This window comes from Oryctolagus cuniculus, chromosome 16 (assembly GCF_964237555.1).
Source record: "Oryctolagus cuniculus chromosome 16, mOryCun1.1, whole genome shotgun sequence".
Lineage (NCBI taxonomy): Eukaryota > Metazoa > Chordata > Mammalia > Lagomorpha > Leporidae > Oryctolagus > Oryctolagus cuniculus.
Window position 1 is genome coordinate 68,643,847 of NC_091447.1, and position 72,089 is coordinate 68,715,935.

Here is a 72,089-nt window from a genome sequence, read left to right on the forward strand (position 1 = left end):
CACCTGTGCTGAAGCCGGGCTTGGCCCCTCACCATCACCTTCCTGATATGAAGCTAACCCCTCTCTTTATGTTAAGTCTTCAACACCAGATGAACATGAAATAATGCAAGACACATGACACCTTAGCAGGCATGTGTGCCTACTCCTTTCTGAAATGCATAACTCTGCCTGAAACTTCCCTAAACTTAATGAATATGTATAATTTCCTTCAAAGTAAGCCCCAGGACCTGTAACTTCCAGCTCCTCTGGGAGCCTAGTATGTAGTTACTGGCCTCACGCCTGAAATGTGCAGATTTAAATATAATCGTTTCTATTCCGAGAGCAAATCATTGCAGGTGAGTTTGATTGGCCAAGGCAGATGACAATAACCCATGGATTTTCTGTCTTGTTATAACACCACAAAGAAATAAGATGATGGATACTTTAATTAGCCCCATTTAATTATTCCACCATGTATATATGCATTGAAACATTACACTCTTCCCCACAAGCATATAAATATAATTGTCAATTAAAATAAAATTAATTTAAAAAGGTTCCATGAAGATTATATAAAGCCAAGTTTTAGATTATTATCCCCTTTTAGCTCTAGGACATGTGGGAAACAGATGTATAAGGAGCAAAACCTTTTTCTCTCTGTCCTTGTTATCTTTTTTCTTTTCCTCAGTGATGAACTATAACAACCTCAGGAGTTCTAGATCCCTTGAGAGCACTAGTTGCTTAAACTTTACTTGTTAGTGGAGCTGCTTCCTTGTGGTATTTGAGGAGAAAAAATAGTGTACTTTTAAGTGTTTAATTGGGGTAGGGAGATCTTCCATTTTTAAAATTTAAATTATTGTTCACGTGAGAAGGAGGGAATGAGAGAGAGATAGAGAAAGTTGCCATCAACTCTGTTTACTCCCCAGATGGCTGCACCAGCCCAGCTGGAGGAGGAGCCAGCAGTCAGGATTCAATCCAGGTCTCCCATGTAGGTGGCAGAAACCTGATCAATTGAGCCATCACTGCCACCTCCCAGGGTCTGCATTTGCAGGACACTAGAGTCAGGAGCCAGAGTCAAGTGCTTGACGCAGGTACTCTGCTGTGGGAAGCCGGCTTCTGAGCTTGCGTCTCAGACTAGGCTAAATTCCCACCCCGGTCCTGTTTATTTAATTTTCAGTCTCTTCTTCTTCCTTAAATCTTAGGTATTCACAGTAAATATCTATTGAGAAACTACAATGGTTCCAGTTCTGGGAGCCATGGTTTCTCACAAAAAGGTGACCCAGTAACATTTCAAGTGTAGAAAGTGCTAAGGCAAAAAAATTGGAGTAGTATAAGGTAGGGACTGGAAGAAACAGTTGTGCACTCATGTTCATAGGAGCATTATCCACAACGACCAAAAGTGGAGCAATATGGCATCCTTGGGCATATGAAATAATAGAGCCTATAGCTACAATGGAATATTATTCACCTTGGAAAAGGATGGAATTTCTCACACAGCTACAGTGTGAGTGAACCATGAATATACATTATACTAAATGAAAGAAGTCAGTCCCCAAAGAACAAATATTGTATGATTGCATTTGTATCTGGAACTTACAGTAGTCAAATTCATAGACAAAGTAGAATGGTGGGTGCCAGAAGTTGGCAGGGGAGGTGGAAGAACTGGGAGTTAGTGTTTGGTGGGTACAGAGCTTCAGTTTGGGAAGATGAAAGATGTTTTGGAGATAGACATTGGTGGTGGTTATGCAATAATGTAAATAGACTCAATACTAAACTTATAACTGTTGTGTACTTATAAATTGCTGAGTATATTTAAAAAGTATTTATTTATTCTGAAAGGCAGGGAGACAAACAGAGAAAGACTGACAGAGGTCATCCATCCATTGATTCACACTCCAAATATCTACAACAGCCAAGGCTGAGCCAGGCTGAAGCCATGAACCAGGAATTTAATCTAGCAGGGACCCAAGTAATTGAGCCATTGCTGGCTGCCTCTAGGGTACACATTATCAAGAATCTGGAATTAGAAGCAGGGTTGGGACTCAAACCCAGTTACTCTGATATGGGTTGCAGATGTCCCAACTGGTGTGTTAACCTCTGTGCCAAATGTTTGCCCTGGTGAGTAGATCTTCCATGTTCTCACCACACACACACACACACACACACACACACACAAATGGTAATCATGTGAGGTGATGGAAGTGTCCACTTGATTGTAGTAATAATTTCACAACTTATAGTTATATTACAACATCAAAATCTATGATTTTTATTTGTTAATTATATCTCAGTAAAGCTTTAAAAATTACTAACTTGATAGATTTGATGTGAATTTTATCACCATGAAACAAGAAATTTAGAAACATACCATAGTTGAACCTTGAAAACATTATGGAACTAAAATAAAGCAGACACAAAATGTCAGACATTGTCTGATTCCACTTCAGTGAGGAACCCAGATAGAGAATTCATAGACACTACTGAAGAATAGAGGCTGTGAAGAGCCAAAGTGACTCCATTTTAAAACAATAAAAAAGCAGCCTCCGTTTCCCATAGCAGACCCAAGTCCTTGTAGAAGCAGGCATTCAGGCATTCCAGAGATATCAAAGCTTACCAGGGACAGCTAGCTCAGTAGACCAAGGCCAAAGTAACTGCCTGCACCCAAAGCTCCCATGCTGTAAGCCCCCGCTGATGCAACTCTTTTTTTCCTGCTGATGTAGCCCTTTTTTTCTTTAAAAACTCTCCCTAACAAGACCGAGGCCTCACTCCTTCCTCCGCTGTGCCAGCTGGTTGGATGGGGTCCCTGTTGTGGCTTATACTCCTGAATAAACCCTGCTTTTGCAGTTCAGTGTGATTGGGTTGCTGATAGCTTCTTGGGGATCTACTTATCTGGACACAACATCTGCCCTGGGGCTGGAGTTAGAAAATGGGCAGTTGTTTTTTGTCAGGCATACAGATTTCTGCTTTGGGTGATGAAAATCTAAACGAACTGGATAGAGGACAGTGTACTGTGGTGGAATGAGAAGGCCATGCCAAGATGGCCACTGGCAAGTGAGTGTCAGTTACACAGGAATGGCTTCAGAAAGCACTTGGCAATGGAGGTTGCCTGGCAACGGGCTGTGAATTGTTAGGGCATAAACCACTCCTTGATCAGACTGGCTGCCTCTGCTATTTAAGCTGTTGTGCCAACTGAAATAAATGAGTCTGCGGGCTGCTCACCTCTGGCCTGCTTTCACCCGACTCCCAGGGACTATGTGGTGACTCCATGCCTCTTGCTCCCACCACACTCCTCCTCTCAGAATGAATCCACAACATCTGGTGTCGAACGTGACTGACTGAGAGACAGTGTGTCAGACTTGGCAATGTCCCTCCCCTCAGTGTTTTGTGTGCTGTTTGGTTCTGTGAGGGTGAGCACAGAACCCCCTCGTATGCCCCTTTCCTTGTCCTTGTCCTTGGTCGAAGTGACCCCAGGTTAGGCACACACTGCCCAGAAGTGTAACACTGCTTTTTGGCTCCTTTTACTTTCAGTTCACCTGGTGAATTCACATAAGGGACTGATCATCCCAGAATTTGGAACCAAGTCATCTTCCCTCACTCAAGAGAGGTGACACCCTGGTGACACCGTGTGGGCATATGGCCTTGACCTAACGAATCAAGGAAGTCCCCACTAAGCACAGGTCATACTTACGATCTGATACACCACTGTCTGTTCATCTAACGTAGGGAACCCCCTGCATAATGCCATCAGCCACTGAGGTGCTAGGAATTTGTTTTATTATGGTAGCAGTGCTGTGGGTGTCTTTCCTTTGGCTAGAATTGACATGGTGCGCTGCTCTTGAGCCCTCAAACATGGGAAAGTTACCCCCCACTCAGAAACCCACACAGATTACCAAACATAATGAATATGTGAGTGATCAGAGCCTGCCACTCCAGGCTGCTGCCTCACAAGCAACAGTTGATGACTTAGGGAGAGAGAGCTCTGACAGTGAAAATGACAGCAGACAACACAGCAATGCCTAGTCAGCCACCCCCCAAATATCTGTGAGATGAACTTAGACAACCTTGAGGTGATAAGACATGTGAGGTCATCCCATCCACACACAGTGAGGATCCCCTCTTTGTGGCAGTCCCCAGGACCCCAGGCTCTCAGGGCAGACACTAGACCCCATCCCACCCACATGTTTGCCATTAATCTTGAAGTGGATTCACAATTCAGGCCCTGGATTCCAACACCCATAAAAAGGCTTCTGCTAACCAAGGGCCAAGGATATGCTTGTGTCTTTCCAGAGAATGTGGGACAGCCCATTTGGCTACCAGCCAGAAACATCAAGCCTGCAACTGACAGTCAACCAGAACCAGCTGAACAAGACTGAGAGTCCACCTTGGTAGCAGACACACGTGCTCCCAATTGTCAAGCTGCTGCCCTATCATCCTGCCCTGAGGAACTGCTCACAGTCACATCTGCTACTGTCTTTTACCCCACTAGCTCTGGTTAGCCATTTGAACAGCCAACAGCCTGCGTGTAGTCATGCCATTCCTGATTACATTGTCCCTCATTCCTACCCCCATCTGAGTGAGCACTCCTGTGGTCTCCCATTTCGAGGGCTGGTTAGTCAATGATGGGTAAGATCCCTAGAGGAGAACCTAAGACAGGCACAGCTGCATATGGAGACCACATAGAAATGGGGTCAACAATGGTATGGCCAAGGATCATGCCTCCCGGTGCTCAAAAATAAATGAAAAGGGGGAAATGTGGTGGAATGAGAAGGTCGTGCCAAGGTGGGCACTGCCAAGTGAGTGTCAGTTACTCGGGAATGGCTTTGGAAACCACATGGCAATGGAGTCTCCCTGGCAACAGACTGTGATTAGATGGCTTTGGAACCCAACTGGCAAAGGAGTTTGGCAACAGGCTGTGATTGGCTAGGGCATTAACTGTCCCTTGAGTGGATTGGCTGCCTTGGCTCTATAAGCTGCTGCACCAACTGAAATCAGTGAGTCTGCAATCTGCTCGCCTCTTGCCTACTTTCACCCAACTCCCGGTGTCTGTGTCATGGCTCCACACCTCTTGTCCCCACCGTGCTTCTCCTCTCAGAATGAATCCACAGCAACAGTATACAACATTGGAGTGTATCTTGTGCCAGCAAACTATACACTGAGAAATGGTTACAATAGGGGCTGGCATTGTGCAAAGCTGTTCTACATTTTCTTGGGTGCCTGCATCATGGAGTGCCTATTCAAGCCCCAGCTATTCCATTTCTCATCCAGCTCCCTGCTCTTACAACCTGGGAGGCAGCAGATGATAGTCCAAGTGCTTGGGCCCTTGCCATACACACAGGAAACCAGGATGGAACTCTGGGCTCCTGGGTTCAGCCTGGACCAGCCCTGGCTGTTGTAGGCATTTTGGGGAGTCAATCAGTGGATGGAAGATTTCTCTCTTTCTATCATACTTCCATTAAAGTAGATCAAAATAACTCAAAGAACTTTTTAAAAACATTCATTTTTTTAATATGAAAGACAGAGTTAGAGTGAGGAAGAGACAGAGAGAGAGGTCCGCTATCTGCTGGTTCACTCCCAAGATGGCTACAGCAGCCAGAGCTGAGCCGATTCGAAGTCAAGAGCCAGGAGCTTCCTCCAGGTCTCCCACATGGGTGCAGGGCCCCAAGGACCTGGGACATCCTCCACCGCTTTCCCAGGCCATAGCAGAGAGATGGATTGGAAGAGGAACAGCCAGGACTAGAACTAGCGCCCATATGGGATGCTGAAGCTTCAGACCAGGGCTTTAACCCACTGTACTGCAGCTCCAGCACCCAAGGAACATTTTTGAAAATGGTTAAAATGCTGTATTATGTTATATATCTGTGTGTACACACTCACAGACACATACACACAAATATATATATAAACATAGTAAAGTGTTAACAAATAGTTCAAGAAATAAAACGTCTACTTTTTTATTTGTCGTTAACATTTGGTGTATATGTGTGAAATGATCACTTTTCCATTTAATTATTTATAATCATTGTCTATATTCCCACTAAACTAGTGTCTTTTTGCTTTTTACTTGTTAAACTTCTTATTTGATGAAGTATTAAGCCTTTTTACTGTAATGTAAATTTAAATATGTTATTTCAAATTATAACAATTATATAATATATAATTATATATAATTTATATAATATATATTAATAATATATAATAATATATTACAATATGATATATATTAACTCTTTCAATTTAATAAATAAATCTTTAAAAAAATCAAATATTGAGGCAGTCCTGGTTTAGGCTAGAGTTTGACATCACTGCTCCAGTGAATCCTGGGATTCTTTCTACTCAACCATCATCTTATTAGGAATCTACATGTCAAAAACGCTGCCGTATTTGTCACCAAGAAATGATCCAAGGAAAATTAATCTTTCCCAGAGGTGAAGAACATAGGAGAGAGAAATTACAGATGTCCCCACTGTTAGTCTCCCAGGGATAATGAATTGGCAGGTTAGAGATTCCCTGTTCTTGAGGAACCAAAATAATCAGAGAATGAACACATCACTGATCAATTTGTCTAATTAGCTTCAGAGGGGATACAGCCTCCAGGTCACAACTTGGAACTCACTAATTTATAGTCATCAAGGTCCCAATGCAAGACACTCACATCATCTCCAGAAGAAGTGATCCAGGCCCTGTGCCACATACCTAGCTCTGTCTCCCACTCTTCTGGGGTCAGACCTTCTGTCTTTATCACCCACTCTCTACGAAAGAAAGAGATTCTAGACATTTGGCTTTGTGTGGGTTCATGCTGCCGAGCCTGCATAGTCTGATAAGTGTTGAGGAAACTAGGGGAGGGGAAAGGGCATTGCCTATTGTTAAGTATAAGGTAGGGTAAACTCTGTAATGTTCGTGGAGAAAGACTTGCTGAAGATAATATCTTGGAAGGAAGAATGATTAGACTACTCAGTGATAGCTGCCACTGCGTAGTGAGTTTTCTCTTTGATTGTGTTTTGTTTGTGGGCATGGCTGAGAAGATTATGAGAGGTGCTAGTCTTTGTTGGCCATTTCACTGCCCTGGACCACATGGTCTAGTGTTATGATTTCCAGTCCAAGTTGCACAGATGGATGCCCCAAGATCCTGATAGAACTGTAGATTTTTTTAATCAATTAGGTCTTATTTATTTATCTTACATTTATCATGCCATGAATTCATAAGGAATGGGTTCCAGCAACTCCATTGGTTCTGACAAAGTGGGCTTCTCTGGGTGGAGCAGGCTGACGCTTTAGTTGAACCCAGGTACCCTTCTCTTTGACTTCCTTCTTCTGATCATTTTCCTTCACATGTTTCAAGAAGCTATCTTGGCTCTTAGAGTGCTTAATGTGTTCAATACGCACATTTATTCTCTTGGCAAGAATCTTGCCCTTCACTTGTTTGTTTACAACAATGTCAACAGCATGCTGGGTAACATTGTAGACTCTTCCAGTTTTTCCATGGTGACATTTATGGGGCATTCCTTTTTGAACAGTACCCATTCCCTTGATGTCCACAATGTCACCTTTCTTGTAAATGCGCATGTATGTGGCCAAAGGAACAACTCCATGTTTTCTGGAAGGCCTGGAGAACATGTACCGGGTACCTCGCCTCTTTCCCTTTGTGTTCGTCATCTTGGCGAATTACGGGCTCCCACCACGACTGAGGCCTAGACACACACCTAGGCCTCACGGATGTGCAAAGCAATGCTTTAACTCCGCTCTGGCTATAGTCCAGGCCACACCCGACTGACTGACAACCTATCTGAGAGGGGTCAGGATATCCAAGCCGAAACTCCATCAGGAGAATTAAGTCCTTGTCAGATGAGCCCGAACCGCCTCACCCACAATGTCTCGGGCCCGTCTTTCCCGAGACACTTCCCCAGTACAGGGCCAATGCACGGCCATTCGGTCCTCAGTCCCCGGCTCGCTGCCGGCCTGGCGCATGCCACACCACGTAGGGCAGGCCACGACTAGACCCACGCTCGCCAGTAGGCCCCTGACAGGATAGATGGGTTCTCTAGAGCCCCGAAGCATGGCCTAGCCAGCCACGGGGCTTCCATTCCCGCTTACAGAACTCTCGAGGGCCGGGAGCCACGCGAACAGAACTGTAGATTTTTAACAGCAAAGTCCTAGACCCTTCTAGATCTATTCTCTTATTACCTGACCCAAGAACTCCAAATCCTCCATTCTCCACCACCCCCAGACCAAGCCTTGTTGAATTCTGTGACCCACACTTGCTTAGGAACATTTCCTGCTTTCCAGAAAGACCTGTCCTTGTCCTTCCCTCTTAACCCTTATCCAGGGCTCTTATTAGATTCCTTCAAGAAAGCAGCAGCTGGATTCCTTAGCACCTTGGACTGTGGTACAGAAATACTTGGTTTGGGCTGTGAGAGGAAAAGGGAAGGACACAGGCAAGCCCAACACCACGTTCCCTCTTGACATCCCCTGCCTTAATTCTTGGGGGATGGCAGGGGTGCACTGGAACCCACAATATCCCTTTCCCATGATTTCCCTTGATTTCCTTGTGCACCTCTCTTGATGCTTGTCTTTCTTAGGCAACATAATTCTTCAGTGGGTCCCTTCAACTCAAATGATGTGAGGACTCCCCATATGTTATGTCTGCCCCAAACTCATCTTTCCCTCCAGGTACCAGCAATAATTGTAATTCATATCACATTAGTCCTTTGATTGTATTCATTCATTCATTCTCTCTCCAGCCCTCCCTGTATTGTATTCCCTTCACAGCCCCATTCTCTGTGCAATTTCCCTTTCCAGGTTCTGAGATGTCATCTGTGCCCATCTCTCCAACATCATTCTTGATCGTTCTCATCTACCACTTCCTACTTAAGCAAGAGCAAAGTGCCTGAACACTTTGCTTCTTTCTTCTTGCATTAAGACATCTGCCATCCCTCTTCTCAATTTAGAGCTCCTCTCTGTATTCCACACAGTAATCCACCTTAGCACTTAATTCTCTGTGTTACAATTATTGTTTTCTGCAGCTATCTCTGCACCTTGGATGCTGGACCATGAATACAAAGGCCACACTCTTTTTTCTTATTTTTTATTTTTCTTTTATTTATTTATTTATTATTTTATTTCATTTTTTTGACAGGCAGAGTGGACAGTGAGAGAGAGAGACAGAGAGAAAGGTCCTCCTTTTGCCGTTGGTTCACCCTTCAATGGCCGGTGCGGCTGGCGCACTGCGGCCGGCCCACCACGCTGATCCGATGGCAGGAACCAGGTGCTTCTCCTGGTCCTCCATGGGGTGCAGGGCCCAAGCACCTGGGCCATCCTCCACTGCACTCCCTGGCCACAGCAGAGAGCTGGCCTGGAAGAGGGGCAACCGGGACAGAATCTGGTGCCCCGACCGGGACTAGAACCCAGTGTGCTGGTGCCACAAGTCGGAGGATTAGCCTAGTGAGCCGCGGCACCAGCAGGCCACACTATTAATCTTCATATCACAACAGCTAACATATAGCCTGGCCCAGACTCCTTTCTTGCAGAATAGTTTCCAGGACTTGTTCAGTGACTGACAAGCTGCCTCATTCATTCTTTTTTTTTTTAAAGATTTATTTATTTATTTGAAAGTCATAGTTACACAGAGAGAGAGAGAGAGAGCGAGCGAGCTCCAAGAGCCAGGAGCTTCCTGTGGGTCTCCCATGTGAATGCAGGGGTCCAAGGGCTTGGGGTCATCTTCTACTATCACAGGCCAAAGCAGAGATCTGGATGGGAGTGGAGCATCTGGCATACAAACCGGCACCCATATGGGATGCCGGCACTTCAGGCCAGGGCATTAACCCGCTGCCCCACAGCGCTAGCCCTCATTTATTATTTTGTTATTCCTAACATAGTTTAGCACAACTGCCCTCCGACTCTAGGCAGTAAAAGTAGAATAGGGCATACTCATTGGGTGCATGGACAAAGGGACTAGGATGAATGTGGTGACTATCCTCCCAGCTTCTGATGACTAACCCTTGGACCAAAGGTAGGCAGAAAGTTTCTAATACATGGGCAGCTTAAGATATTCCTAACCATCATGTCATGACTCATTTGAATCATCATTTGGCTGGTGCTATTTTTAAATATATACCAAGATTCATTGATTTGAAAGGCAGAGTGACAGAGGGAGAGGGGCATGTGCACATGCATGTGCACACACACACACACACAGAGAGAGAGAGAGAGAGAGAGAGAGATCTTCCATCAATTTGTTCACTTCCCAAATGGCTGCAATAGTCAAGGCTGGGCCACACCGAAGCTGAGAGCCAGGGATTCCATAGGGGTCTTCCATGTGGGTGGCAGAGCTTTCCCAGGTGTATTAGCTGGGAGCTGAATTGGAAGCAGGGCAGCCAGAATGGATGATGGCAATGCAAGTGTTGTGCTACAATGCTGCACTCCACAATTATAATTTCCACTATACATTTTTCATTGTCTCAACTTTTTAATGTAGACTGAAAGAAGAAGATTTGATTATCCCAGAAATAGAACCTTTCTCTGGCCAAATAATTACTTTCATGAAAATAGTTCTAAAACCTGAATGTTCACATGGACTATATGATGAAACTTCATAACTTCATGGAAAATGGAAATAAAGGATAAATTTATTTTTGTGTGGATCTACAAGTGCTTAAGGAAATAGAATAAATAAGAGAGGGCTCCCTGACTCTTAGAAATCTCACATGCAATTTCTGTCATCTGTAAGCCAGCCACCTTGTTAGTGATTTTTCCTACAGCCTCATGAACAGAATCAGAAAGACAGTGCCAGAAAGACATCTCAAGATTTTAGGAGGAGAGTGATACAACTGGGTGTTCACTTTAGAAAGATGTGTTATCAGGCTGGACACTTGGAAGGAAGTCCCTGCAATAGACCTAGTAGGGGATGGAATTGTTTTATTTTGCAATGCTGTTGATGATATTAAAATGCATAGTACATTCCAGGGAACATCAGAATCTTGGCCATGGCCCATCTGCTCACTAAAATAAGTAAGGCAGGTGGACATTTGATGCAGTGGTTAGTTAATATGTTTTTTTGGGGGGATGCCTGCATCCTACATCACAGAGCCTGGGCTGAGTTCTGGCTCTGCTCCTAATGCTAGCTTCCTGCTAATATGCACACCTCTCTCCTCCCTCCTCCCCTTTCTTCCTTCCTTTACTTTGGAAAGTAAGTCATCATCCTACTTACCCTGCAATATTTTATCTAGATATTGTCCCTGCTCTCACATTTTCTTACTACTCAGATGTGGTTTTCTGGTTTCAGATGTGCCCCCAGACAAGCAAGATGGCCTATACCTTTCCTTTAGATCACTGGGCCTCTTACATGTTAGCGAAGATGTGGGCCATTTTATCCCTAAGATCTAAAGTTGCTTTTTGTTGTCCTTGACTCTAAGTCAGAGATAAAGGGAAAAGGTGAGGGCACACTGCTGTGGCATAGTGACTAAAGCCACCACCTGCAATGCCAGATTGCATATGGGTACCGGTTCCAGTCGTGACTACAACCGTCCCAAAGATGCTGCAGGACATCAAGACTCAGAACTATTCCATCACCTTCACAGGCTGCATCACTCAAATGTACTTCTTCATGGTTTTTGGGGGCATGGACACACTTCTCCTCACCTGGATGGCCTATGATCGCTTTGTGGCCCTCTGCCACCCCTTGCACTACCCAGTCATCATGAATCCCCATCTCTGTGGCTTGCTGGTTCTTGTGTCCTGGTGCATCAGTCTGTCGTGTGCCCTGATCCAGAGCCTGTTGATGCTGAGGCTGTCCTGCACCAGGTGGGTAGTTGCACACTTTTACTGTGAGCTTGCTCAAGTTTTTGTGCTTGCCTGCTCTGACACGTTCATCAATTACACCCTGCTCTACATGGTGACTGCTCTTCTTGGCTTTGTTCCCCTCTCAGGGATCCTTTTCTCCTATATGCGAATTGTCTCCTCCATTCTGAAAATTCCATCGACTGGTGGAAGATACAAGGCATTCTCCACATGTGGGTCTCATCTAACTGTGGTTTCTCTGTTCTACAGGACAGGCCTTGGGGTGTATCTCAGTTCTGACGCCTTGTCCTCTTCCTGGAAGGGCATGGTGGCCTCGGTGATGTACACTGTGGTCACTCCCATGTTGAACCCCTTCATCTACAGCCTGAGGAACAGGGACATTAAGAGAGCTTTACAAAGTCTTCTCGGGTTCACACTCCACATTCAGTGATGGGAACGTCGTTCCTGGATTTGGCAGCTGCTGGAAGTCACAGCAGTGGGACAAAAATATTCCACCTCTGAACTGTACAGAGTTTTGATGCTTACCCACTCTGTTTCTCCATCTTTGGTCAAAAATACCCTGTGAGTACTTGATGTGAAATGTATGGTGATTCCTGTTACCCTCAGTCTACTCCCTTCTACCCTTCCCTTTACGTTTTTACATTACTACACCTCGGCTTGGAGTTTGCACTCCTGCAGGTCAATACAATCATTCAAGTGAGATTCAGAAACTACTGCTTTTAAGTGAATTCACTTTACCATTAACCAGAGCTGCTGCTTACCAAATTCATTCACTCGACAATATTTACTGGAATCTATAGTGTACCAGATCTTCTAGGTACCTGGGATACAGCTGTGAAAAATATTTGGGCGATTGGATACTGGGTACCAAAATATAGTGAGACAGAAATAAGAAATTCTAGTGCTCTACATTACAGCGGGGTGACTATCATTCACAACAGTATTTTATGAAGGAGTAGAACACAGGAGCTTATAGGTTCCAAATACAAAGAAAGCATAAGGCAATGGAAACCTAGCTACCTTATGTGAGCATGTTGTCTATATGAATTAAACATTATACTTGGGGCTGGTGCAGTGGCGTAGTGAGTAAAGCTGCGGCCTGTGGTGCTGGCATCCCACGTGGGTGCAGGTTTGAATCCTGACTCTGATCCAGCTCCCTGCTAATGTGGATGTTGTATACACTGCCAGATATCACTCAGCTGTAAAAAAGAATGAAATTCTGTCTTTCACAACAAAATGGATGCAACTGGAAATCATCATACTTAGTGAAATAAGCCTGTCACCACAAGACCAATACATATGTGTTCCATGATCTGTGATAACTATTGTAGTACACAAAATGTATTGTATGATTATTTGCATTGCAATATGCATAAATTTATTCATGTACATAAACTGTTGGGAGGAAATGGCTTAAAGTCTAAATGAACTTAATTATCTTATAACCACACAGGAAATATTTAGGTGTTACTTTGTCATTGGTTCTGTTTTACTGAAAAAATTATGAATGACTAAATGACAAAAAACCACGAATATGGGTGAAATGCTCATTTTTCCACTCAAGTGTTGTTTAAAGCTATTATCTATATTCCTACTAAACTAGATTCTTTTTGCTTTTTACTTAAGCTTCATATTCAGTGAAGTAGTAAGCCAGTGTACTGTAATGTAAATTTAAAATATGTCATCTCAAAAACTAAAAACAAAGAAAGGTAAAAGGAAGGACGGTGGGAAGGAGGGAGAAAGGGAGGGAGAGAGGAGGGGAATTTCATTATGTTCTTAGACTTACATCCACAAATCATATTGAATCTGTTAAAATTAATTAAAATTAAAATGAACATAATAAAAGACCTTTGAAGTCTTCCCATGACCCACTTCCCCTCCCTCCACTTTCTCACCTTCCAATATACCCATGAGCATAGGCTCATAAGATGACATATTCCATTTAGATGACACCTCATGGTTCTGTTTATTCAACAAGAAATTCTCATCTGCTTTAGAATAGAGGCCCTTGGGTGATCTGACCACAGGAGAGCTTTAGGCTAAGCAGAAAATGCTTAGGTTTCTGAAGGACCTTCCCGAGAATTAGGAAACTTCAGGGTTACAGATTCTGGCCTCAATGAAGAGAAATTTCCACAGTGCCTCCAGGCAGCAATGGAGAACTCTGGTGATAGCCAGAGATTTCTCTCTTCTTCTTGATTAGAACTCTCTGCAAGGTCACCAAGTTATAACCTTGGAGCTCCTAGCCTTGGCCAAGCCAGTGATGTCTTTGAGGGCCTCCCAGTCACTTTGGAGTCCTCGTCTGGACCCAGATTCAGTTCCCAAGCTTTCTGTCTAGCATCCACAAACATCATTCAACACAATGATGCTGGGGCCAGTATTGTAGCACAGCAGGTTAAATCACCACCTCAATGCTAGCATCTCATGTGACTGCAGGTTCCTGTCCTTGCTGCCCACTTCTGGTCCAGCTCTGTGCTAATGTACCTGAGAAGGCAGTGGGTGATGACCCAAATGCTTGGACTCCTGCCATCCATGTGGAGACCTGGATGGAATTCCAGGCTCCTGGCTTTGGCCTGGCCGAGCTCTAGCAGTTGTGGCCTTTTGGGGAGTGAACCAGAGGATGGATGATCCCTGTCTGTGTCTCTGCCTCTCTGTAACTCTGCCTTTCAAATAAATAAAATAAAATTTTTCAGAAAAAATGAAAAATAGAAAATACCGCCTAAATGCTAGTTATTCTTTAATGATTCAGATAGCACCATGCACTAATGCCATCATGGAATCAGTGATTATGATTTTGTGTATTTGGTCCAAGTATACTTATTAAAATTTAAAGTACGCCAGGCCATGGTCAGGATCAACATTGGACAATAATTTTAAAAGGTAGCCCATGTTTTTGAGTATACATCTAATTTCATAAAGGCACAAAATCAGAAAAAAGGTGAAAATTTATGAAGATGAATGGAGCATAAAAAACTTTCTCATTGTGAACATTGAATTTAATATATTTTTTATAATAACATTTTTGCAGTTAGTTTATTAAGCTTCTGAACTTGGCAGAAGCACCAAAAATGGTTTGCTTTTCTCCAGTTAGTGCCATCATATATGTATGCCGTTGACTTTCCTTGTGTTAGTTTTCTTTTTTTTTAACTTTTATTTAATGAATATAAATTTCCAAAGTACGATTTATGGATTACAATGGCTTCCCCCCCATACCGTCCCTCCCACCCACAACCCTCCCCTTTCCCACTCCCTCTCCCCTTCCATTCACATCAAGATTCATTTTCGATTATCTTAATATACAGAAGATCAGCTTAGTATACATTAAGTAAGGATTTCAACAGTTTGCTCCCACACAGAAACATAAAGTGAAAAATAATAGATGATTTTTTTTAAATGACGATGAAATCAGATCAGACCTATTGTCATGTTTAATCCCAGTGAGAGTCAAGTTGGGAGTTGATAATTTCTTTTTTTTTTTTACAGAGGATCAGTTTAGTATGCATTAAGTAAAGATTTCAACAGTTTGCACCCCCATAGAAACACAAAGTGAAATATATTGTTTGAGTACTTGTTATAGCATTAAATCTCAATACACAGCACATTAAGGACAGAGATCCTACATGAGGAGTAAGTGCACAGTGACTCCTGTTGTTTACTTTACCAATTGACACTCCTGTCTATGGCATCAGTAGTCTCCCTATGCTCCAGTCATGAGTTTCCAAGGCTATGGAAGCCCTCTGAGTTCTCCGATTCTTATCTTGTTTAGACAAGGTCATAGTCAAAGTGAAGGTTCTCTCCTCCCTTCAGAGAAAGGTACCTCCTTCTTTGAAGACCTGTTCTTTCCACTGAGATCTCACTCGCAGAGATCTTTTGCCAGAGTGTCTTGGCTTTCCATGCCTGAAATACTCTCATGGGCTTTTCAGCCAGATCCGAATGCCTTTAGGGCTGATTCTGAGGCCAGAGTGCTATTTAGGACATCTGCCATTCTATGAGTCTGCTGAGTATCTCACTTCCCATGTTGGATCACTCTCCGCTTTATTTATTCCATCGGTTAGTGTTAGCAGGTACTAGACTTGTTTATGTGCTCCCTTTGACTCTTAGTCCTTTCATTATGATCAATTGTGAACTGAAATTGATCACTTGGAATAGTGAGATGGCATTGGTACATGCCACCCTGATGGGATTGAATTGGAATCCCCTAGTATGTTTTTAACTCTACCATTTGGGGCAAGTCAGCTTGAGCATGCCCCAAATTATACATCTCTTCCCTCTCTTATTCCCACTCTCATGTTTAACAGGGATCACATTTCAGTTAAATTTCAACACTTAAGAATAACTGTGTATTAATTACAGAATTAAACCAGTCATATTAAGTAGAACAGACAAAAAAAAAAAAACTACTAAGAGGGATAATGTGTTAAGTTGTTCATTAACAGTCAGGGCTATGCTGATCAAGTCACTGTTTCCCATAGTGTCCATTTCACTTCAGGAGGTTTCCTTTTTGGTGTTCAGTCAGTTGTCACCGATCAGGGAGAACATATCTATTTGTCCCTTTGGGACTGGCTTATTTCACTCAGCATGATGTGTTCCAGATTCCTCCATTTTGTTGCAAATGACTGGATTTTGTTGTTTCTTACTGCAGTATAGTATTCTAAAGAGTACATATCCCATAATTTCTTTATCCAGTCTACCGTTGATGGGCATTTAGGTTGGTTCCAGGTCTTAGCTATTGTGAATTGAGCTGCAATAAACATTAGGCTGCAGACCGGTTTTTTGTTTGCCAATTTAAATTCCTTTGGGTAAATCCCAAGGAGTGGGATGGCTGGGTCGAAAGGTAGGGTTATATTCAGGTTTCTGAGGAATCTCCAGACTGACTTCCATAGTGGCTTGACCAGTTTGCATTCCCACCAACAGTGGGTTAGTGTCCCTTTTTCCCCACATCCTCGCCAGCATCTGTTGTTGGTAGATTTCTGCATGTGAGCCATTCTAACCGGGGTGAGGTGAAACCTCATTGTGGTTTTGATTTGCATTTCCCTGATTGCTAGTGACCTTGAACATTTTTTCATGTGCCTGTTGGCCATTTGGATTTCCTCTTTTGAAAAATGTCTATTGAGGTCCTTGGCCCATCTCTTAAGTGGGTTGTTGGTTTTGTTTTTGTGGAGTTTCTTGATCTCTTTGTAGATTCTGGTTATTAACCCTTTATCGGTTGCATAGTTTGCAAATATTTTTTCCCATTCTGTCGGTTGTCTCTTCACTCTCCGGACTGTTTCTTTTGCAGTACAGAAACTTCTCAATTTGATTCAATCCCAATAGTTAATTTTGGCTTTGACTGCCTGTGCCTCCCGGGTCTTTTCCAGAAACTCTTTGCCTGTGCCAATATCTTGAAGGGTTTCTCCAATGTTCTCTAGTAACTTGATGGTGTCAGGTCGTAGATTTAGGTCTTTAATCCATGTTGAGTGGATTTTTGTGTAAGGTGTAAGGTAGGTGTCTTGCTTCATGATTCTGCACGTGGAAATCCAATTTTCCCAACACCATTTATTGAATAAACTGTCCTTGCTCCAGGAAGTAGTTTTAAATCCTTGATCAAATATAAGTTGGCTGTAGATGTTTGGGTTGATTTCTGGTGTTTCAATTCTGTTCCATTGGTCTATCCATCTGTTTCTGTACCAGTACCATGCTGTTTTGATTACAACTGCCCTGTAGTATGTCCTGAAATCTGGTATTGTGATGCCTCCGGCTTTGTTTTTGTTGTACAAGATTGCTTTAGCTATTCGAGGTCTCTTGTGCCTCCATATAAATTTCAGCACCAATTTTTCCAGATCTGAGAAGAAGGTCTTCGGTATCTTGATTGGTATTGCATTGAATGTATAAATTGCTTTGGGAGAATGGACATTTTGATGATGTTGATTCTTCCAATCCATGAGCATGGAAGATTTTTCCATTTCTTGGTATCCTCTTCTATTTCTTTCTTTAAGATTTTGTAATTTTCATCGTAGAGATCTTTAACATCCTTGGTTAAGTTTATTCCAAGGTATTTGATTGTTTTTGTAGCTATTGTGAATGGGATTGACCTTAGAAGTTCTTCCTCAGCCATGGCATTGTCTGTGTATACAAAGGCTGTTGATTTTTGTGCATTGATTTTATATCCTGCTACTTTGCCAAAATCTTCTATGAGTTCCAATAGTCTCTTAGTAGAGTTCTTTGGGTCCCCTAAATAAAGAATCATGTCATCTGCAAAGAGGGATAGTTTGAGTTCTTCCTTCCCAATTTGTATCCCTTTAATTTCTTTTTCTTGCCTAATAGCTCTGGCTAGAACCTCCAGAACTATATTGAATAGCAGTGGTGAGAGTGGACATCCCTGTCTGGTACCAGATCTCAGTGGAAATGCTTCCAACTTTTCCCCATTCAATAGGATGTTGTCTGTGGATTTTTCATAGATTGCTTTGATTGTATTGAGGAATGTTCCTTCCAAACCCAGTTTGCTTAGACTTTTCATCATGAACGGGTGTTGTATTTTATCAAATGCTGTCTCGGCATCTATTGAGATAATCATATGGTTTTTCTTCTGCAGTCTGTTAATGTGGTGTATCACATTGATTGTCTTGCACACATTAAACCATCCCTGCATCCCAGGGATAAATCCCACTTGGTCTGGGTGGATGATCTTTCTGATGTGTTGTTGCATTCTATTGGCGAGAATTTTATTGAGGATTTTTGCATCTATGTTCATCAGGGATATTGGTCTGTAATTCTCTTTCAGTGCTGCATCTTTTCCCGGCTTAGGAATTAAGGTGATGCTGGCTTCATAGAAAGAATTTGGGAGGATTCCCTCTTCTTCGATTGTTCTGAATAGTTTGAGAAGAATTGGAGTTAGTTCTTCTTTAAATGTCTGGTAGAATTCAGCAGTGAATCCATCTGGTCCTGGGCTTTTCTTTGTTGGGAGGGCCTTTATTACTGTTTCAATTTCTGTCTCAGTTATGGGTCTGTTTAGGTTTTCGATGTCTTCCTGGTTCAATTTAGGTAGGTTGCATGTGTCCAGGAATGTATCCATTTCTGATAGGTTTCCCTGTTTGCTGGCATACAAGTCCTTGTAGTAATTTCTGATGATTCTTTTTATTTCTGTGGTGTCTGTTGTTACATTTCCTTTTTCATCTCTGATTTTATTGATTTGGATCTTTTCTCTTCTTTTTTTAGTTAGTTGGGCCAATGGGGTGTCAATTTTGTTTATTTTTTCAAAAAACCAGCTCATCGTTTGGCTGATTTTTTGGAATGTTTTTCTTGATTCAATCCTGTTGATTTCTTCTCTGATTTTAATTATTTCTCTTCTCCTACTAGATTTGGGTCTGGTTTGCTGTAGGTTTTCTAGATCCTTGAGGTGAATTGAAAGCTCATCTATTTGGTGCCTTTCCAATTTCTTGATGTAGGCACCTATTGATATAAACTTTCCTCTTAACACTGCTTTTGCTGTGTCCCATAAGTTTTGGTACGTTGTGCTGTTATCCTCATTTACTTCCAGAAAGTTTTTGATTTCTCTTTTGATTTCTTCTATGACCCATTGTTCATTCAGGAGCATGTTGTTCAGTCTCCATGTGTTTGTGTATGCTCTAGGGATTCCTGAGTTGCTAATTTCCAACTTCATTCCTTTATGGTCTGAGAAGCTGCATGGTATGATTCTAATTCTTTTGAATTTGCTGAGACTTGCTTTATGGCCTAGTATGTGGTCAGTCCTAGAGAAGGTTCCATGTACTGCTGAGAAGAATGTAAAATCTTTAGCTCTAGGATTGAAAGTTCTGTATATATCTGTTAGATCCATTTGGGCTATAGTGTCGTTTAAATCTACTGTATCCTTGTTGATCTTCTGTCCTATTGATCTGTCTATTTCTGAGAGTGGAGTATTGAAGTCCCCCAGTACTATTGTATTGCGGTCTAAGTCTCCCTTTAAGTCCGTTAACAAATCTTTTGGATAAACTGGTGCCCTGTAGTTAGGTGCATATACATTGATAATTGTTATATCTTCCTGTTGAATTGATCCCTTAATCCTTATGTAGTGTCCCTCTTTGTCTCTCTTAAGAGTTTTTGTGGTAAAGTTTATGTTGTCCGATATTAAGATGGCTACGCCCGCTCTTTTTTCATTTCTGTTGGCATGGTATATCTTTTTCCAGCCTTTCACTCTCAGTCTGTATGGATCTTTGTTGGAAAGATGTGTTTCTTGTAAGCAGCAAATAGATGGGTTTTGTTCCTTAACCCAATCAGCCAGTGGGTGTCTTTTAACTGGACAGTTCAGGCCATTCATGTTCAATGTGACTAACGATAAGTGGTAACTTTATCCTGCCATTTGCCAAAGATAAGTTCTAATATATGCTTTGAATTCCCTGTGATCTTTTGCTGTGAGCTTTCCTTCCTTGGTTTCCTTCCTTTACCTTCTTTCATATTGATGACTGTGTGTCTGTGTTTCTGTGTGTAACACATCTTTAAGCATCTTTTGCAGGGCTGGACGAGTGCCAACAAATTCTTTCAATTTCTGTTTGCTATGAAAAGTCTTTATTTCACCTTCATTCACAAATGAGAGCTTTGCAGGATATAATATTCTGGGCTGGCAGTTGTTCTCTCTTAGTACCTGGCTATATCTCGCCATTCCCTCCTAGCTTGTAGAGTTTCTGATGAGAAGTCAGCTGTGAGTCTGATTGGAGATCCTCTGAGAGTAATCTGACGTTTCTCTCTTGCACATTTTAGGATCTTTTCTTTATGTTTCACTGTGGAGAGTTTAATTACAATGTGTCATGGTGAGGATCTCTTTTGGTCGTGTTTCTTAGGGGTTCTGTGAGCTTCCTGTACTAGTATTTCTCTGTCCTTCTCCAAACCTGGGAAATTTTCTGCTAATATCTCACTAAAAAGGCCTTCTAATCCTTTCTCCCTCTCCATGCCTTCAGGAACTCCTAGAACCCGAATGTTGGGTTTTTTAATAGTATCCTGAAGATTCCTGACAATATATTTTAGATTTCTAATTTCCTCTTCTTTTCTTTGGTTTGACTGTATCCTTTCCTGTTCTCTGTCTTCTAAGTCCGATATTCTCTCTTCTGCTTCACCCATTCTGTTTGTAAGGCTCTCTATTGTGTTTTTCATTTGATCTATTGAATTCTTCACTTCAGTCACTATCCCAGTTTCCTGTTGTACTAGTTGTTTCGTTTCATTTTGATTCCTCCTTAATATTTCATTTTCACGAGAGAGATTTTCTATCTTGTCCATTAAGGATTTCTGTAGTTCAAGAATTTATTTTTGAGAACTTCTTAATGTTCTTATCAATTTTTTGAGATCTGCTTCTTGCATTTCTTCTATGTCATCATCTTCATAATCTTGAATTGGGGTGTCTTTTTCATTTGAGGGCGTCATGGTGACTTCCTTGTTTTTATTACCTTGGTTTTTGCGTTTGTTATTTGGCATATTGGAGATATTTGGTTTCTTCACTGTGGTGCTTTTTCTTGTTATACTATGGCTCTAGATTAAGTGGATTATCTGTTTCTGATGGAGCCTTAGGGCTTGAGATGGGTGTGGCCTGAGAGCTCTGTTTGGTGTGCCAAAGGTGACACTCCCAAGTTAGGCGTGGTAAACCTCTCTCTCTCTCTCTCTTTTTTTTTGGATTCAAAAGGGAAGTTATTCTGCACAGCTGAACGAAGTTGGAGGTAGTTAGCAGGCAAATGATATACCCACAGGAGCCAGAGATCGGAAGCTCTTTCCCAAGGACCACACAGGGAATCTGTTCGGCCCTCAGAGTGGGCTCAAATTCTCCTTCAGTCTCCCACTGGGTTGCCAAAGTTACGGAATTGTAGCGTCTCTGGAGAGTGCTCACGTGAATTCCGTGAGTTCTCTCCCCCACCGTCTCTTTTTTCACAGTCTCAGTTCAGTAGCACCACAAATTTACTAGGTCCTAATCTCCTGTTAATTCGCCCTGCCCAGAGTCAGGTTTTTCTGCTAGGCTCAGGGCCGGTGCAAACCTGAGGTCGCTCTGCTTATGACGTATGTCCAAGATGGCGCCTGCTCTTTGTCTTGCTCGCCCTTGTGAGGTGAGCGGAGAGAGAGAAACCCGTGTCCGTACCAGTCACCTTTTTTTTTTTCTCTCTTCCAGTTAGCCTGGTGAAGTTCCCCCCCCCCCCCGCCCGGGGATCGTTCCCTCTAGTCTCCTCTCTCCGCATGCCTGCCGGTGTCTCAGGCTATTGAGGTTCGGCTCACCTCGCGTTCCAGCGCTGGTGTGTTGAGTCTGCCGCTGGTGTCCCGAACTGTGGGCTCCCACACTCTCCACGCAGGTCCACTCCCCTTCCAGTGCTGATGTGTGGACTCGGAGCCCTGGACGTCCCAAGTCTCCCCACTGTTGTCTGTGTGGCACGCACTCCCCTTCGAGCACTGGCGCGCAGACCCTGCAGCTTGCGCAGCTCGGTCCCGCGGCTCAGCTTCCGCGGCTCGGTCCCGCGGCTCGGTCCCGTGGCTCGTCTTCCGCGCAGTGGGCGACCTTGTTCTCCCAGTAGTTCCTCCGATTCACGGCCACTGGATCCAGAAGAGTTTCCTCTGCAATATTTTCCTGGTTCTTTTTTCTGAGGCTACCGTAACTCCCCTTTTATTAAACTAAATTTTCCCGGACTATCGGTGCGTGCCCTCACTATTCCCGAATTTAATATATTTTTAAAGATTTATTTATTTGGAAGGTAGAATTATAGAGAGGCAGAAGCAGAGAGAGAGAGAGAGAGAGAGAGAGTTAGGTCTTCCATCTGCAGGTTAACTCCCCAGATGGCTGCAATGGCTGGAGCTACACTGATCTGCAGCCAGGAGCCAGGTGCTTCTTCCAGGTCTCCTGCACGGGTGCAGGGGCCAAAGGACCTGGGGCATCTTCGACTATTTCCAAAGACACAGCAGAGAGCTGGATTAAGAGTGGAGCAGCGAAGACTGGAACCAGCGCCCATATGGATGCCGGCACTGCAGGCGTGGGCTTTACCCGCTATGCCACAGCACTGGCCCCTGAATATTTTTTTGGAGTAAATTTTTTTTAACTTTTATTTAATGAATATAAATTTCCAAAATACAGCTTATGGATTACAATGGCTTCCCCGCTATAACGTCCCTCCCACCTGCAACCCTCCCCTTTCCCACTTCCTCTCCCCTTCCATTCACATCAAGATTCATTTTTGATTCTCTTTATATACAGAAGATCAGTTTAGCATACATTAAGTAAAGATTTCAACAGTTTGCTCCCACACAGAAACATAAAGTGAAAAATACTGTTTGAGTACTTGTTATAGCATTGAATCTCAATGTACAGCACACTAAGGACAAAGATCCTACATGAGGAGTAAGTGCACAGTGACTCCTGTTGTTGACTTAACAAATTGACACTCTTGTTTATGGCCTCAGCAATCACCCTAGGCTCTTGTCATGAGCTGCCAAGGCTATGGAAGCCCCCTGAGTTCACCGACTCTGATCATATTTAGAAAAGGCCATGGTCAAAGTGGCCCCTGAATTGTATAAAGTCCAGATAATGCACCCCCAGCAATCAATAGAAATGATCAATATTTTATATTTGGGAATTTTGTGCATAGTATTTGAATAAAACAGGGCTGAAAGTTGTTTTCCTCTGATTAGGATGAAAGGTGGAATGATGCTGTTTATATTTTGTCTTAAACATTTTACTGCAATCATGAACTTATCACACATATTCTTATTCTAACACTCTTTAGCTGAGTGTCTCTAAAGTTAACCATATACAGGAAAGAAAATGAATGATGAAACAATGCTAAGAAGGTTGGGTTTGTTGCCACTGAAAAATATTGCTGAGATGTATGGATCTCAAAAATAGAAACCTCACTTGTAAATTGCTCTAATCCAAAATATAGACACAGGGCTGGGCACTGGATGCTTATTTCCTTTTCTTTTTATTGTGGAACATGCATTATGAATATATTGCTCTGCTGACAGTCTCCTATGAGTCCCTCTTGTGCTCTCTACTTCTCTTCATTCTTTTCCTTTGGTTCCTTTGATTTTGTAATTCCAGGGGCTCAGTCCTTATGCTGACTGATGTTTCCTCTCTCATAGAGTGCTCCTGAGCACTATACTGAACTCTCCACATACCCACCGTGTTATTTATCACTAATTCTCCATTTGATTTTTTTAAAAAAAGATTTATTTATTTGGAAGGCAGAATTACAGAGATAGGAGAGCAAGAGAGAGAGAGCGAGAGAAGGAGGAGAGTGAGAGTGAGAGTGAGAGTGAGTGAGAGAGAGAGAAATCTTCCATCTGCTGGTTCATTCCCCAAATGGCCACAATGGCCATTATTGGGCCAGGCCTAAGCCAGGAGCTAGGATCCTCATCCAGGTCTCCCATGTGGGTGCAGGTTTGGACTCCTGCAGGGCCACTTTCTGTTGCTTTCCCAGGCACATTAGCAGGGAGCTGAATGGGAAATGGAGTATCCAGGACTTGAACTGGCCCCTGTATGGATTCCAGTGTTGTAGGTGGTGGCCTAACTTGTTATGCCACAATGCCAGCCCCTCTGTTTGCTTTTTATATCTCTTTATTGTTTTTCACATTCTGCTCATGTGTTGCTTTCCTGAATCCTTTCAGTCATCTATCTGTGTCCTCTTTTAGCTTACTGACCATCTTTAAGATACTCAAATTTGTCATCAGACCATCAACATCTCCACTTTTAAGGCAGACTGAGTAGTTTTTTATGGGCATTTAATTTCTTCCTTTGAATGGGCCATTTTTCTTTGTTTCTATGCATTCCCTATGTTCTCTGTTGAGATTTGAATATTGAAAAAAAAAGGCTTCTCCCAGTCTTTATGGATTGGTGTCATACAGGGAAAGACATTCACCAATACACTGGCTAGAGATTGTGGTGGGCAGCCTAAGGTTTTCTGGGGAGCATCTTCTCTGGGCTTGTGTGTGTGTGATTTTGTAGATGGAGGAGTTTGACTTTGATCTCAAGGACTCATCATCTCTTGCTCCCCTTGGTGATCTTCTGTGGTCCTGCAGTTTCTGTAACAAGATGTACTGCCATCAGTGGCCCCTGATATGACATTGCTTTGCCATCACTTTAGCTTCTTAATTCAGGAGAGCCATGAACCAGCTCCTCAGGAAGCTCCTGAGAAGACAGAACTGTGGATGATGATGGCACCTTCTCCTTATCTCAACGAGAAAACCAGGGACTTGGGAATTAATTCTTCTTATGCCACGTGGTTCCTGGTATAGAGGACCATGGTAGGTAAATGCAACACATGCTCTTATCTGTTGATGCAGCTCTCCTAGGCTTTGTTCTCCTTGGGGAGGTGCAATCTCTTAATTGGTTTGTGGAGTTCTCACAAAGGCAATTTGGTCCATAGATGTTGTGAAGGCATGGGTTTGTGAGGGAAATGAAGATCTGGGTCTTCTTCTTCCACCCTCCTCACAGATATCACTATGGCCCGAAGTATATTTCATTAAAGACTTACTGAGCTGATAACACTCACTAGACATCAAATGAAAATACAGTCAGGAGTGAAATGATGAGCAAAACTGAAGCCACTGGCAACATTTGTTGAGCTTCTACACAGAATGGCTGCAGCTGATAGTGAATCATTGGAGAGATTCTGCTGGTAGAAAGGCAATGAGTCACTCTTTGGACTACATGACCATGGATACACCATGGAGCACTATGGTGGAATCTAAATATACACACAATACAGAGATGGATCTGCACATCTGACAGTTGTCTGAGTGGGAAATTTGGGGGACAGTGTGATGGTTTTATAATATTCTGGGAAGAGGAGGGATATATTCTTGTGCTGCTTACAGACCAACATCAAGAGTACTGTTTATGCCTAAAGAGCTCAACCAATAATAAGAAATATCAGCCCATGCCTTCAGACTTCCTGATGCTGGTTAGGGACAGACATTCTGCACAGCAGTAAAGATGTCACTGGGGATGCATGTGCTCCATATTTGAGTGCCTGGATTTGAGTCGTGTTAATGTGCACCCTGAGAGATGGCAGATGATGGCTCAGTAATTTCTCCCTACCACCTAAAAGGGAGATCCTGGTTGAATTCCAGCTCCTGACTTCCTCCTGATTCAGCATTTGCTCTGTGGGCATATGAGGAGTGATTCAATGATGCACTATCTCTCTGTCTCTTTCTCCATCTTTGTATGTTTCTGTCATTCAAAAAAATAAATAAAAAAATTATAAAAAATAGCATGCTGGCACTAGTAAATTGTCCCTATATCTCCTCCTCTAGAGTCATCGAGATGGAGAACCCTATGACTGGTTGTCGAAGACAACCTCCACTCTTACTGCTCACTAGGCATCGAAGGGTAATGGATGCTCACTCTCCTGTAATGCCCCACAGCAAGGAAGTTCAGCCCAGCAGGTTCTGTGGGACACAGTAGATACAAGAGGGACTGTTGGATTAATTATTTCCTCACATGCAGGACCAACACGGTAGTTGGATAAGTAGATTTACCAGGCCCAAAGTGAGAAGTGTCAGCCCAAAGGCAAGAATTTTATTATCTTGGTTCATGGGGGAATTCAGAACCACCAGAAGAAATTCTGCTTTTCTTCCACCCTGGTACTCTCCAGAGTCAGCACATTTCCACAGCTATGTGCCCCACTACAGGGACAACTGAAGACAAGTTTGCATACAAGGGGGGTCTTTTAAATTTCATGGAAAATGTATATTGTGAAGTATTATTTTATTTCTACTTTTGTATAACTTTTTGAAGTACCATCTTTGCTGCTCCTACTAAGTTTAAGTATAATGTACGTAACTTCAAAATAAATACTCATTCAAATTAGTAAAAAGCCAAGGTACCAAGTTATGACACAGCAATCTAAGTGAGTGCTTAGCAAGTGAAATGGGAAGCAGACTTAGGAGACTAGTGCTGAGAAACAGGAAATCATATTCTTTGCATAGAAAATCTAATTTCCCTAGATTTTATGATTAATCCAGAGGATTGGTAGATATAAAACTCACACACTATTTTGTGAAATTGATAGACAGAATTCTGAAATTTATGTAAATATCTTGCAACTTGGAAGCAAAGGAAAACAGGTGAGCTTCTTTGTATCAAGTCTCCCGGTACACTTACTTTTCCCTAATCAACTTCCATTAATATCAGCAAGTCCTCAGAGACTGGGATAACATGGACCCACTGGCTAATGAGGAGCTCTGTGCGTTGAACCCCTAGGGTCTTCCGTTTCTTCCAGCATCTTTCCCCAAGGTCTTCCAGCACCTTTAGATCTTGTCTTTGCCAGTAGAATCCATACCGTTGTGAGCATCTGTATCCGAAGGACATGGCCTGAGTCTGTCTCCTTTCCAGTCCTTAGTGAAGAATGTGAGGCTCCACTGCACTCCAGGCAGAAGAGGAGCAGAGGAGCCGTCACCACTTAGCATGCTTCAGCCGAGACGCAGCGTAGCTCAGTAAGTGCTGAGGGAGAAGTAATAGGATCTGGGAATGTCAGGAACATTGCTTTCTCATCACCAGGATGAAAATGACTTCTGTGATAGACAGATGGGAAGTAACCAGGCAAAATTTCAGCTCAGAAATTTGTGAGGTTTCTGTTCTTGGTTCTCAGAGGGGTTCAAGGCTCTCATTCAGAGTTTTTCTTCGGAATGAGAGATTCTTCTTCCCATTGGGATCTCCCTCACTTAGTAGCACATGAGTCTGTATAAACTATCCCTGAACACCCAAACAAGATCATGAAGGTGATGGGAAGGTTGGCAGTAACCAAAGCATCTTGAAATTTTATTGAAAACTTTATAACTGCCAGTGTCTGAACTCTACATCCTGAGTCACTTGTTTCATGTCATTACATAATCTCCCAAGTTACGCTGCACACACTTTTATTCTATAGAAGAGTGGAGCTCAGCATTTTTGTTGGACTTGAATCAGGGGTTGTCAGGTGGAAGAAGAAAGAGCCAATTTTGGATCGGGTGGGCTGATTTCAGACAAGGAATATAACCCAAATTCCCCTCTGATGACTCAAGCAGTCATTTCACTTTTCTGTCCCTTCAAAGAAGAGACTGCCTATTAATTTTACTCTTTCTTCAGGGTTTAATTTTTCCTTGGGGTTTCTTTGTAGACTATGGCAGGCAGCAGGCAATGACATGTGACTGAATTCAAAGGCAAAGATCACAGGCGGAACAGGCACAGGGTCATTCAGGGAAGATGACTCTCGAGTGATTTCACTTTGGCTTTCAACTTCCTCTACTTTTCTTATAATCATCCTACTTAATCTCAAAAAGAGACATTAAGATGAGGTGTGAGGTTTTATTTCTACTGTAGAAACTGAAAGAGATTAACAATGGATCTCAGAGGTACCTAATGTTTTAACCTCTGGAACTCTGCTTAACACATTCTGATGACTGGGAGATAGTGGAGACCTTTAATCATCAGATCCAGAGAGCATGCAGTTTTGAATACTGTCCAATCTGCTGATTATTCCTGTGTTGTAGAGGATGTTTTCAGGATCTTTGACATGGGGCATTGTCATCTGAGTTGATACTTCATTGAGTAATGAATGAACTTAGAATGGAAGCTTCCTATGTGATCTATATGCAATAGATGAATCAAAAGGGAGAAAAATTTTAGGTATGCTTGTTACTATATTAAGGTTGATAATCATATCATTCACTAAAATATAACCTGCTTGATACTGTGCCTTCCTATTTCTGTCCCAGGATTTGTTGCTCTTGTCCTTGTTTGAGAACTTCAAAACATTCATGGAGAAATGGAATGAAATATTTGAATTCATTTTGGCCCAAACCTGCTTTTTAAATCCATGCACAAGTTTTTCATAATACACATTTTCCACATATTATCAAAAATTTTATATCCAAAACTATTTTTGCATTAAAATGAACTCAAAATTTAATTTTCATTCTGACAAAACATTTTACAGTGCAAGTATGTCCTCACAAATGTATATATAAGTTGTGCATTTTGGGAAGAATGGCAATCTTTCATTTTTGATTCCTCAGATCCCATTTGTTGCTTGGTCCAGAGGAGGCATAAAAAAAATCTCTGCAACATATGGAGGAAAGCCTTGCCTGGCTCATAATCATTGGGTGTAACTGTGTGGCTTCAATACACTTGGTGCTTTCTTGTCATTACCTTCACCCTTTTCAGGAATGTGAAATAGAAATAGAACCTCAGAATACTATCTGTTTTTTCTGTCTCTGTGAAGGACACATGGAATTTCAGTTAATAGAATCTATAGCATAACCATTGTTTATGAGTATTGAAAAATTAAGGCGGAGATGGTCTGAGCTACAATAAAAGGAAAATGTAGAGAGAGAGGGGAGGAGGGAGACATTGTTGCCCAAGGTGAGACCCCTTTTCGAGTTGCCATCATTGCAGCCTCAGCTGACCTTTGAGGATGGCATCCATCAACAAAGCTGCTATGTCTGTAAAGACAGAAGCTGTATTTAGAAGAAGAACAACAGTAACGTGTTTTAGCTCCAACTTCCCCTCGGTGCTAACCTGTCAGATTTGGGTGTATTCTTCCTATGTCTAGCGGACAACACAATTACCAAGAGGTGGAGAGATTAATACACATTGTTGAGTGTTGTAGGTGACTGACACAGGACTAAATGCTGATTTTTCCAATCACTTCCCAGGGCCACGTATTCTCCACTTGAACCAAATGGAATTATTATTCCCCTCACAAGATGAGATTTCTTAGTGAGTTTTCACGGAAGGATTACTACCAGACATTACACAGGGAAATATTTGATGGTCTATCCAAAGGGGAAATAGTTAATAATGATTGATATTGTATTGGAACAGCAGATGCAGCTGATTATTAGTAAGAATGAAATTTCATCAAGTTTTGCAACTCAAACAATTTCAAACACACATCTTTTAGAAATATTTCTATGTGTGGTATGGAGAGAAGCATAGAAATTTTGGAAACGTGGTCATACTAACAGGTAGACAGATTAAATATTGACTTCTGAAGTGAGGATCAGACAAAGTGTTTGAAGGAGACCAATGTACTTCACAGAGAAAATAAAACAGAACATCAATTCACACTAGTATATTTCAGAAGCAGTAAGTATAGCACACTACTCCAATGAGCCCCAAAACACTTCACAAGTAAGTTTTAAAGAAAACTATTTAAGGATCCCTAAATCAGTACTGGCACAAGAAGCTTGTATTTTGCTGCAGTGAATGAAGCCTCAGGTGGGGAAGCTTGCAACTGGTGTCACAGTACCTGGTTCAGGTCTCGACCACTCCACTTCTGATCCAATTCCTGCTCATGTGCACCCTAGAGGCAGCCTGGAATCAAATAAAATGAAAAATGAATAGGAATACAGTAAAATACTTACAGAAGTTTCTTTCCAACAGACTTATAACGTGAACAATTATTGTTCCACATTTACAGATGAGGAAACTGCTCAAGTGCATTCACATTCTTTTCTGGCATTCTTTGTTTTACAAATCTTTTCTTTATTCAATGACAGTATGAACTATTAATATAGTAAAGTGGAGTTGCCTTGAGGCAGCCAGAATTAGAGAATTGCAACCAATGAATCAAAAAGGTATAAAATGAAAATATTTGAATTATGCACAGGAAGTTTGGGACTCCAGTGGCCTTGCCCTTCCCTGATACCAAATATCTCAACTTAAATAAGGGCACTTATGATCATAAAACCTATAAAGCAGTCTTACCAGGTCTCTATAGAAAAGAGAAGAAAAATGGAAACAATAGTTAAGGAAGATACAGCTCTTCCATAGGAGATCATACAGGGTAGATGAGAGCATGAGAGCAAATAGGATAGATAAAAACATGAATAAAACTTTAAAAATTCAGGTATTTCTAAATAGTTCATTATTTCTATATATTGGATAGGTAAGAATACACTAATATAGCATTTGTGGTCAGTGGTTTCATATGGTCATGTGCATTTAGTTAAAGCATACTTATGAACGTCTGATATCCACTGATGATGAGGATGGATGTACTTGATGACTTTAAAGAGACAAACAGGAGTGATTAAGATGTCCTCCTCCCACCTGGGGTACCTGGGTTCGATTCCCGGCTCTGGGCCATGACTCAGCTTCCTGCCAGTGCAGACTGTGAGAGGAAGACGTACAGCAGAAGCAGTTGGGGCCCTGTTACCCATGTGGGAGACTTGGATTGAGTTCCAGCTCCCAGCCTCTGCATTGGTCTGCCACACACAGCACAGGCATCTGGGGAGTCTCCCTGTGTGTCAGCCTTTTAGAGCAAAAGAGACAATGGAGAGAAACCAGAAAACCTAAGAATGCTGAAACCCTGACACACAACAATAGTTTCCAATCATGAAAGGCAAGTGCAATTTAGAGCCTAGATAATGCAGTCCTAACTTTATAGTACTTATAAATATTTTCAGTCAAATGAGCTTTTATCATGGCCTAAGAACAAAATAAGATATATTCAATTGCTCTTCATTTCCTTGAATTAGAATGATGTCCTACAGGGGGAAAATGCACTTGCTATTCTTTCTGTTAGAAGACTTGGTTGCATTTGGTTGTGATCACAGACAGTGCTCAACTCAGGTGAGTGTCTAAAGCAGGTGTGCATAGATGGAGAAGAGGAACACAGAAACCAATCAGAAGGAGCTCCAGGAAGACTGAGTCTGTCACTATGGAGGAAGATGACAGAGGTTGTATGTCTCCAAGTGTGAAACAGAGGTGGTGGTCTTGAAAAACATGTAAAACATACCTCAAAAGATTAAGAATGTCAAAATTGTATTGCCCCCCAAAATTTTTGAATTCAATTTATTCTAAGAACCTTAGAGTTACTCATGTGCTATACCCATAATGGGTTGAGTTGAAAATATATGCAAGGGTCATGAACCAGTTTTTCTTATACTAATGCTATTTTCTTTTCAAAGATTCCCTGGTTATATTGAAACACAAAATGTCACATGTGTCTCCGAATTCCATCTCATGGGCTTCTCAGAGATGACAGAACTGCAGCCCCTCCTCTTTGGGCTGTTCTTGTCCATGTACCTGGTCACGGTGCTTGGGAACCTGCTCATCGTCCTTGCTGTCAGCTCAGACTCCCACCTCCACTCCCCCATGTACTTTTTCCTCTGCAACCTGTCCTTGGCTGATGTGGGTTTCACCTCCACCACGGTTCCCAAGATGATTGTGGACATCCACACTCACAGCACAGCCATCTCCTATGTGGGCTGCCTGACACAGATGTCTCTCTCTGTTATCTGTGGATGCATGGATGCTTTGCTTCTGACCGTGATGGCCTATGACCGGTTTGTCGCCATCTGTCACCCACTGCATTACCAGGCCATCATGAATCCCGGCCGCTGTGGCTTCTTAGTTTTGGTGTCCTTTGGGGCCAGCCTTCTGTATTCCCTGCTGCAGAACTTGATGGTCTTAAGGGATTCCTGCTTCAAGAAAGTGGAAATTTCTAATTTCTTCTGTGAGCCTACTCAGCTTCTCATCCTCACTTCCTCCGACTCCTTCACCAATGATGTATTCACATATCTTGTTGGCATCATCTATGGTTTTCTCCCTATCACAGGAATCCTCCTCTCTTACTATAAAGTTGTGTCCTCCATTCTGAGAATCCCCTCAGCAGGTGGGAAGTACAAAGCCTTCTCTACCTGTGGCTCTCACATTTCAATCGTTTGCTTATTTTATGGAACAGGCCTTGGAGTTTATCTCAGTTCAGCTTTCTCACTTTCTCCGGGCCAGGGTGCCTGGGCTTCAGTGGTGTACACTCTGGTCACCCCCATGCTCAACCCCTTTATCTACAGCCTGAGGAACAGGGACTTGAAGAGAGCCATACAGAAGCTCCTCAGAAACACAGCCTAATTTCTGTCCTTGCGCCATGCGTTTGGACTGCAAGTTGAAAAAGGAAGCAAAACTAAGCATCTAGAAGTACAAATCTCACCTCTAACCACATGATGTATGAGGCTCTCGTCTCTCTAAATTTTGTGTCTGAATATCGCTTCTTTTGCCATTTTTAATGGAGAGTATTACATATTTTTTATACATCTTAACCATTGCATGCCTGAATCCTACTTTACCTCTGCAGAACTCTCTGTGGTTTATTATTGATGATCCAGGAATCCTGGACAAATGAACAACCCTTTCTGCATTTTTCAAGTTTACATCTTTTCCATAATTCTTCTGCACGTTTCATCACATTTTGAACCTATCTGACTTATTTGTGCTGGTTTTCAGTGTAGACCCCTAACAATGCTCCTTTTTTAGGGAACCACCAGGGTTGTTCACCTACCCTCAGGCCTGGGTCCTGCCACCAGAGATTCTGATTTTTTTCAACTTCTGTGAAGACTGAAGTGAGATTTATTTGGAAGGCAGACATACACACGCATGGAGGGCGGGGTGGTTAGAGAAATAGAGGGAGATCTTTTATCCACTTGCTTACTCCCCAAATGGCTGCAATGGCCAGAGCTGGGCCAGCCCTAAGCCAGGTTCAGGAGCTTCTTCTAGGTCACCCCCATGAGTGGCAGGGGCCTACGCACTTGGGGCATCCTCCTTTGCTTTCCCAGGTGCATTAGCAGGGAGCTGGAACAGAAGTGGAGCAGCCAGGATTTGAACTGGCACCCATATGGGATGCCAGGGCTGCAGGCGGCAGCTTAACCCACTTTGCCACAACTCCAGCCCTTGGCGAGAATTTTTAAGGTACCCTAGACATATTCTGAAAATCTGTAGTGTTTTAGGAGCTTCATTGTATGTGGTAAGTCAATTCTTCTTTGCTGCTCAGGATTCTCTTTTTTTCTGCAACATGGATATTTTGATTATCATTTGGCTTAGTGGTAGTCCTTTGGATTTATTTTAATTGGAGTTAACTGAGCTTTTATACTGTGTATATGGACTTCCTTCTTCAAATTTAGACAGCTCCAAATATGAGTCACTGTTTCTTAAAAATGGCTCTCTACCATACTCCATTTCTTTATTCTTATTGTGTAATTTCCATAAGGCATATGGAATATAGGGCATATCTCCTTGCGGTATCCCATACATCCCTCTAGTTTTATTCACTTTTCTTCATTATTTTTCTTTTGCTCCTGTGACTAGATAATTTCAAATAAAAAAATCTGAATCTGAACATGAAAATATTGATTACTGGAGGTTGGGAGTCATGGAATAAGTGAAAGTTTGGGATGAAAAGATAGGGGAAAAGGCCAGCACTGTGGCACAGCAAGTAAAGCTGCTGCCTGCAACACCGGCATCCCACATGGGTGCCAGTTTCAGCGGTGGCTGCTCCACTTCCAGTCCAGCCCCCTACTAATGCACCTGGGAAAGCAGTGGAGGTGGGCCCAAGTGCTTGGGCCCCTGTGCCCATATGGAGATCTGAAAGAAGCTCCTGAATTCCGGCTTTGGCCTGTCCCAGCTCCAGCCATTGCAGCCATTTGGGAAGCCAACCAGTGAATGGAAGATCTCTCTCTCTCTTTCTTCCTCTTTCTGTTAACTCTTTCAAATAAATAAATAAATAAATAGTCTTTATAATAATTGGGGAAGATGGGTGTAGTTCACTGTAACCAAGATATTAATATGTGATGTAATAGGGGACATAGAATGAGGGGTATATGTGGACTCTTATATTACTACCTCACAATTTTTTGTATATTTAAAACTATCCTGACATAAAGTGTTAAAAAATGATGATATAACTGTTAGTAAATAAATAATTTGAAAAGTCCAAAAGTTCACTGATTCTTTGTTGTACTTGAACCTGCTGTTGAAACTCTATAGAATGTTCCATCTTAGTTATTGTATTCTTTATCCCCAAAGTTTATTTCTTTTTTACAGTTTGTTACCTTTATTTTCATTTATTCCATTTTTTTCTGGTTGCACAGTTGATCTCTTTGTGTCATCTTTTAGCTAGCTGACAATCTTTGAGATGATTATTTTGAATTTGTTGTTTAAAAATCAAATATCTCCAATCTTTAGTTTTTTTTAAAGATTTTATTTATTTGACAAGTAGAGTTACAGTGAGAGAGAAAGAGGCAGTTCTTCCTTCCGTTGGTTCATTCCCCACATGGCCGCAACAGCTGGAGCTGCACCGATCTGAAGCCAGGAGCCAGGTGCTTATTTCCTGGTCTCCCATGAGGTTGCAGGGGCCCAAGCACTTGGGCCATTTTCTACTGCTATCCAAGGCCACAGCCGAGAGCTGGATTGGAAGAGGGGCAAGCGGGACTAGAACCGGTGCCCATATGGGATGCCAGCACCACAGGTGGAGGATTAATCTAGGGCGCCATGATGCCGGCCCCTCTCCATATCTTTAAAGAGGGTTTAGTAACTTATTTCTGGTGAAGCATTGTTCCTTTGGGTCATATTTCCCAGTTTCTATGCATTCCTTTTGTTCTCTGGTTAGATGTGATCATTGGGGAAAACATCTTCCCCAAGTTTTCTGGACTGGATTCATATGGGGAAAGACCTTCACAGATATTATTGGGGACTCACAAACCTTTGCTGGGAGGCATCTTCTCTGGGCTGTGTGTGAGTTTATAGTTGTTTTCAAGAGCACATCATCATCTCCGCCTGGAGTCTTGCTTCTGGTACTGAAGTTGCTCTGGGAGGATAACTAGGTGTTTTCCATAGTTCTCAGTGGCTCCTATTCTGGTACCCATAGGCCACTGCCATTTCCATTAGAACTCCAAGTCAGGCAAGGTATAACACACTTCCTCAGGTAGCCCCTAAGAGGACAACACATTTTCTCTTTCCCTTCCAAGACAGATGCTAGGAGTTGGGAGGGGGGCGTTTCTGCTTATCCTGAGATGGTGTTTCTGGCACTGGCAGGGCCTTGGCTAACAAACACAAAGAATGCTGCCATTCACTGTGAGGTAGTTCCTTCTGGCTTTGTGCTCCTCTGGGCTTGATGTAAAGCCTTATCCAGCTTGTGGAGCTCTTACAGAGAATTTGGTCCATGGATGTTGTTAAGTTAGGACTCTGTGGGTGGAATGAAGACCTTGGACTGACTTCCTATTCCTTTGTCTTAATGATATCACCATGGCCAACATCATATTTTATTAACCACTAATGAATTGATGACACTCATTAAAAAAATCTAAAGAAAATACATTCTGGAGCAAAATGAAGACTACATGATGCACAAAAATCATATCTTACTGGAATCACTTGTGAATTTTGCCACAAAATGGCTACAGCCTGTTTTGATGTTGGGAGATTCTGGTGGATAAAGAGAAACCAGGATATCCTCTTTGGACTAGTTGGCTGGTGATACATCATGAAGTAGTATGAGTGGAAACTCTATCATTACAAACACAGAGACAGTTGTCCTGCAGGAGAATCTGAGAGCATGACAATTTGATGGGGGTTCAGCTGAAAGGTAGCCTGGTCATTGCTTAACCTTATTGTGTACAGATGTTAGGAGTGAAAGTGTTCAAGATCACACAAGTGTCAATATCAGCCTGTGCTTTTAGACATTCAGAATTCTGCTGCCAGGGGTGGGCATTTAGCACAGCAATGCCTGAATCCTGCAGTGTAGCATGTAAAAGCCACTGCCTGCAGTTCTGGCATCCCATATGTGAGCTGGTTTGAGTTCTGGCTGCTCCACTTTTGATCCAGCTCTCTGCTATGGCCTGGGAAAGCAGTAGAAGATGGCCCAAGTGCTTGGACCCCTGCACCTGCACGAGAGATCCAGGAAAAGCTCTAGGCTCCTGGCTTTGGATCGAGGCAGCTCCGGCCCTTGTAGACATCTGGGGAGGAACTGGTGGATGGAAGACCTCTCTCTCTTTTTTTTCTCTCTGCCCTGCCTCTCTATAACTTTGCCTTTTGAATAAACAAATAAATCTTTTAAAAAATTGTATTACACCAAAATTTTTCTCTTTAGTTCAATTGTTCTAAGAACATTAGAGTAAAAGCATGTGATATACACATAACTGGTTGAACTGAAAATATGTGCATGTGCTGATTGCCTGTTTGTGTGATTCCTTTTACCAACACTGTTTTTTTTTTTTTTTAGTAGGATTAGGGTATCTTGAAACACAAAATATCACACATGTCACAGAATTCCATCTCATGGGCTTCTCAGAGGATCCAGCACTGCAACCCTTCCTCTTTGTGGTGGTCCTGTCCATGTATCAGGTCACGGTGCCTGGGAACCTGCCCATCACCCTGGTCATCATCTCAGACTCCACCTGCACATGCCCATGTACTTCTTCTTCTGCAACCTCTCCTTTGCTGATGTGGGTTTCACCTCCAGAATGGTTCCCAAGATGATTGTGGGCATCCACACTCACAGCAGTCATCTCCTACATGGGCTGCCTGAAACAGATGTCTCTATTATCTTTGGGTGCATGGATAATTTGCTTCTGACCGTGATGGCCTATGACCAGTTTGTCACCATCTGTCACCCCCTGCATTACCAGGCCATCATGAATCCCAGCCGCTGTGGGTCTTAGTTTCAGTGTCTTTTGTGTTCAGCTTTTTGGATTCCCTGCTGCACAGTTTCATTGTCTTGCAAGTTACCTGCTTCATGGATGTTGAAATTTCTAATTTCTTCTGTGACCCTTCTCAGCTTCTCAGTCTTGCCTGCTCTGACTCCTTCACCAATGACATAGTCAGGTATCTTGTTGGCATCATATATGGTTTTTTCCCTATCTCAGGGATCCTCTTCTATTACTATAAAATCGTTTCTTCCATTCTGAGAGTCCCATCACCAGGTGGGATGTACAGAGCCGTCTCCACCTGTGGCTCTCACCTGTCAGTCGTTTGCTTATTCTATGGAACAGCCATTGGTGTGTATTTCAGTTCAGCTTTCTCAGTGTCTCCTGGAAAGGGTGCCTTGGCCTCAGTGGTGTACACTGTGGTCACCCCCATGCTCAACTCCTTTATCTACAGCCTGAGGAACAGGGGCATCAAGAGGGCCCTGTGGAGGCTCCTCAGGAAAACAGGCTCTCCTCAGTCCCCGTGCCACGTGTCTGGGCTCTTGGTGGTAACTGCAGCAAAATGAATCATCTAGACCTACAAATCTCACTTTTCTCTGTATATGATGTGTGAGGCTGGTGCTCTCCAGATTTTGTGTCTGGTTATTGGTTTTTTTTGGTCTTTTTAATGAGGCATATTATAGATTTTTATACATTTTTCATACATAACCAGAGGCTGAGAGGTATTAAGCAATAAAATGCTTTTAGATAAAAAATAAAAGAAGCTGGGTGTGGATCAATAATTGTGACAAAGGTATTAATGAGATATTAAACAGGAAATGATGTGGTGAGGCGTGTAGGGGAATTCTTCTTATGACTATCTCACAATTTATGTTGTATAAATTTAAATCAAAGGGAGCACATAAATAAGTCTAGTACCTGCTAACACTAACCGATGGAATAAATAAAGCGGAGAGTGATCCAACATGGGAAGTGAGATACTCAGCAGACTCATAGAATGGCAGATGTCCTAAATAGCACTCTGGCCTCAGAATCAGCCCTAAAGGCATTCGGATCTGGCTGAAAAGCCCATGAGAGTATTTCAGGCATGGAAAGCCAAGACACTCTGGCAAAAGATCTCTGCGAGTGAGATCCCAGTGGAAAGAACAGGTCTTCAAAGAAGGAGGTACCTTTCTCTGAAGGGAGGAGAGAACCTCCACTTTGACTATGACCTTGTCTAAACAAGATAAGAATCGGAGAACTCAGAGGGCTTCCATAGCCTTGGAAACTCATGGCCGGAGCATAGGGAGACTACTGATGCCATAGACAGGAGTGTCAATTGGTAAAGTCAACAACAGGAGTCACTGTGCACTTACTCCTCATGTAGGATCTCTGTCCTTGATGTGCTGTGTATTGAGATTTAATGCTATAACGAGTACTCAAACAATATATTTCACTTTGTGTTTCTATGGGGGTGCAAACTGTTGAAATCTTTACTTAATGCATACTAAACTGATCCTCTGGAAAAAAAAAGAAAGAAAGAAATTATCAACTCCCAATTTGACTCTCACTGGGATTAAACATGACAATAGGTCTGATCTGATTTCATCATCATTTTAAAAAAATCATCTATTATTTCTCACTTTATGTTTCTGTGTGAGAGCAAACTGTTGAAATCCTTACTTAATGTATACTAAGCTGATCTTCTGTATATTAAGATAATCGAAAATGAATCTTGATGTGAATGGAAGGGGAGAGGGAGTGGAAAAGGGGAGGGTAGTGGGTGGGAGGGACGGTATGTGGGGGAAGCCATTGTAATCCATAAATCGTACTTTGGAAATTTATATTCATCAAATAAAAGTTAAAAAAAATTTAAATCTATTCTGAAACCAAATGTTAAAAAATATACAACTGTCAATAAAAATTATTTGAAAAGTTAAAAAAGCCACTGATTCTTCTTGATACTCTGCTGAACATTCCACTGAATATTCCAACAGAGTAATTGTTTACTTCCTCTTCTAAAGTTCTGCTCATTTTTTTTCTTTTAGAGTTTATGTCTCTGTATTTTTATTACCAATTTGCTAATTCATCATTTTCCTGATTGCTTTGTTTCTATCTGTGTTATCTGTTAGAATACTGATAATCTTTAAGTGGTTATGTTGAGTTTGTTGTGGGATGATCAAATGTCTTCATTCCTTTAGGAAGATGTAGTACCTTATCTCTGGAGATGCAGTTTGTTAATTTGATTAGGTGGTATTTCCCTGTTTCCATGCATTCTCATACTCTCTATGGATATTTGAGCATTGAGGAGAAAAAGCATCTCCCAGTCCTTACGGATGGGCTTCCTAAAGACTTTCCCTAAAGACTTTCACAGCAGACTGTCTAGAGACTCTGGGTGACACCCAAACTTCCCTGCGCTTCTGTGTGTGTGATTTGTGCAGTTAAAGGGGCTATACTTTTTTTAAGATTTATTTTTATTTGAAAGACAGAGTTACAGAGAGAGGCAGAGAGAGCGTGAGAGCGAGAATGAGAAAGGTCTTCCATTCCACTCGCTACTCCCCAAATGACTGCAATGGCCAGATCTGAGCCGATCCAGAGCCAGGTGCAAGGAGCTTCATCCGGGTCTCCCACATGGGTGCAGGGGTCAAGGGGTTAGCCTTGCTCTCTAGAGCTCAGCATCTCTTCCTCCCCCTAGTGTCTCTTTGTGGTACTGCACTTCCTCTGAGGGCTTTAAGGAAGTGCCTTCCATTGTTCTCTACAGCCATTTTCATTTAATGCCATTACCATTGGAGCTCCAAGGCAGGCAAAGTTTGAATCAGTTCCTCAGGCAGCCCTGAGAAGAGAGAACTTTGGAAGAACACTCCACCTTCTCTTTCCCTTCATTGAGAGATTGGAACTCCCTTCCAGGAGGAGGAAGTTTTCTCCTCATTCAGCTATGCTGTTTCTGGTACAGGAAGTTCTGTAGTTGGGAAAATGCAACAAATGTAGTTTGATACACTTTTTCCTGGCTTTACTCTCATATAGGGTGACATAATCTCTTAACTGGTTTGTAGAGTTCTAACAAAGGCAATTGGGTCCAAAATGTTGGTAAATCCAATCTCAATGGGAAAAATGAGCTGTAGAGTTTCCTATTCCATCACCTTCTTGATGTCACTAATCTCCAAACTATACTGCATTAAAGTCTTAATGACATGATAACACACATTAAAATACCTAAGGAAAACACATTCTGGTGTGCAATGATCAGTTACTTGGAGAGCAAACATCAGAGGCCACTGTACTGGCAGCATTTGTTGAATGGCTACAGCTATTTGTGACATCATAAGGAGATTCTGCTGGAATAAGAGAAATCATAGTTATTTCTTTGAACTACATGACTGATGATACACCATGGAGCAGTGTGGTAGAAACTGTATAACTACACAATGCAGAGATACACCCACTCAACAGAGAATTCTGCAGGAAAATGTGTCTGAGAGCAGATCATTTTATGGGTTGTGTAACATGCTGGGGAGAAGACCGAGATATGCACAATCTTGGGGTGCTTACACACCAATGTCAGAGACCCACTCTTCAGTACCTAAAGTGTTCAAGAAATTCATAGAAAATAGCCTGTGCAGTCTTTTTTTTTTGACAGGCAGAGGTAGACAGTGAGAGATACACAGAGAGAAAGGTCTTCCTTCCATTGGTTCACTCCCCAAATGGTCGCTATGGCTGGTGTGCTGCGCTGATCCAAAGCCAAGTGCTTCCTCCTGGTCTCCCATGCAGGTGCAGGGTCCAAGCACTTGGGCCATCCTCCATTGTCCTCTCAGGACACAGAAGGGAACTGGACTGGAAGAGGAGCAACTGGGACAGAACCGGCACCCCAACCGGGACTAGAACCCGTAGTACTGGTGCCGCAGGCAGAAGATTAGCCTAGTGAGCTTGGTGCCAGCCAGCCTGTGAGGTCTTTATTGCTAGTCCAAGGGCCAAGCATTTGGCATGGCAGTTAAGATGCCACTTGGGATGCAGACATCTTATTTTTGAGTGCCTGGGTTTGAGTCCTTGCTCTGCTTCCAATTTTTACTTCTTGCTACTGTTCACCCAGGGATGTAGATGATGGCTCAAGTATTTTTGGCTCTGCCACCTACATGGGAGACCCAGGTTGAATCCTCAGTTCCTGGCTTTGCCTGACTCAGCACTGGGTCTTGTGGGCCTTTGGGGAATGAATCAGTCAACAGAAGTTCTCTCCCTTTGTCTTTTTGTCCTTGTCTCTTTTTGTCATTCAAATATAAAGGATGACGTTTTATTTTTTTTAACTTTCATTTAATGAATATAAATTTCCAAAGTACAGCATATGGATTACAATGGCTTCCCCCCATAACGTCCCTCCAACCTGCAACCCTCCCCTTATCCACTCCCTCTCCCTTTCCATTCACATCAAGATTCATTTTTGATTCTCTTTATCTACAGAAGATCAGTTTAGCATACATTAAGTAAAGATTTCAACAGTTTGCTCCCACACAGAAACATAAAGTGAAAAATACTGTTTGAGTACTAGTTATAGCATTGAATCTCAATGTACAGCACACTGAGGACAAAGATCCTACATGAGGAGTAAGTGCACAATGACTCCTGTTGTTGACTTAACAAATTGACACTCTTGTTTATGGCCTCAGCAATCACCCTAGGCTCTTGTCATGAGTTGCCAAGGCTATGGAAGCCCCCTGAGTTCACTGACTCTGATCATATTTAGACAAGGCCATGGTCAAAGTGGAAGTTCTCTCCTCTCTTCAGAGAAAGGTACCTCCTTCTTTGATGATCCACTCTTTCCACTGGGATCTCACTCGTGGAGATCTTTCATTTAGGTTTTTTTTTTCCCTCGGAGTGTCTTGGCTTTCCATGCCTGAAATACTCTCATGGGCATTTCAACTGGATCCGCATGCTTTAAGGGCTGATTATGGGGCCAGAGTGTTGTTAGGACATTTGCCATTGTATGGGTCTGCTGTGTATCTCACTTCCCATGTTGGATCATTCTCTCCATTTTGATTCTATCAGCTAGTATTTGCAGACACTATTCTTGTTTATGTGATCCCTTTGGTTCTTAGTCCTATTATTATGATCAATTGTGAACAGAAATTGATCACTGGGACTAGTGAGATGGCATTGGTACATGCCACCTCGATGGGATTGAATTCGAATCCCCTGGTATTTTTCTAACTCTACCGTTTGAGGTAAGTCAGCTTGAGCATGTCCCGAATTGCACATCTCTTCCCTCTCTTATTCCCACTCTTATATTTAACAGCAATCACTTTTCAGTTAAGTTTCAGCACTTAAGAAGAATTGTGAATTGATTACAGTATTCAACCAAAAGTATTAAGTAGAACAAACAAAAAATAATACTAAGAGGGATAACATATTAAGTTGCTCAAGGATGACTTTTTAAAGAATACTGGTTCCAGACTAGGAAGAACTGTTCCTGTGAATTCTTCTTCCAGAGTCATCTGTATTAGGATGCCCAAACCTGGCTGTCTTCCTAACCATCCTGAGGAGACAGCTCAGCCCTCATTGCTCACTGGGCAAGAAGAGGCAATGGACCCTCATTCCCCAGACATGTCCTAAACCAGGGGTCCAAGCCCAGTGAGTTCTGTGGGACACAGTGGATGCAAGAGGTACTGTAGGAAGCAAGGTTTCCTCATGGGCAGGACTGGCAGGGCAGTTGGGATAATTAGACTGACTAGTCACCCAAAAGAAAAGTATCAGTACAAACACCTGAATTCTAAATCTTGGTTCATGGGTAGCATTGAGGAACTAACAGTAAGAATTCTGCATTCCTAGGGCAAAGTCACTACTTATCAATATTCACATCGAATGTTAATGGACTCAACTCTACAGTTAAAGGCACAGACTGGCTGAATGGATTAAGGAACAAAACCCATCTATTTGCTTCATACAAGAAACACATCTTTCCAACAAAGATGCATGTAGACGGAAAGTGAAAGGTTGGAAAAAGATATTCCATACCAACAGAATGAAAAAAGAGCTGGCGTAGCCATGTTAATATCAGACAAAATAAACTTTAACACAAAAACTGTTAAGAGAAACAAAGAGGGACACCATATAATGATTAAGGGTTCAATTCAACAGGAAGATGTAACTATTATTAATGTATATGTGCCTAATTACAGGGCACCGGTTTATTTAAAAGGTATGTTAAGGGACTTAAAGGGAGACTTAGATTCCAATACAATAGTACTGGGGGACTTCAATACTCCACTCTCAGAAATAGATCAACCAGACAGAAGATCAACAAGCAAATAGCAGATTTAATTGACACTATTGTCCAAAAGGATCTAACAGATATCTACAGAACTCTCAATCCTACATTTAAAGATTTTACATTCTTCTCAGTAGTGCATGGAACCTTCTCTAGGATTGATCACATACTAGGCCATAAAGCAAGTCTCAGCAAATTCAAAAGAATTAGAATCATACCATGCAGCTTCTCAGACCATAAAGGAATGAAGTTGGAAATCAGCAACTCAGGAAACCCTAGAGAGTATGCAAACACATGGAGAATGAACAACATTCTCCTGAATGAACAATGGGTCATAGAAGAAATTAAAAGAGAAATCAAAAACTTTCTGGAAGTAAATGAAGATAACACCACAATGTGTCAAAACTTATGGGATCAGGCAAAAGCAGTGTTGAGAGGAAAGTGTATTGCAATAGGTGCCTACATCAAGAAATTGCAAAGGCACCAAATAGATGAGCTTTCAATGCAACTCAAGGATCTACAAAACTGCAGCAAACCAGACCCAAATCTAGTAGGAGAAGAGAAATAATTAAATCAGGGAAGAAATCAACAGGATTGAATCCAAAAAAAAAAAAAACATTACAAAAATCAGCCAAATGAGGAGCTGGTTTTTTGAAAAAATGAATTAAATTGACACACCATTGGTCCAACTAACTAAAAAAAGAAAAGACCCAAATCAATAAAATCAGAGATGAAAAAGGAAACGTCACAATAGACACCACAGAAATAAAATGGATCATCATAAATTACTACAAGGACCTGTATGCCAGCAAACAGGGAAACCTGTCAGAAATGGATAGATTCCTGGACACAGGCAACCTACCTAAATTGAACCAGGAAGACGTATAAAACCGAAATAGACCCATAACTGAGACAGAAATTGAAACAGTAATAAAGGCCCTCCCAACAAAGAAAAGGCCAGGACCAGATGGATTCACTGCTGAATTCTACCAGACATTTAAAGAAGAACTAATCCCATTTCAAACTCTTCAGAACAATTGAAAAAGAGGGAATCCTCCCAAATTCTTTCTATGAAGCCAGCATCACCTTATTCCATAAGCCAGAGAGAGATGCAGCATTGAAAGAGAATTACAGACCAATATCCCTGATGAACATAGACGCAAAAATCGTCAATAAAATTCTCGCCAATAGAATACAACAACACATTAAAAAAATCATCCACCCAGACCAAGTGGGATTTATCCCTGTTATGCAGGGATGTTTCAACATTCTCAAATCAATCAATGTGATACACCACATTAACAAATTTCAGAAGAAAAACCAAATGATTATCTCAATACATGCAGAGACAGATTCGATAAAATTCAACACCCTTTCATGATGAAAACTCTAAGCAAATTGGGTATAGAAGGAACATTCCTCAATATAATCAAAGCAATTTATGAAAAAACCCACGGCCAACATCCTATTGAATGGGGAAAAGTTGGAAGCATTTCCACTGGGATCTGGCACCAGACAGGGATGCCCACTCTCACCACTGCTATTCAATATAGTTCTTGAAGTTTTAGAGAGACATTAGGCAAGAAAAAGAAATTAAAGGGATACAAATTGAGAAGGAAGAAGTCAAACTATCCCTCTTTGCAGCCATCCCACTCCTTGGAATTTACCCAAAGGAATTTAAATCAGCAAACAGAAAAAGTGGTCTGCACCCTAATGTTTATTGCAGCACAATTCACAATAGCCAAGACTTGGAACCAACCTAAATGCCCATCAACAGTAGACTGGATAAAGAAATTATGGGATATGTACTCTTTAGAATACTATACCAAGTAAAAAACGACAAAATCCAGTCATTTGCAACAAAATTGAGGAATCTGGAACACAGCATGCTGAGTGAAATAAGCCAGTCCCAAAGGGACAAATACCATATGTTCGCCCTGATCGGTGACAACTGACTGAACACCAAAAAGGAAACCTCCTGAAGTGAAATGGACACTATGAGAAATGGTGACTTGATCAGCATAGCCCTAACTGTTAATGAACAACTTAATACATTATCCCTATTAGTATTTTTTTGTCTGTTCTACTTAATATGACTGGTTTAATTCTGTAATTAATACACAGTTATTCTTAAGTGTTAAAATTAAACTGAAATGTGATCACTGTTAAATATAAGAGTGGGAATAAGAGAGGGAAGAGATGTGCAATTTGGGACATGCTCAAGCTGACTTGCCCCAAACGGTAGAGTGAGATACATACCAGGGGATTCCAATTCAATCCCATCAAGGTGGCATGTACCAATGCCATCTCACTTGTCCAAGTGATCAATTTCAGTTCACAATTGATCATAATGATAGAAATAAGAGCCAAAGGGATCACATAAACAAGTCTAGTGTCTGCTAATACTAACAGAATAAATAAAGGGGAGAGCGATCCTACATGGGAAGCGAGATACACAGCAGACTCATAGAATGGCAGATGCCCTAAACAGCACTTTGGCCTCATAATCAGCCCTAAAGGCATTTGGATCCAACTGAAAAGCTCATGAGAGTGTTTCAGGCATGGAAAGCCAAGACACTCTGGCAAAAAAATGACCTAAATGAAAGATCCTCTTGAATGAGATCCCATTGGAAAGAACAGGTCATCAAAGAAGGAGGTACCTTTCTCTGAAGGGAGGAGAGAACTTCCACTCTGACTACAACCTTGTCTGAATATGATCGGAGTCGGTGAACTCAAAGGGCTTCCATAGCCTTGGCAACTCATGACAAGAGCCTAGGGTGATTACTGATGCCATAAACAAGAGTGTCAATTTGTAAAGTCAGCAACAGGAGTCACTGTGCACTTACTCCCTCATGTAGGATCTCTGTCTTAATGTGCTGCACATTCAGATTTAATGCTAATACGAGTACTCAAATAGTATTTTTCAATTTGTGTTTTTATGTGGGTGCAAACTGTTGAAATCTTTACTTAATATATGCTAAACTGATCTTCTGTATATAAAGAGAATTGAAAATGAATCTTATGTGAATTGGAAGGGAGAGAGCAGGAAAGGGGAGGATTGCAGGTCGCAGGGAAGATATGGGGATGGGGAAGCCATTGTAATCCATAAGCTGTACTTTGGAAATTTATATTCATTAAATAAAAGTTAACAAAAAAGATGGTCATTTTGAATGTGCTGTGGGATATTCAAATATCTCCAGTTCTTTAAAGAAGGGCAGGTGGTTTGTTACTTCATGCCTTGTTTGTTTCTATGCAATGCTTGTGTTCTCTGCTGAGATTGGAGTCTTAGAAAAATCAGGAGGGGCTGGCTCTGTGGCATAATGGGTAAAGCCACCGCCTACAGGGCCGGCATCCCATATGGGTGCTGGTTCAAGTCCTGGATGCTCCAACTCATATCCACCTCTCTGCTATGGTTTGGAAAAACAATGGAAGATGGCCCAAGTCACGTGTGTGGGAGATTCGGAAGAAGTTTCTGGCTCCTTGCATTGGATCAGTGCAGCTCCGTCCAGTTTAGCCAATTGGGGAGTGAACCAGTGGATGGAAGACGTCTCTCTCTGAGTCTCCTCTCTCTCTGTCACTCTTTTAAATCAAATAAATCTTTTTTTAAGAAAAGATAAATCAGGCTCACCTAGTCTTTACAGATGGGCTTCATGAAGGGAAAGACCTTTACTGTAGACATGTTGGACATTCTGGGGAACCTTCAAGCCTTTCTGGGGAGGCTTTGTCTCAGGGCTTGTGTGTGTGTGGTTTTGCAGTTAGAGAGCTTTGCCATTGTCCTCAAGAGAGCATCATCTTTTCTTCCACTTGGTGTCTGCCTGTGGCACTGCAGTTCCTCTGGGGGTTGTTCCTAGCTGCCCTCTCTTGTTTTCTGTTCCCCACATAGCAATGTCATTACCATAAGTGTCCAAGTCAGGCCAGGTATCAACTCCTTCCTCAGGCCATTCTGAGAAGACAGAACTTTGAACATTCCACCTGCTCTGTCTCTTCCACAAGAGATGTTAGGAGTTGAGGATTTTCTCTCTGCCATACTGCCTTTTGGGCAGGGAGGGCCTTGTTGTGTACACTCAGCGAGCTCTCTTATGCACTTGGACACAGCTCTTTCAGGTTTTGTGCACACCTAGGGTGACACAGACTCTTAGCCATTTTGTCAGAGGCCTGACACAGGCATTTTGTCCCTGTATATTAAGTCTTGCCATCCTGTGGGAAAGGAAGACCTGGGCTTCCTATTCTGTATGTCACTGATATCACTGTGGGCAAATGCATATTTTTCAATACTTAATGAGTTGAAAAACACTCACTAAAAAAATCCAAAGAAAATGCATTATGGAGTGAAATGAGTACTTACTTGGTAAGCAGAGAAAAGAAATGCTGGGAACATTTGCTGTGGGCATTTGTGCAGTGACCCAGCAATGGGATTTATCTTTCCATGTTTGTCTTTGTCTCAGTCTCTCTGCATTTCAAGTGGGTACATATAAATAAAAAGACTACTAGTCTCAGCACAGTCTTCCAGAATCCTTCCAGTCCTCGTTCCAGAATCATGTGTTAGAGGAGGCAGGGCTACACGTCATCCAACAGTCCTGAGGAGAAATCCTCAGCCCTCCATGCTCACTGGGAAGGAATGGGAAATGGACCCTCACTGCCTACTCATACCCCACAGCAAGGGACCCATACTGTGTGTTCTGTAAGACAGAGAGCTTGCAAGAGGGACTGTTGGAAGCATGGTTTCCTTATGTGCAGGACTGGCAGGGTATTTGGGATGTTTAGACTGACAAGTCCCAAAAGAAAAGTGTCAGTGCAAAGATGCAAATTTTTTTTTTTTTTTTTTTTTTTTTTTTTTTTTGACAGGCAGAGTGGACAGTGAGAGAGAGACAGAGAGAGAAAGGTCTTCCTTTGCCGTTGGTTCACCCTCCAATGGCCGCCGCTGCAGCCGGCGCACCGCGCTGATCCTGGCAGGAGCCAGGAGCCAGGTGCTTTTTCCTGGTCTCCCATGGGGTGCAGGGCCCAAGCACCTGGGCCATCCTCCACTGCACTCCCTGGCCATAGCAGAGAGCTGGCCTGGAAGAGGGGCAACCGGGACAGAATCCGGCGCCCCAACCGGGACTAGAACCCGGTGTGCCGGCGCCGCAAGGTGGAGGATTAGCCTATTGAGCCACGGCGCCGGCTTCAAAGATGCAAATTTTAAAAGCTTGGTTCATGGGTGGAATTCTGAACTATCAGTGAGAATTCTGCATTCCTTTCATAGTGCTTCTTTCTAGAGTAAATCATCATGTTTGCATTACTATTTACTGCATCACAAGGTTAAATGCAGATATATTTACATGTATAGGTCCTTCAAACGTACAAGGAAATGCCTATTTTGAATTTTTCTTTCAATTCTATTTCCAATGAACTTTTAAAAATTATTCCTTGACTTTCTTTCAGCTGTTCCTAAGTAACTAATCATAAGGCGCTAAATAAATATATAATAATTCTTATAAAAATAATTCAATAAAGACAGAATTTAGAAGACTTATTTAAAAAATTAAAATACCAATAAGTGGGACTGATATTGTAGCACAGTGGGTTAAGCTTCTGCCTGTGACACCAGCATCCCATATGGGAGAATGAGTCCCAGCAGCTCCATTTCTGATCCAGCTCCTTGCTAAGGCACCTGGGGAAGCAGCAGAAGATGGCCCAGAAAATTGGATACAGAAGAAACTCCTGGTTCCTGGCTTTGGCTTGGCCCAGCCCCAACCATTGTGGCCATTTTGGGGGTGAACCAATGCATGGAAGATTGATCGCTCTTCGTCTCATCCTCTCTTTGTCACTCTGCCTTCCAAAGTAAATAAATAAATCTATTAAAATTAAAACAAATCAGCCGGTGCCGTGGCTCACTAGGCTAATCCTCCACCGTGCAGCGCTGGCACACCGGGTTCTAGTCCCGGTCGGGGCGCCGGATTCTGTCCCAGTTGCCCCTCTTCCAGACCAGCTCTCTGCTGTGGCCAGGGAGTGCAGTGGAGGATAGCCCAAGTGCTTGGGCCCTGCACCCCATGGGAGACCAGGATAAGTACCTGGCTCCTGCCATTGCATCAGGGCAGTGTACTGGCTGCAGTGCGCCAGCTGCAGCGGCCACTGGAGGGTGAACCAATGGCAAAAGGAAGACCTTTCTCTCTGGCTCTCTCTCTCACTGTCCACTGTGCCTGTCCAAAAAAATTAATAGAAATCTATTTAAAATGCCCATAAACCTCCAACCCATAAATACCAATCCAAGCAAGGGCTTAGGAACTGAAAACAGGAACCTTTCTTTGGAGAATGTTAACTTAAAAGTTCCTTATTTTCAATCATTCACAAGTGCAGAATGTATTAATGCTATATTTGCAGGTGTTGATTTCATGACTATGTGTTTGCAGCTAAGATACTGTTTATCAAAATTTGAAACCCACCAAAGACAAGGTGAGGTGTTACAAATTGAATGATTGTATAGTAGAAACAGGATTTGGCCATAGCTTGGTGGTTAAGATGTCCATCTCCCCCACTGTGGAGTATTGGGCTTTGATTCATGGCTCTAGCTATTGACTGCAGCTTCCTGCTAATGCAGACAGTGGAACGTAGCAGGGATAGGGAAAGTAACTGGTTTGCTGTCACACATGTGGGAAATAAATCTGCACTGAGTTCCAAGTCTTAGTTCTGTCTTGGACTAGCCACAGACACTGCAGCTTTGGGGGGAATGAACCAGTGGATGAAAGTTTTCTCAGGCCCTGGCCCTGCCCATCAAAAAAGTAGATAAACAATATCTGAGTGAGCACTTACATCTACACAGCATGGAACAGAAAAACAAGCATTGGTAAAACTTGGATGACAATGAACACAAACATTTCCTAATTGTGAACCATCCACTTCAATTTAGTGTTTAGACAAAACACTGGCAACTCTTACAGAGTATTTATAAACATTCTTAATTAAGGATATATGCACTATTGTTTAGAAAATTAAGGCATTTTACTGCTAATTTCCTTCATGCTCATGTATTTGTCAGTTCCTAATGTGCTTGGTTGCCTAACATTGTTCAGTTGAGTGTCTCTGAAGCAGGTTGAGTATAAAAGGAGCTGAATAACACGGAAACCAATCATGGAAGATCCCTAAGAAGACTGAGTTTGAAATCACTGAGAGAGGTGACAGACATTGAGCAGTCCAAAAGTGTTAATATGAGGAGGTCTTCAAAAACTCTGTGGGGGCAGGTGCTGTGGTTGTGTAAGTTAAGCCTCCGCCTGTAGAGCTGGCATCCTAGGTGGTCGCTGGTTAGCGTTCTGGCTGTTCAACTTCTGATCTCTCTGCCTATGGCCTGGAAAAGCAGTGGAGGATGACCCAAGTGCTTGGGCCCCTGCTACCCTCATGAGAGATCTGGAAGAAGCTCCTGGCTCCTGGATTCAGATCAGCTCAGCTCTGGCTGCTGTGGCCATTTGGGGAGCAAACCAGAGGATAGAAGATCTTTCTCTCTGGCTCTACCTCTCTGTCTGTGATTGTACCTCTGAAATAAATAAAATATGTTTTAAAATGGGGTGGGTGCTGTGGTGCAGTGGGTTAATGCCCTGGCCTTAAGCGCTGGCATCCCATATGGGTGCTGGTTCAAGACCCAGCTGCTCCACTTCCAATCCAGCTTTCTGCGATGGCCTGGGAAAGCAGTAGAAGATGGTCCAGGTCCTTGTTCCCCTGTACCTGGTAAGAGACCAGGAAGAAGAGGAAAAAGCCCCTGGCTCCTGGCTTTGGATCAGTGCAGCTCCATGTGTTGAAGCCACTTGGGGAGCGAACCATAGGATGGAAGACCTCTCTCTCTATCTCTCTCTGACTCTCCTCTTTCTCTGTGTAACTCTGACTTTAAAACAAATAAATTAATTTAAAAAACATTGTGGAAGATACATATCATGAAACAAAATAGGAATTTCAAAATCATACTGCCCCAAGAAAACTTTTCATTTATTCCACACACCTGAAAGTTACCTTTGTGTTATACACATGACCAGCTGTATTGACAATATATACAAGTGTTGGCTGGAGCTGCGGCTCAATAGGCTAATCCTCCACCAAGCGGTGCTGGCACACCAGGTTCTAGTCCCGGTCGAGGCGCCAGATTCTTTCCCGGTTGCCCCTCTTCCAGGCAAGCTCTCTGCTGTGGCCCGGGAATGCAGCAGAGGATGGCCCAAGTGCTTGGGCCCTGTACCCCATGGGGAGACCAGGAGAAGAACCTGGCTCCTGCCTTTGGATCAGCATGGTGTACCGGCCACAGCACACCAGCTGTGGTGGCCACTGGACGGTGAACCAATGGCAAATGGAAGACCTTTCTCTTTGTCTCTCTCTTTCACTATCCACTCTGCCTGTCAAAAAAAAAAAAAGACAATATATATAAGTGCTATGTGACCATTCATCTGCATCATTTTACCAACACTATTTTTTCTTCCAGAAGGTTAGGGATTATACTGCAAAACAAAATCTTACACATGTCTCAAAATTCCATCTTATGGGCTTCTCAGAGGATCGAGACTTGTAGCCCCTCATTTTGGTGCTGTTCCTGTCCATGTACCAGGCCACCGAGCATGAGAACCTGCTCATCATCCTGGTTATCAGCTCAAACTCCCACCTCCACTCCCCCATGTGTTTCTTCCTCTGCAGCCTCTCCTTGTCTAACATGGGTTTCACCTCCTCCAAGTTCCTAAGATGATTGTGGATGTCCACACTCACAGCACAGTCAACTCCTATGTGGGCTGCCTGATGCAGATGTCTCTCTTCATCATCTATGGTTGCATGAATGATTTGATTCTGACTGTCATGGGCTATGACTGGTTTGTCGCCATCTGCCATCCTCTTTATTACCAGGTCATAATGAACCCCCACGCTCTCTTTTGTGGCTAGTCTTTTGGATTCCATGCTGCAGAGTTTGATGGTCTTGCAAGTTACCTGCTTCAAGGATGTTGAAATTTCCAGTTTCTCTGTGACCCTTCTCAGCTTCTCAACCTCACCTGCCTTGACACCATCATTCAAGACATATTTATTTATTTTACTGGCATCATGTAAGTTTTTCCCCACTCAGGCATCCTTTACTCTTACTATGAACATGTTTCCTACATTCTGAGAGTCCCATCACTAGGTGGGAAGTCCAAAGTCTTCTCCACCTGTGACTCTCACCTGTTGGTTGTTTCCTTGCTTTATGGAACAGGCCTTGGGGTGTACCTGATTTCAGCTTTCTCACTTTCTCCCTGGCAGTGTGCAGTGGCCTCAGTGGTATACAGTGTGGTCACTCCCACAGTCTGAGGAGCAGGGACATCAAGAGCACTATGCAGAGGCTCCTCAATAAAACAGTCTAATTTCAGACCCTGTTCCCTCACTTGGATGAGAGGTTGGACAAAACAGTAAAACTAGACATCTAGTGCTGTGGTGCAGTTTGTTATTGCCCTGGCCTGAAGTGTTGGCACCTCATATGGGCACTGGTTTGAGACCCGGCTGCTCCACTTCCCATCCAGCTCTCTACCATAGGCTGGGAAAGCAGTAGATGATGGCCCAAGTGCTTGGGCCCCTGCACCCACGTGGGAGATCCAAAAGAAGCTCCTGGCTCCTGGCTTCTGATTGGCATAGCTCTGGCTGTTGTGGCCAATAATAAATGAACCATAGGATAGAAGACCCCCCCCCTCTCTCTGCCTCTTTTTTCTCTGTGTAACTCTTTCAAATAAATAAATACATCTTTAAAAAAAAACTAGACATCTAGACACAAGGATCTCACCTCTCTCATGTTTGAGACTCTTGTGGCTTTCATCATTCTCTGAATTTCCTAAAGAAAATACATTCTGATGGGAAATGAGTACTTATTTGATGAGGAAACACCAGAAGCCAGTGGCAAGCCAGTGTGGACACAGAATGGCTAACACTGTCTGCGACATCATAGATTCTGTGGGAAGAAGGGAAACCATGGTTCCTCCATTGGACTATATGATCATGGATACACCATGCAGCAGTATGATAGACACTGTGTAACTACACAATACGGAGGAACATCTGTCCATATGGCAGTTCTTCTGTAGGAACATTTGGCTGAGAGCAGATGGTTTATGGGTTGTGTAACATGCTGGGAAGAAGAGGAATACATATACAACCTTGTGGTGCTTACATAACATCAAAAGTACTCTGTAGTACCCAAAGTGCTCAAGAACAGCACGGGCAATCACAGCCAAATAGACAAATGGGATTACATCAAGCTGAGAAGTTTCTCCTCTTCAGAACAAACGCTCAGCAAAGTGAAGAGGCAACTTATAGAATGGAAGAAAATATTTGCAGACTATGAAACTGATAAAGGATTAATATCTGGAATCTACACAGAGCTCAAGAACCTCAACAATAAAGCAATCCAGTGGAGAAATGGTCAAAGAACTTGAACAGGCATTTTTCAAGAGAGGAAATTCACATAGCCAACAGACATGAAATAAAATGCTCAGGATCACTAGCCATCAGGGAAATGCAAATCAAAACCACATTGAGGCCTTGCCTCAACTCTGTTAGAATGGCTCTTATAGAGAAATCAACAAACAGTAAGTGCTAGTGAGGATGTAGGGGAGAAAGTACCCTAATCTCTTGGTGGGAATATAAACTAGTACAGCCATGTGAAAGTCAGTATGGAGATACCTCAGAAAGCTGAAAACAGATATGCCTGATGACCTAGCAATCCCACTGCTGGGAATACCCAAATGAAATGAGATCAGCATATGTAATAGTTATCTGTACCCTTATGTTTATTGCAGCTAAATTCACAATAAGACAGCGAATCAACCAGATGTCCATCAACTGATGACTGGATAAAGAAATTATAGTAAGTACCCACTCTGGAGAACTATCCAGCTGTAATACAGAATGAAATTCTGTCATTTGCAACAAAATGGATGCAACTTGAAACCACTATACGTAGTGAAACACGCTAGTCCCAAAAAGATATTTTTATTGCTTTTTAAAATTTTGCTTAAGGCATACACATTTCATATATACAGATTTAGGAACATAGTGATACCTCCTTGCCTGCCCTCCCTCCCACCCATACACTCACCCTTCCTCTTCCTTCTTCTCCTAATCCTTCTCTTAATTTTTATAATGATCTACTTTCAGTTTACTTTATATTCATAAGATTATATGTTCAACAAATAATAAGAAAAAAACCTGTTCCTCAACAGTAAATACAAAGGTTGTAAACAATTGTTGAAGTTCAAAATGTCAATTTGTTTTCTATACATTACATTTTTGGTACTCTATTACCACAGATGAGGATAAACATATGTATTTGTAAGATGCTGGTCCCAGGAGAAGGTGTTTTGCACAGCAGTTAAGATACCACTTGGGATGCGGGCATCCCATAACTGAGTGCCTGGGTTTGAGCCCTGGCTCTGCTTCCATTGTCTGCTTCTTGCTAATGTGCACCCTGAGGTGAAGCAGACAATGGCTCAGGTATTTCTGTCTCTGCCACCTACATGGGAATTCCTGGGTTTGTCTGGCTCAGCACTGGCTCTTATAGGCATTTGGGGAGTGAATCAGACAATGGAAATTCTCTCCCTCTATGTCTTTGTATCATTTTGCCATTCAAATGAAATAAAGAAATTTTAAATAAGAATACTATTTCCAGTCTAGTAAAAATTGTACCAGTGTGTCTTCCTCCTGAGTCACCTGTAATAGGAGGCCCAGGTCTGGCTGTGTTCCTAACAGTCCTGAGGAGAGAGCCTCAGGCCGCATTGCCCAGTGGGCAGGAAGGGGCAATGGACCCTCACTCCTCAGTCATGCCCTACAGTGAGGGAACCCAGTGAGGCACCTGCATCCTTGAGCAGAGTGTGTGGGTTACAGTCACAGCCCCAGTTCCAATTTCCACTTCCTGCTAATGCACACACTGCAGGATAGCAGTTGAGAGCTTAAGCAGTGGGGTTCCTGCCACCCATGTGGGGAACTGGGTTGAGTTTTTAGATCCAGGGTTAAAGCACTGCCATAACCAGCTGTTGTGGGCATTTGGGGAGTGAACAATAGATGGAAGCTCTATGTATCTTTGTCTCTCTCCCATTTAAAAATTAATAAATATTAAAAAATAATTAAATATTAAAAAGAATGCTGGTTTCAAGCCAGTAAAATAGTATGTGTATGTCTTTCTCTGAGACTCACATGCATTAGGAGGCCCATGCATAGCTGTTTTCCTGACAGTCCTTAGGAGAAAGCCTCAGCCCTCATTGCTCACTGGGCATAAAGGGGCAGTGGACACTCACTCCCTAGTCATGGCCCCTCAGCAAGGGAGCATAGCCCCAAGAGTCCTCTCGGACACAGAGGATGCAGGAGGGAATGTTGGAAACCTTGTCTCCTTGACTTTAGGACCAGCAATGTGGTTGGGGTAACTAGATTGACCAGGATCAAAATGAAAAGTCTCAGCCCCAAATTATGAGGTGTATAATCTAGGTTCTTAGAGGGACTTTCTAAACCATAAGTGAGAATTCTGATTTTAACATTTTCTCTTTATAGGGCTAGTCATCATGTTTACACAACCATTTGCTACACCTCAAGAATAACAAGATATTTTACATAAATGGGGTCCCTCAAAAATTTCATGGAAAATAGACATTATGATATCAGATTATGGTATCAGATTCTTGGCACAGAAAACCCAATTATCCTTACTTTTGTAATTTACATAATACTTTGACAGATAAAACAATCACACATTGAGTTGTGAAAATGCAAACCAGAAACTGAATTTGATGTAAAGATCCTAGAACTTGGAAGTCAGCAGCAGGGAGCACTGATGGGTGAGCTCTCTGTGAACAGGTTCTGGGTACACATGTTCTCCTTTTCCTCTTCCAATGATATCAGAAACTAGGTTATCAGAGCCTAGGATAACATGGACTTACGGGCTAATTAGGAGCTCTGTGCCTTGTGCCCCCACCCCCAGTCCTACAAGTGCAAATAATGAGCCAGTGACTTCAGAACTTGACTTGCCAGACAAACGCTGTGGCTCTCTACTCATGTCCGGTCCTCATGAACATCTGTGTGTTAGTAGGCCCAGCACATCTGTCTTCCTCCCACCACTGAGTACAGAGCCTCAGGCTTCCCTGCATACCAGGCAAGAAGTGAGCAGTGGACCCATTCTTTCTGCCATGCTTCAGTGAGTGCTGAGGGAGACAGTGGAAGGAGGTGGGAATGTCAGAGCCTTTACATCATTGGGACAAACAGAACAATTGGAGTAGACGGATGGGAAGGAACCCATAGGCAAAGTTCCAGCTTAGATAACTGTGAAGTTTATGTCCTTGGTTCTCAAGTGTCTCAACTTATGGAGCATTTTTCTTTCATTCCACACTGATTCTTCCTCTCACAAGAATCTTCTTCTTGATAGAAGCGAACGAGTCTCTTAACTCCAGAGCACTCACACGTAATCATGAAGGTGAGGAGGAGGAGGAGGATGCTTTAACCATAAATCCACCAACCTTACTGAGGGCTTCCTATGGGCCAGGCTCTGAATTCTGTGTCCTATTCAATGTGCTTCTTCTCATCTATGTAATACCCCCATTATGTTGCAGACGCTACTTTTATGTTACAGAAGTGGAGAGGAACACAACATTTTTGTGTAACTTGTACTAGGCTGTTAGGTAGAAATGGGTGAAACCACAATCGAGTCAGGTTGTCCGACTGCAGTCATGAGCGTACCCAGTCTCCCCACCTGACAACCCAGCCATCATTTCTCTTTCCTGTCACTCCAGGCTGACAGTCCTGCTTACCATGCTCTGTCTTTGGGGATTCTTGGTAGATCACAGCAGGCAGCAGTGGGACAAGGTGACTGGGCTCAGAGAGAGAGGAGACATGGGATCAGAGTCTCTCTCTCTCTCTCTCTCTCTCTCTCTCTCTCCACTCCACTCCAAGATTTCACTTCAGTCATCCACTTTCTTCCCAACTCTCATAATCACCTCACTGGATCTCAAAAGAGACTAGACTGGGGTCTTAGTTTCCATTTCTACTGCAGAAACTGGGAAGAATTTTAAAGGACCTTGTAGAAAATGTGGTTTGGATCTCTGGTGCTCTAACCCTCCTTGATGATTGGGAGAAAATGCGGGTCTTTGGTAAACTGGATCCAGAGACTTTCAATGTCATTTTGACTCCTGCCTGCTCCACTGATGATTTCTGTGATGTAGGGCAGGCTGTCAGTTCCCTGAGAATCTGCATTGTCACCTGAGCTGATGCCTCATTGATAGAACTGCGCTGATAATAGGTTTTTTTGAACTGATAATAGGTGCCCCCTATGGGATCTGTGTGTGATGATGAATCAAAGAAGAAAGAACATTTTTGATATTATTTATCACTATTTTAAGCTTAATCTTCTTATCAAAGAAAGCCCTCTGGCCTGATGTAATGCTTTCCTATTTCTGCAAAAGGACTGGTTGGCTTCATTCTTAGTGAGAGGACTTCAAAAGGTTCATGGAAAAACAAGGTGAAAACTTTGAGCTTATTTTGGTCTAAATGTTTTTGATATCCACACACGTGTTTTTCATAATGCATCTTTTTCACATATTATGAAAAAATTTATACCCACAGCTTTTTTGTATTAAAATAAACTCAAACTTCCATTCATCCAAAGGCATTTTAGAGCATAACCATACTCTCACAAACGTATTTGCTGTGTATTTGGAGAAGAACAGTCTTTAGTTTCAGATTCCCCAGATGCTCATCTGTTGCTTGGCACAGAGCAGGCATAAAAAAATGGTAAATAATGAATAGACTTTTCCTTGGCTCACAATAGCTGGTCATACTCAGTAACACGGGTCCTATAATCTCATTAGTAGCATCTGCAGCATTACTATTGTTTATATTTATTCAAAAATCAAGGCAGAAGTTGTTTTATATAGAATAAAAAAACCCAGAGAAGGCGCAAACATTTTATGTGGGGCGAGACCTATTTTCGAGTTGGATATCATTGTAGCTTCCAGTGCCTTTGACAATGATATACCCTAACAAACTTGCTATCTCCATAATAAGAGAATTCTGTATTCTATATTTATTTAATTTTTAAAAGATTTACTTATTTGACAGGTGGAGTTATAGGCTGAAAGAGGACGAGACAGAGAAAGGTCTTCCATCCATTGGTTAACTGTCACAATGGCTGGAGCTGGGATGATCCAAAAAGCCAGGAGCCAGGGGCCTGCTCTGGGTCTCCCATATGGCTGCAGGACCCAAGAACTTGGGTTATTGTCTACTGCCTTTCCAGGCCAGAGCAGAGAGCTGGATCAGAAGAGGATCAGCCAGGACTTGAACCAGTGCCCACATGGGATGTTGGCACCACAGGTGGAGGCTTAGCCTATTATGTTACAGTGCCAGCCCTGAATTCTGTTTTAAAACCTCACAATGATCAAGTACTCAGGTTCTAAACCTCCCTTAGGTGCTACTCCTATCACAGATGTGTGTTCTTCCTGTATCCAGTAGACAATAGAAGCCCAGAGAGGTGCAGAGATTCACACGCATTGTGCCTATAGTGGGTGAATGATCTGGGAAGGAAACATGGGTTTCCTCACTCCTTTTTTTCTGGTGATTACTTTTATTTTTTTATTTATTTTTAATTTAGTAAATATAAATTTCCAAAGTTCAGTTAATGGATTACAATGGCTTCGCGCCCCATAATTTCCCTCCCACTCACACCCCTCCCATCTCGCGCAGCCTCTTCCATTCCATTCACATCAAGATTCATTTTCAATTATCTTTATATACAGAAGATTGATTTAGTATATATTAAGTAAAGATTTCATCAGTTTGCACCCACACAGAAACACAAAGTGTAAAATACTGTTTCAGTACTAGTTATAGCATTACTTCACATTGGACAACACACTAAGGACAGATCCCACATGAGAAGTAAGTACACAGTGACTCCTGTTGTGGACTTAACTATTTGACACTCTTGTTTATGGTGTCAGTAATCTCCCTAGGCTCTAGTCATGAGTTGCAAAGGCCATGGAAGCCTTTTGAGTTCGCTGACTTTGATCTTATTCCAACAGGGTCATAGTCAAAGTGGAAGTTCTCTCCTTCCTTCAGAGAAAGGTACCTCCTTCTTTGATGGCCCCGTTCCTTCCACTGGGATCTCACTCGCACAGATCTTTCATTTAGGTCTACTTCTTTTTTTTTCCAGGGTGTCTTGGATTTTCATGCTTAAAATACTCTCATGGGCTCTTCAGCCATATCCGAATGCCTTAAGGGCTGATTCTGAGGCCAGAGTGCTATTTAGGACGTCTGCCATTCTATGAGTCTGCTGTGTATCCTGCTTCCCATGATGGATCGTTCTTTCCCTTTCTGATTCTATCAGTTAGTATTAGCAGACACTAGTCTTATTCGTGTGATCCCATTGACTCTTTTTTTTTTATTTTTTTTTGACAGGCAGAGTGGACAGTGAGAGAGAGAGACAGAGAGAAAGGTCTTCCTTTGCCGTTGGTTCACCCTCCAATGGCCGCCGCGGCCGGCGCGCTGTGGCCGGCGCACCGCGCTGATCCGATGGCAGGAGCCAGGAGCCAGGTGCTTTTCCTGGTTTCCCATGGGGTGCAGGGCCCAAGCACCTGGGCCATCCTCCACTGCACTCCCTGGCCACAGCAGAGGGCTGGCCTGGAAGAGGGGCAACCGGGACAGAATCTGGCGCCCCGACCGGGACTAGAACCCGGTGTGCCGGCGCCGCAAGGCGGAGGATTAGCCCATTGAGCCGCAGCACCGGCCGATCCCATTGACACTTAGACCTATCAGTGTGATCAATTGTGAACTGAAATTGATCACTTGGACTAGTGAGATGGCATTGGTACATGCCACCTTGATGGGATTGTATTGGGATCCCCTGGCACGATTCTGACTCCACCATTTGGGGCAAGTCAGCTTGAGCATGTCCGAAATTGCACATCTCCACCCTCACTGATTCCCACTGTTATATTTAACAGGGATCGGCAGGTGCCGCGGCTCACTAGGCTAATCCTCTGCCTTGCGGCGCTGGCACACGGGGTTCTAGTCCCAGTTGGGGCGCCAGATTCTGTCCCAGTTGCCCCTCTTCCAGGCCAGCTCTCTGCTGTGGCCAGGGAGTGCAGTGGAGGACGGCCCAAGTGCTTGGGCCCTGCTCCCCATGGGAGACTGCCATCGGATCAGTGTGGTGTGCTGGCCGTGGCGGCCATTGGAGGGTGAACCAACGGCAAAGGAAGACCTTCCTCTCTGCCTCTCTCTCTCGCTGTCCACTCTGCCTGTCAAAAAAAATAATAAAAAAAATTAAAAAAAAACAGGGATCACTTTTCAGTTAAAATTTAAACACCTAAGAATAATTGTGTGTTAATCACAGAGTTCAACCAATAGTACTAGAACAAAACAAAGAGAAAATACTAAAATGGATAAAGTATTACATTGTACATCAACAGTCAGGACAAGAGCTCATCAAGTCACTGTTTCTCATAGTGTCCATTTCACTTCAACAGATTTCCACTTTGGTGCTCAGTTGTCGCTGATAGGGGACAACATATGATATGTGTCCCTTTGGGACTGGCTTAGTTCACTCAGCATGAGGTTTTCCAGATTCCTCCATCTTGTTGCAAATGACCGGGTTTTGTTGTTTTTGACTGCTGTATAGTATTCTATACAGTACATGTCCCATAATTTCTTTATCCATTCTACTGTTGATGGGCATTTGGGTTGGTTCCAGGTCTTAGCTATTGTGAATTGAGCTGCAATAAACATTGAGGCACAGACAGCTTGTTTGTTTGCCAATTTCACTTCCTTTGGGTAAATTCCAAGGAGTGGGATGGCTGGGTTGAATGGTAGGGTTATATTCAGGATTCTGAGGAATCTCCAGACTGACTTCCATAGTCGCTTAACCAATTTGCATTCCCACCAACAGTGGGTTAGTGTCCCTTTTTCCCCACATCCTCTCCAGCATCTATTGTTGGTAGATTTCTGAATGTGAGCCATTCTAACTGGGGTGAGGTGAAACGTCATTGTGGTTTTGATTTGCATTTCCCTGATTGCTAGTGATCTTGAACATTTTTTCATGTGCCTGTTGGCCATTTGGATTTCCTCTTTTGAAAAATGTCTATTGAGGTCCTTGGCCCATCTCTTAAGTGGGTTGTTGGTTTTGTTTTTGTGGAGTTTCTTGATCTCTTTGTAGATTCTGGTTATTAACCCTTTATCTGTTGCATAGTTTGCAAATATTTTTCCCATTCTGTCGGTTGCCTCTTCACTTTCCTGACTATTTCTTTCGCAGTACAGAGACTTCTCAATTAGATGCAATCCCAAATGTTAATTTTGGCTTTTAGTGCCTGTGCTTCTATGGTGTTTTCCAAGAAGTCATTGCTGGTACCTATATCTTGCAGGGTTTTTCCAATGCTCTCTAATAATTTGATGGTGTCAGGTTGTAGATTTAAGCCATTAATCCATGTTCATTGACTTTATGTGTACGGTGTAAGGTAGGGGTCTTGCTTCATGCTTCTGCACGTGGAAATCCAGTTTTCCCAGCACCATTTATTGAATAGACTGTCCTTATTCCAGGTATTGGTTTTGGACCCTTGATCAAATATGAGTTGGCTGTAGATGTTTGGATTGATTTCTGGTGTTTCTATTCTGTTCCATTGGTCTATCCATCTGTTTCTGTACCAGTACCATTCTGTTTTGATTACAACTGCCCTGTACTATGTCCTGAAATCTGGTATTGTGATGTCTCTGGCCTTGTTTTTGTTGTACAAGATTGCTTTAGCTATTTGAGGTCTCCTGTGTCTCCATATGAATTTCAGCATCATTTTTTCTAGATCTGAGAAGAATGTCTTTGGTATCCTGATTGGGATTGCATTGAATCTATAAATTGCTTTTGGGAGAATGGACATTTTGATGATATTGATTCATACAATCAAAGAGCATGGAAGATTTTTGCATATTTGGTATCCTATTCTATTTTTTTCTTTAAGGTTTTGTAATTTTCATCATAGAGATCTTTAACGTCCTTGGTTAGGCTTATTCGAAGGTATTTGATTGTTTTTGTAGCTATTGTGAATGGGATTGATCTTAGAAGTTCTTTCTCAGCTGTGGCATTGCTTGTGTATACAAAGGCTGTTGATTTTTGTGCATTGATTTTATACCCTGCTACTTTGCCAAAATCTTCTATGAGTTCCAATAGTCTCTTAGTAGAGTTCTTTGGGTCCCCTAAATACAGAATCATGTCATCTGCAAAGAGGGATAGTTTGAGTTCTTCCTTCCCAATTTGTATCCCTTTAATTTCTTTTTCTTGCCTAATAGTTCTGGCTAAAACTTCAAGAACTATATTGAATAGCAGTGGTGAGAGTGGGCATCCTTGTCTGGTACCAGATCTCGGTGGAAATGCTTCCAACTTTTCCCCATTCAACAGGATGTTGGCCGTGGGTTTTTCATAAATTGCTTTGATTGTATTGAGGAATGTTCCATCCATACCAAGTTTGCTTAGAGTTTTCATCATGAACGGGTGTTGTATTTTATCAAATGCATTCTCTGCATCTATTGAGATAATCACATGGTTTTGCTTCATAGTCTGTTAATGTGGTGTATCACGTTGACTGTTTTGCACACATTGAAACATCCCTGCATGGCAGGGATAAATCCCACTTGGTCTGGGTGGATGATCTTTATGAAGTGTTGTTGTATTCTATTGATGAGAATTTTATTGAGGATTTTTGCATCTATGTTCATCAGGGATATTGGTCTGTAATTCTCTTTCAGTGCTGCATCTTTTTCCGGCTTAGGAATTAAGGTGATGCTGGCTTCATAGAAAGAATTTGGGAGGATTCCCTCTTCTTTGATTGTTCTGAATAGTTTAAGAAGAATTGGAGTTAGTTCTTCTTTAAATTTCTGATAGAATTCAGCAGTGAATCCATCAGGTCCTGGGCTTTTCTTTGTTGGGAGGGCCTTTATTACTGTTTCAATTTCTGCCTCAGTTATGGGTCTGTTTAGCTTTTCCATGTCTTCCTGGTTCAATTTAGGTAGGTTGCATGTGTCCAGGAATCTATCCATTTCTGATAGGTTTCCCTGTTTGCTGGCATACAAGTCCTTGTAGTAATTTCTGATGATTCTTTTTATTTCTATGGTGTCTGTTGTGACATTTCCTTTTTCATCTCTGATGTTATTGATTTGGGTGTTTTCTCTTCTTTATTTAGTTAGTTGGTCCAATGGGGTGTCAATTTTGTTTATTTTTTCAAAAAACCAGCTCCTTGTTTGGCTGTTTTTTTGTAATTTTTTTGGAGTCAATCCTGTTGATTTCTTCTCTGGTTTTAATTATTTCTCTTGTCCTACTAGATTTGGGTCTGGATTGCTGCAGATTTTCTAGATCGTTGAGATGCATTGAAGCTCATCTATTTAGTGCCTTTCCAATTTCTTGAATAGGCACCTATTGATATAAACTTGCCTCTTAACACTGATATTGCTGCATCCCTTAATTTTGGTATGCTGTGCTGTTATTCTCATTTACTTCCAGAAAGTTTTTGATTTCTCTTTTAATTTCTTCTATGACCCATTGTTCATTCAGGAGCATGTTGTCCAATCTCCATGTGTTTGTGTATGCTCAAGGTTTCCTGAGTTGCTATTTCCCAACTTCATTCCTTTATGGTCTGAGAAGCTGCATGGTATGATTCTAATTCTTTTGAATTTGCTGAGACTTGCTTTATGGCCTAGTATGTGTTCAATCCTAGAGAAGGTTCCATGTACTGCTGAGAAGAACATAAATGCTTTCTGTGTAGGATGAAAAGTTCTGTAGATATCTGTTAGATCCATTTGGGCTATAGTGTCATTTAAATCTACTGTCTCCTTGCTGATCTTCTGTCCTGTTGATCTGTCTATTTCTGAGAGTGGAGTATTGAAGTCCCCTAGTACTATTGTATTGGGGTCTAAGTCTCCCTTTAAGACCCTTAACAAATCTTTTAAATAAACTGGTGCCCTGTAATTAGGTGCATATTCATTGATAATTGTTTTATCTTCCTTTTGAATTGATCCCTTAATCATTATATAGTGCCCCTCTTTGTCTCTCTTCACAATTGTTGTGTTAAAGTTTATTTTGTCTGTATTAAGATGGCCTCGCCCGCTCTTTTTTCATTTCTGTTGGCATGGTATATCTTTTTCCAGCCTTTCACTTTCAGTCTGTATGCATCTTTGTTGGAATGATGTGTTTCTTGTAAGCAGCAAATAGATGGGTTTTGTTTCTTAAGCCAATCAGCCAAGCAGTGTCTTTTAACTGGACAGTTCAGGCCATTAACATTCAATGTGACTATTGATAAGTGGTAAATTTGCCCTGCCATTTTCCAAAGATGTTTTCTAATATATGCTTTGAATTCCCTGTGATCTTTTGCTGTGAGGTTTCCTTCCTTTACCTTCTTTCATATTGATGACCGTGTTTCTTTGTTTCTGTGTGTAACACATCTTTAAGCATCTTTTGCAGGGCCGGACGAGTGGCGACAAATTCTTTCAATTTCTGTTTGTAGTGAAAGGTCTTTATTTCACCTTTTTTTCACAAATGAGAGCTTTGCAGGATATAATATTCTGGGCTGGCAGTTTTTCTCTCTTAGTACCTGGGCTATATCTCGCCATTCCCTCCTAGCTTGTAGGGTTTCTGATGAGAAGTCTGCTGTGAGTCTAATTGGAGATCCTGTGTAGTAATCTGTCATTTCTCTCTTGCATATTTTAGGATCTTTTCTTTCTGTTTCACTGTGGTGAGTTTAATTAGAATGTGTCGTGGTGAGGATCTCTTTTGGTCAGTTTACTAGGGGTTCTATGAGCTTCCTGTACTAGGATGTCTCTGTCCTTCTCCAAACCTGGGAAATTTTCTGCTAATATCTCACTGAAAAGGCCTTCTAATCCTTTCTCCCTCTCCATGCCTTCAGGAACTCCTAGAACCTGAATGTTGGGTTTTTTTTAATAGTATCCTGTAGATTCCCCACAATATTTTTTAGATTTCTAATTTCCTCTTCTTTTCTTTTGATTGACTGTATACTTTTCTGTTCACTGTCTTCTACGTCCGATATTCTCTCTTCTGCTTCACCCATTCTGTTTTTAAGGCTCTCTAATGTGTTTGTCATTTGATCTATTGAATTCTTCATTTCATTATGATTTCTCATCACTATCACAGTTTCATGTTATACTAGTTGTTTCATTCCATTTTGATTCCTCCTTAATATTTCATTTTCGTGAGAGAGATTTTCTATCCTGTCCATTAAGGATTTCTGTAGTTCAAGAATTTGTTTTTGAGAACTATTTAATGTTCTTTTCAACTTTTTTGAGATCCACTTCTTGCATTTCTTCTATCTCATCATCTTCTTAATCTTGAATTGGGGTGTCTATTCATTTGGGGGCATCATAGTGTCTTCCTTGTTCTTGTTTCCTCGGTTATTGCGTTTGTTTGGCATATTGGAGATATTTGGTTTCTTCACTGTGGTGTTTTTTCTTGTTATACTATGACTCTAGATTAAGTGGACCATCTGCTTTTCATGGATCCTTAGAGGCTTGAGATGGGTGTGGCCTGAGAGCTCTGTTTGGTTCCTCAGGGTTAAGGGTGTGCCAAAGGTGACACTCCCAGGTTAGGCATGGTAAATCTCTCTCTCTTTCTTTCTTTTTTGATTCAAAAGGGAAGCACAGCTTGAGTTCCAGTGCTGGTGTGTTGAGTCTGCCGCTGGTGTCCCGAACTGTGGGCTCCCATGCTCTCCACACAGGTGCACTGTGAATCACTAGTTCTGGAAGAGTTTCTTCCGCTGTTTCTTCCCCTACTCTTCCTTGAACCTGCAGTATTTCCACTTTTATTAAACTGTCTCTCCCTGGAATATCAGTGTGCTCCCTTCCTATTCCATCGTCTAGATTGTCCTCACTCCTTTTCAGAGCACTGTCTCGTTCACTGGAGTCAAATGGAAACATTATTCTATATACAAGATGAAACATCTCAGTGAGTAATCATGGGAGAATCATTACTAAATATAACCCAGGGATATATATTCAATGGTATATCTTAAGAATAAGAAGTTGTAGCTGATTATGATTGCTTTTTTATTGAGAGAGCAGATGTAAATGATTGATAGTAAAATTTCCCATGCACTGAATATTGCAACTCAAACAATGCTATCCATGCACATGTCTTACAGAAATTCTCATTTGTGTGATATGGAGACAGAAGAATTTTTGAAAGATTGTTTTTTCTTTTTTTCCCCCTAGATGTCTTGGCTTTCCATGCCTGAAATACTCTCATGGGCTCTTCAGCCAGATCCGCATGCCTTAAGGGCTGATTCTGAGGCCAGAGTGCTGTTTAGGACATCTGCCATTCTATGGGTCTGCTGTATATCTCACTTCCCATATTGGATCGTTCTCTCCCTTTTTTTAAAAACTTTTATTTAATGAATATAAATTTCCAAAGTACGACTTATGGATTACAATGGCTTCCCCCCCATACCGTCCTTCCCACCCACAACCCTCCCCTTTCCCACTCCCTCTCCCCTTCCATTCACATCAAGATTCATTTTCGATTGTCTTAATATACAGATCAGCTTAGTATACATTAAGTATGGATTTCAACAGTTTGCTCCCACACAGAAACATAAAGTGAAAAATAATAGATGATTTTTTTAAAATGATGATGAAATCAGAGCAGACCTATTGTCATGTTTAATCCCAGTGAGAGTCAAGTTGGGAATTGATAATTTCTTTTTTTTTTTTTTTTTTTTACAGAGGATCAGTTTAGTATGCATTAAGTAAGGATTTCAACAGTTTGCACCCCCATAGAAACACAAAGTGAAATATATTGTTTGAGTACTCGTTATAGCATTAAATCTCAATGTATAGCACATTAAGGATAGAGATCCTACATGAGGAGTAAGTGCACAGTGACTCCTGTTGTTGACTTTACCAATTGACACTCCTGTCTATGGCATCAGTAATCTCCCTATGCTCCAGTCATGAGTTTCCAAGGCTATGGAAGCCCTCTGAGTTCTCCGACTCTTATCTTGTTTAGACAAGGCCATAGTCAAAGTGGAGGTTCTCTCCTCCCTTCAGAGAAAGGTACCTCCTTCTTTGAAGACCTGTTCTTTCCACTGGGATCTCACTCACAGAGATCTTTTGCCAGAGTGTCTTGGCTTTCCATGCCTGAAATAGTCTCATGAGCTTTTCAGCCAGCTCCGAATACCTTTAGGGCTGATTCTGAGGCCAGAGTGCTATTCAGGACATCTGCCATTCTATGAGTCTGCTGAGTATCTCACTTCCCATGTTGGATCACTCTCCCCTTTATTTACTCCATCAGTTAGCGTTAGCAGGTACTAGACTTGTCTATGTGCTCCCTTTGACTCCTAGTCCCTCCACCATGACCAACTGTGAACTGAAATTGATCACCTGGAACAGTGAGATGGCATTGGTACATGCCACCTCGATGGGATTGAATTGGAATCCCCTGGTATGCTTCCAACTCCACCACTTGGGGCAAGTCAGCCTGAGCATCTCCCAAATTATACATCTCTTCCCTCTCCCATTCCCACCATCATGTTCAACAGGGATCACATTTCAGTTAATTTTCAACACTTAAGAATAACTGTGCATCATTTACAGAACTAAACCAGTCATATTAAGTAGAAAAGATAAAAAAAACTACTAAGAGGGATAATGTATTAAGTTGTTAATTAACAGTCAGGGCTATGCTGATCAAGCCACCGTTTCCCATAGTGTCCACCTCACTCCAACAGGTTTACCTCTTGGTGTTCAGTCAGTCGTCACCGATCAGGGAGAACATATGGTATTTGTCCCTTTGGGGACTCAGCATGATGTGTTCCAGATTCCTCCATTTTGTTGCAAATGACTGGCTTTCGTTGTTTCTTACTGCGGTATAGTATTCTAAAGAGTACATATCCCATAATTTCTTTATCCAGTCTACCATTGATGGGCATTTAGGTTGGTTCCAGGTCTTAGCTATTGTGAATTGAGCTGCAATAAACATTAGGGTGCAGACCGCTTTTTTGTTTGCCAATTTCATTTCCTTTGGGTAAATTCCAAGGAGTGGGATGACTGGGTCGAACGGTAGGGTTATATTCAGGATTCTGAGGAATCTCCAGACTGACTTCCATAGTGGCTTGACCAGTTTGCATTCCCACCAACAGTGGGTTAGTGTCCCTTTTTCCCCACATCCTCGCCAGCATCTGTTGTTGTTAGATTTCTGCATGTGAGCCATTCAAACCGGGGTGAGGTGAAACCTCATTGTGGTTTTGATTTGCATTTCCCTGATTGCTAGTGATCTTGAACATTTTTTCATGTGCCTGTTGGCCATTTGGATTTCCTCTTTTGAAAAATGTCTATTGAGGTCCTTGGCCCATCTCTTAAGTGGGTTGTTGGTTTTGTTTTTGTGGAGTTTCTTGATCTCTTTGTAGATTCTGGTTATTAACCCTTTATCTGTTGCATAGTTTGCAAATATTTTTTCCCATTCTGTCGGTTGTCTCTTCACTCTCCTGACTGTTTCTTTTGCAGTACAGAAACTTCTCAATTTGAGGCAATCCCAATAGTTGATTTTGGCTTTGACTGCCTGTGCCTCCCGGGTCTTTTCCAGAAATTCTTTGCCTGTGCTAATATCTTGAAGGGTTTCTCCAATGTTCTCTAGTAACTTGATGGTGTCTGGTCGTAGATTTAGGTCTTTAATCCATGTTGAGTGGATTTTTGTGTACGGTGTAAGGTAGAGGTCTTGCTTCATGATTCTGCATGTGGAAATCCAATTTTCCCAGCACCATTTATTGAATAGACTGTCCTTGCTCCAGGAATTAGTTTTAGATCCTTGATCAAATATAAGTTGGCTGTAGATGTTTGGGTTGATTTCTGGTGTTTCAATTCTGTTCCATTGGTCTATCCATCTGTTTCTGTACCAGTACCATGCTGTTTTGATTACAACTGCCCTGTAGTATGTCCTGAAATCTGGTATTGTGATGCCTCCGGCTTTGTTTTTGTTGTACAAGATTGCTTTAGCTATTCGAGGTCTCTTGTGCCTCCATATGAATTTCAGCACCATTTTTTCCAGATCTGAGAAGAAGGTCTTCGGTATCTTGATTGGTATTACATTGAATATGTAAATTGCTTTTGGGAGAATGGACGTTTTGATGATTTTGATTCTTCCAATCCATGAGCATGGAAGATTTTTCCATTTCTTGGTATCCTCTTCTATTTCTCTCTTTAAGGTTTTGTAATTTTCATCGTAGAGATCTTTAACGTCTTTGGTTAAGTTTATTCCAAGGTATTTGATTGTTTTTTGTAGCTATTGTGAATGGGATTGATCTTAGAAGTTCTTCCTCAGCCATGGCATTGTCTGTGTATACAAAGGCTGTTGATTTTTGTGCATTGATTTTATACCCTGCTACTTTGCAGGTACTTCTATGAGTTCCAATAGTCTCTTAGTAGAGTTCTTTGGGTCCCCTAAATACAGAATCATGTCATCTGCAAAGAGGGATAGTTTGAGTTCTTCCTTCCCAATTTGTATCCCTTTAATTTCTTTTTCTTGCCTAATAGCTCTGGCTAGAACCTCCAGAACTATATTGAATAGCAGTGGTGAGAGTGGGCATCCCTGTCTGGTACCAGATCTCAGTGGAAATGCTTCCAACTTTTCCCCATTCAATAGGATGTTGTCTGTGGGTTTTTCATAGATTGCTTTGATTGTATTGAGGAATGTTCCTTCCAAACCCAGTTTGCTTAGAGTTTTCATCATGAACGGGTGTTGTATTTTATCAAATGCTTTCTCGGCATCTATTGAGATAATCATATGGAAGATTGTCACAATAATAAATAGACAAATGAAATGATGTTCCTCTCTCAGGGAAAGACAGGAAGCAATCAAAGCGTTTGAAGGAGACATGAGCACTTCACAGAGAGATTTAAACCCAACTATCAATGAATACTTGTACATTTCATGGAAAGAGGTGTAGAATTCTACACTCAGATGAGCTTCAAGCACTTTGCAGATAAGTTTTAGAGAAGGCTATTGAGGTATTCATAAATTAATACTAACTCAGAGGGGCAGGCATTGTAGTGAAGCCGGTTAAGCTGCTTCATCCATATTGCGTTGCCTGATTCCAGACTTGGCTTAACAACAAAGAATTATAGGTCAGTGTCCTTCAGGAACTTAGTTGAAAAAGTCCTTGACAAAATACTAACTAACTGAATCCATCAACACATCAGAAAGATCATTTACCCAGATCAAGTGGGATTTATCCCTGGTATACAGGGGCGGTTCAATATTCACAAATGAATAAATGTGATATATATCACATTAACAAAATGAAGAACAAAGGCCTTACGATGATCTCAATAGATGCAGAGATAGCATTTGATAAAATACAGCACCCTTTCATGATAACAACTTAAAGCAAATTGTGTATGGAATGAACACTCCTCAACAGAATCAAGGCAATATATGACAAATCCACAGCCAGTAACTTATTGAATGGGGAAAAGTTGGAAGCATTCCAACTAAGATCTGGAAACAGATAAGGATGCCCATTCTCACCATTGCTATTCAATAAAGTTTCAACCAGAGCCATTAACCAAGAAAAAGAAATCACAGGGATGCCGATTGGGAAGGAGGAAGTCAAACTATCCCTATGTGCAGATGACATGATTTTATATATAGGGGAAGCAAGACTCACTAAGAGACTATTGGAACTCATAAAAGAGTTTGTAAAGTGGCAGGATACTAAATTAACACACAAAAATGAATAGCCTTTCTATATGAAGACAATGTCATGGCTGAGACAGAACTTCTAAGATCAATCCCATTTACAATAGGTACAAGAAAAATTAAATCCCTTGGAATAAATTTAAACAAGGAGGTCAAATACCTCTATGACAGAAATTACAAAACCTTTAAGAAAGAAATGGAAGAAGAGATAAAAAAAATGGAAAAACTTCCATGTTCATGAAATAGAAGGATCAGTATCATCAAAATGTCCATACTACAAAGAGCAATTTATAGATTCAATGCAATACAAATCAAAATACCAAAGACATTCTTTTTAGAACTAGAAAAAATGATGCTAAAATTCATACAGAAACAAAAGAGACCCTGAATAGCTAAAGCAATCTTATTAGACACACACAAATTGAAGGTATCACAATACCATATTTCAAGACATACTACAGGGCAGTTATTATCAAAACTACCTGGTACTGGAAAAAAAATTGATGTGTACACCAATGGAATAGTATAGACACTCCAGACAACACCTATGCATCTACAACCAACATCTTTGATGAAGGAACTAAAATCAATCCCTGGAGCAATGACAGTCTCTTGAACAATGTCCCTGGGGAAACTGGATTTCCACATGCAGAATTATGAAACTAGAGCCCTTACACAAAAACTAGACACTTACTCAAAAATCCATTCAAAATAGATCAAACACCTAAATCTATGACCTGATACCATCAAACTACTAGCGATCACTGTGGAAATGCTGCATGACTTTGGCATAGGCAAAGACTTCTTGGAAAAGACACAAGAAGCATAGGGAATCACAGCAAAAATAGACTAATTCTTCCCTGCAATAGAAACACTCCACAACATGAAGAGGCAACTGACAGAATGGGAGACATTCTTTGCAAACTATGCAACAGAAAAAGATTAATATCCAGAATTTTTAAAGAACTCAAGAAACTCCATAATGACAAAATAAACAATCCAGTTAAGAAT

General features: G+C 42.0%; 4 protein-coding genes across 4 annotated transcripts; 3 read left to right on the top strand and 1 right to left on the bottom strand.

Annotated features, from left to right (window-relative positions):
- Positions 1–7,176: 7,176 nt before the first annotated feature.
- On the bottom strand, positions 7,177–7,742 carry LOC127489336 (large ribosomal subunit protein eL21-like). Its single transcript, XM_051840612.2, has one exon. The coding sequence runs from the start codon at positions 7,630–7,632 to the stop codon at positions 7,177–7,179; it is 456 nt and encodes a 151-aa protein (XP_051696572.1). The 5' UTR covers positions 7,633–7,742.
- Positions 7,743–11,452: 3,710 nt separating this feature from the next.
- On the top strand, positions 11,453–12,202 carry LOC138845776 (olfactory receptor 7C1-like). The gene has a single exon (XM_070059352.1). It carries the CDS (start codon positions 11,453–11,455, stop codon positions 12,200–12,202), a length of 750 nt encoding a protein of 249 aa, XP_069915453.1.
- Positions 12,203–31,664: 19,462 nt separating this feature from the next.
- Positions 31,665–33,427, top strand: LOC127488546 (olfactory receptor 7E178-like). The gene has a single exon (XM_070059226.1). It carries the CDS (start codon positions 31,715–31,717, stop codon positions 32,600–32,602), a length of 888 nt encoding a protein of 295 aa, XP_069915327.1. The 5' UTR covers positions 31,665–31,714; the 3' UTR covers positions 32,603–33,427.
- Positions 33,428–36,924: 3,497 nt separating this feature from the next.
- LOC138845777 (olfactory receptor 7E178-like) lies at positions 36,925–37,733 on the top strand. The gene is made up of 2 exons (XM_070059353.1): positions 36,925–37,115; positions 37,205–37,733. Exons 1-2 carry the CDS (start codon positions 36,925–36,927, stop codon positions 37,731–37,733), a joined length of 720 nt encoding a protein of 239 aa, XP_069915454.1.
- The last annotated feature ends 34,356 nt before the right edge of the window (positions 37,734–72,089 follow it).

What these genes read in the sequence shown, in the direction of transcription:
- LOC127489336 (XM_051840612.2), bottom strand. Translation starts at nt 7,632, where the DNA reads ATGACGAACACAAAGGGAAAGAGGCGAGGTACCCGGTACATGTTCTCC.
- LOC138845776 (XM_070059352.1), top strand. Translation starts at nt 11,453, where the DNA reads ATGCCAGATTGCATATGGGTACCGGTTCCAGTCGTGACTACAACCGTC.
- LOC127488546 (XM_070059226.1), top strand. Translation starts at nt 31,715, where the DNA reads ATGGGCTTCTCAGAGATGACAGAACTGCAGCCCCTCCTCTTTGGGCTG.
- LOC138845777 (XM_070059353.1), top strand. Translation starts at nt 36,925, where the DNA reads ATGCCCATGTACTTCTTCTTCTGCAACCTCTCCTTTGCTGATGTGGGT. An exon ending in ACCGTGATGGCCTATGACCA is followed by an intron (nt 37,116 to 37,204) that starts GTTTGTCACCAT and finishes TTTTGTGTTCAG; the next exon opens with CTTTTTGGATTCCCTGCTGC.